The 72,089-nt window shown below is 37.7% G+C and overlaps 2 protein-coding genes and 1 pseudogene across 6 annotated transcripts; 2 read left to right on the top strand and 1 right to left on the bottom strand.

The window, feature by feature from the left end:
- The first annotated feature begins 5,881 nt into the window (after positions 1–5,881).
- Positions 5,882–9,092, top strand: LOC148870281 (L-type lectin-domain containing receptor kinase VIII.1 pseudogene; annotated as a pseudogene). The gene has a single exon (XR_016107784.1). The product of XR_016107784.1 is annotated as an L-type lectin-domain containing receptor kinase VIII.1 pseudogene (transcript).
- A 16,975-nt stretch (positions 9,093–26,067) lies between these two features.
- Positions 26,068–32,001, top strand: LOC148870280 (DNA-binding protein S1FA-like). Of its 2 annotated transcripts, none has more exons than XM_088972201.1 (3): positions 26,068–26,381; positions 26,569–26,640; positions 31,637–32,001. In XM_088972201.1, the coding sequence occupies exons 2-3, from the start codon at positions 26,587–26,589 to the stop codon at positions 31,850–31,852; spliced, it is 270 nt and encodes an 89-aa protein (XP_088828327.1). In that variant the 5' UTR covers positions 26,068–26,381; positions 26,569–26,586; the 3' UTR covers positions 31,853–32,001. The 2 variants fall into 2 exon arrangements, with proteins under 2 accessions (XP_088828327.1, XP_088828328.1); XM_088972202.1 differs by having other exon boundaries at positions 26,186–26,480.
- A 1,111-nt stretch (positions 32,002–33,112) lies between these two features.
- Positions 33,113–65,401, bottom strand: LOC148870279 (cell number regulator 8-like). 3 transcript variants are annotated; one of them, XM_088972199.1, is made up of 5 exons: positions 65,265–65,401; positions 64,991–65,175; positions 46,045–46,398; positions 44,293–44,495; positions 33,113–33,576 (listed from the first exon to the last, which is right to left on the bottom strand). In XM_088972199.1, exons 3-5 carry the CDS (start codon positions 46,316–46,318, stop codon positions 33,343–33,345), a joined length of 711 nt encoding a protein of 236 aa, XP_088828325.1. In that variant the 5' UTR covers positions 46,319–46,398; positions 64,991–65,175; positions 65,265–65,401; the 3' UTR covers positions 33,113–33,342. The 3 variants fall into 3 exon arrangements, with proteins under 3 accessions (XP_088828325.1, XP_088828326.1, XP_088828324.1); XM_088972200.1 differs by lacking the exons at positions 64,991–65,175; positions 65,265–65,401 and adding an exon at positions 46,582–46,878; XM_088972198.1 differs by lacking the exons at positions 64,991–65,175; positions 65,265–65,401 and having other exon boundaries at positions 46,045–46,467.
- Between the last annotated feature and the right edge of the window lie 6,688 nt (positions 65,402–72,089).

Genomic DNA, 72,089 nt, shown 5'->3' with positions numbered 1-72,089 from the left:
TTTTCTCTTTCTATTGTCATCCATTTCTACCAACAAGAGAAACAAACAAGTTAGGAAAGCGGCAATGAAATTCAAGTAAAGTCGAAACTAGCAGACGACGGGAGTGTCCACACCAAGGGGGTAGGACTAAGGCCGGCCATCACCAAAGCCTATCCTTTACCAAGGGTTCGACATGAATCGTCTTGCCAACTGAAGCCTATTCATCACGACCTTCTCCTCATTGTTGCTACGTGGTGTGATCCTCTCGGCCAGCGTATCTGGGTCCCTCCAACCAAACCGAAAGGACCAACGTTAAGGGTAGGTAACAAAGAAGAATTTCTTTTTCCAATTATGTATAGATGATGGGTTGTCCACCACCTTTTCCCGTTAACCTTGGAAATACCACAAGCCTTTCCTGTTGGGATGCTTCCTCAAGGCAAACAAACTTCAAAATATGTTCAGAGTCACATACACATCTTGGAGATGGGCCATCACCAACACAACCACTATCATCCTAACGGTATTGGGAGCGAGTTGGCTAAGGGTGAGATTGTAATGGTTCAAAATCCAGGGAATTAGGGAGTGTAGGGGAAACCGCAATCCAAAGTGAAGGTAATGCTCGTGGACTCACGCCTCCCCTTTAGGAGCAAACCATGACCTACCCCAGCCTTGGCCCGCTCCTCGGTCATAGGTTCCTCAACCTCCTCCACATCTAGCACTTCATGAAGCGCAAGCATATTTCTTGTGGCGTTGGCCCTCGACCACGTGGAACCAGTACTCTCATTGGCAAAGTCCACACTCTGCTGGTCGCGCTAGGCCCCATGAGACATGACCCTTTCCCTTAACACCTAGATGTTGGACGGCCGGGAGGAGCTCTCGACGTCACTACTATCGCTCCTATCGCCACTAGTAGTGCTGCTAGAAGTACTCTAGTCAGCAAGGTTCTAAGCTTCAAGACTAGAATTTGAGATCGGCATGTCGATGACAAAAGTTCTTTACCTAAAGTTGTTCGTGAAAAGGGAGTTTAAAGAACTGGTTGTGGAAAGCTGAGGTGTCCTTAATAGCTCCAAGACTAAAGATTTCGAGCAAATGGTGAAGGCTCGCTCAACCAGCCTCATTATTTAAAGGAAAATGTATGACCCAAATTCAATTGATTGAACGACCGTGTATCAGCCGGCCTGACAGCCCGGACCAACGGGCTTCATGTGGCACCAAACTTGGGAGACGAAGCGATGCCAAGAGACAGGGATAGCCATTGAGAACAGCTCTGCAGCCGAGGCCTATGCCTCCACATGAATCCACCATACTCTCTTTGGTCGATGCCAAGGAATCCATGCAACTCACCAACTGACCTCGGCTGCTATGACCTTGAGAGTGGGGGGCAAGTGATGTAAGAATATATGGTCGACTTGCAGATTTTGACACGTAGCGTTGGCCGAATGCATCTTGGCTGTCCATCATCAACTACTATCAACCACTCTCAATTGTTGTTCTTCTACGGAAACTCCAACTATAAAAGGGGCTCCCACATTGAGGTTAATACACAAAGACTTCAGCTCTAAGCTTCCTCACTTGCTTGGTTCAACCCCTTACAACCCTTGGCTAACTTGACCGTCGGAGCCTTCATCCCTGGGATAACTCCCAGGGCCTCTGACATAGTCTTTATTTCAACAGATTGGACCTATGGGCTTTGAATACCAAAAATTACATTATTACCCTCGACTCCATATTTGCCAGCAACACACGCCATTCATGCTTGTGAGAAAACGTGATAATATCATATGGGTGATGTAGTCTTTTATGATACCGGAAAGGTATCACACATGAAAAGCTTTTACCAATCATAAATCCATGTAAATAGAAATGAATGCCATGGATTGACTTGGATTATACCAGTTTGATAGGTTATTAATTTTTAGGTATTATATTCCACCCGATTGTCGTACATTAAGTAGAGTTAGTTTCCGCTGCAATAGTATATAGAGTTAGATCTTTTACGAACAAAATATGTTCCAACCCTCTACCCATTTGATCTAATACCGTATATCTTAGTATAAAACTGGGACCCACTATGTATTAAGATGTGCGCTGTGGAATTATATTGGTAGAGGGTTTGAACGTGTTTTATTGGCAGTTAATCAGATTCAGTGTCATAGCGCAAAGGTGAAATGGAAAATCAAGCCGTAGATATATTGCACTGGCTCACCAAGATGTCACTTTTTATTTTTCTAATTCAAGGTGGGGCTGTTACAATAATAGCATTGCTATGATACTGTGGTAGCTAATGTGGTTTGATTAGCAACATTTGTCCGACATCGGATGCAAGCGTACGAATGCAGCAGATTTCAAGTCTAAGGAAAACTACGCTATCGCTATACATAACAATTCGGCTAAAATACGGATACCTACCCTGTATTTCAACACTGCTCCTACCAATAAAGAAATGATTTCACGTCTACGCGGCACAATCCACAAATGTTCCACAGCACATTCCAATCGTCTTCTGTACTTGTCATAGGGAGATGCTCTCAAATACATGGTTAGGGTGTCTTGTAGGTAGACCTGTTCATGGGCCGGGTGGCTCAACGGCCGGCCCGGCCCGATTTGGCCCCCAAACGGGCTTGAACGTGGTTATAGGCCTTTGGGCTTAAATTCGGCCCAAAAAGCCCGATTCGCAATAAAGGGAAAAAAACCATCTTGTAGGCCCATTGTTTATTTAAATAGGAAAAAAAACTATCTAAATTTTTAATTCTAATTTGAATAGGAAAAATTGTTTTTTTTTTATTAGGTCGGGTTTCAAACTTTTTATCAGGGCCGAGCTCGGGCTTGGGTCTAACATATTTCCCTTAATGACAAGTGAAAGCCCAACCCGGCCCATGAACAGGTCTACTTGTAGGGCACTTGGGGGGGCGTAGATGTGAATTCCAAAGGAAGAGGGTAAAATCTGCTTTCATCAGTTCATTAACTGATTCAATGCTCTACATAAAATGGCTTTTCAAACTGAGATGACATGTCAGGTGGAAAAAAAACATGTAGACGAGGGGAAAAGGGAAAGCATCTTCTTCGGGGGGCCAGGAGGGGGTTTTCCACCAAAGACGACTTGCCTTGGCTTTTTTTGATCTCTACCTTTCTTCAACTGTTCCAATTAAGGTTTAAAATATCGATACATCTGATATATCGGTCTAAGTGCGTCGGGCAAATCAATACTATTTTTTTTTTATTTTTTTTTTCTGAAACTAATTCAAGGGGGCCGGTTTAAGCTCTTCCACCCCTGAACCGGTCAGACCCCCCGATAACCCACTATAAGGACATACCTGACAGGTCCCGAAGCAATGCGTATCAGCAGATACAAGCCGATACGTATCAATACTTTGGCTCCAATATCAACATCTTTGCTCAAATCACATCCTAGCTATTAGCAGTGAACTATTATGAGTAGCTATAAATCGACTTGGTTAATATATTTCCAAGGAAAGTTCTCTTATGTGTGCTTGAAACCAACCAACAAGTATATCTCCATGTAATTAGATCAGTTTGACCAGCAATGGACGTGGACCATGATGATCTTGAATTGTTCCGTGGTGGTGTCCAACTGTCCATGTTAATAGGGGTCTAAAGTCTACTATCTAAAGGGAGTCCGGATCTGCTCTCATACTAACCTTATAATGCGTTCAGTCGCACACCAGTAACATATCCGATTCTTTGTGCTGTTATTCATGGAGAGGTGTTTCTTATACACGGTGAGATGAGGCTGTGAGGTCGGTGCAAGGTGCTGCTCTGTGAGAAGCATGCAAATCCTGATTCATCTAAAGGTAAAAAGAGTGCCTGTTCACGAAGAACTTGTCTTGAAGCTTATCACCATTATTATGCTTGGCTATCTTCTCGCCTCTCGACTCTCACACTCGACAAATATCTCGAACGAGTTCTCAAAGTGTATTGTCGTTCCAACCATAGAGCCCAAGACCATATCAGCCCAAGGTGGGATCTTGGGAAAGAAGAAGGGTCAGGTGGAAGGTTACAAGTTCCCGCTTATACTCCTCAAAGTTATAAAGGAAATTAAGTTATAGATTCATCACACATCAGCTAACCCAATGCTTTAAATTCATGGTATTTCTTGTATAGTTGTATTAATTACCTTAGAACGAGATAGAGCAGCTAATACTGGACATAATCTTACCACTGCCACAGTCCTCCCTCTAAAGAGGCAATACATTAAAGAGCACAATAGAGGAGATTCAACTAAGGATGTATTTGCATCGAGTTTTCCTTTCTCTCCTTTAATAGCTTGCCTTCAGTAATGAAAGGCCATTTAGTTGAAGAAGACAAGGATTTTTTATATTCTCTATTTGTCTTTTGTTTTATTTTAATGTACTTTGCAGAGAACCTTTAAATGGATCATTGCCTTTTCATGACAAATTTAAAGTAACCTCATGGTACCTTCAAAAATTTTGACAAAAACAAAGGCATGTATTCATCATCCACCCTTAAATTTTATGCCACCTCTCCACAATTACGTTTTGTGCAATTTGTTTAAGGCCGTGTTGGCAATATTATCCTTAGGTGAGAAAATTATTTATCCGGTAGGTATCACTTACCTGAGGAAAATAAATTTTCTCTGGCCCTCACATAAATCTGAAAAAAAAAATTGGTATCTTGGTCAATAGGAACCAAAATCCCATTGACCAACTATCCCCCTCTCAAAATCCAAAAAACGAATGGGCCCTTAATAATACTCCTAAGCTTCGTTTGCTTTTTGATAAGTTATTTACCTGAGTAAATGCATGTTTCGTAGGAAAGACTTGCATTTACCCATGTTCTTTCATTTCTCATGTAAATAAGGTAATGACCATTTTAGCCATAAAACTTCAATATTAAAAGGGACATTTTTGTCCCGTTCAAGTGTTGGCAACCCCACCCCCCTAGCGGGAAAGTTATTTACCCACTTAGGAGATAGGTATTATTTATCCGGGTAAGTGATACACAAGAAAATAAACTTCCCCTTCCCCACATAAATCTGAAAAAAGAATATGAGTTTTTTGATCAATGAGAATTAAAATCCCATTGACCAACTTTCTTAACTTAACTCCCATGTGTTTTTTTAAGGACATCTAGCACACATCTATGTTGTGTTTTCTAAGGACATCTAGCACATTCCGTCACAGATATACATTTTAGGGCATGAAGAGGATTTTTGGTTATTATTGTTTCTCTAATAACTGGTTATATGTCTATCTATCTACCTTCATCACGATGCATTGGCTTTGGTTTAAAGCCATTCTATTCTTACTCACGGAGTGAGAAACAGAATCGTAGGGGCTAACAGAGCTGGGTCCGAATGGACCAAACTCTGAAGGGATTAGACACACACGAAGGCAGCAAAGTACATGATGCTGCTCAACTGGATAAGAATACCTCCATACTTGTATATTGTCATTCATGGAAAAATTCTCAATACATGACTGCAATCTGCTAGGGGTGCACATTCGGTTTATTTGGTTAAAAATCGAATTGAATGAACTAAATTTTTTAAAACCAAAATAAAAAATGAAAACCAAATCGAAATCGAATTATAATAAAACCAAAATTTTGTAGTCGGTTTTTAGTTATTTCAGTTAAAAATCGAATTTAATTAATATATATAATATTATATATTATAATCTATAATATATGATTATAATATATATTATGAAATTTAAATTCATTATAATATATATTATGAAATTTAAATTCATTATAATATATTATATAGAATGTATTAATATATAAATATATAACATATTATATATTATATAATGAATTTTAGTTAATTTGATTTATTCGATTAACCAAATTTTTAAATCTAAAAACCAAATTACCCAAAAACCAAAAAACTAAATCAGAAAAACCAAAACCAAAATTTTTGGTTAGATAATTCAGTTTTAACTGAATAATGTTCACCCCTGATGCTGTGAGGTTGGTGTGAGATATGCTCTTCAATCCTCCCAATAAAACAAATTACAATTTACAAACAACTGAAATTAAAAAAAAAAAAAAAGTAAAAGGGGTGCATATGACGTAAAGCTATTCGCACCTTACACCAACCACAGTATGTCCCAACCTCACACTGGATTTCCGATACTTGTTTATTATTAATGATGGAAGATATTCTCAATAGACGGTGGGTGTGGTCGTGAGGCCGGTGTGAGGAGCCATTACTCAGTAGCAAATCCCAATTCGTATGACGTATTGCACTTTATCGTAAAAGCACCAGCCAACCCAACCATAGTAACGGGGTAACGGACTATTAACCATAGTCAAACTTTTGCTGACGGGAGCAATCAAACCGGGCACTGTCATCACTCACCGTAGCCCGTAGACGAAGCAACACTGTGTGGAGCCAGGTGGATGATAAATGATAGTAATTCCTTGATTCCATCTGTACGTTGATAGATGTTACCGTAGGTCCGTGTGAATAGCACTGCGCTAAAATTAAGAATAACTCTACTGTCTGCAGCCTGCGATCTGCGTCCGCCTCTCCCAGACAAGAAGTCAAGTCAGAGAGAGGATTCCTTTTTCACCCAATATCTAACCGTTAGAGATGAGTACGTGTCGCTAGATACGATAAGATGCCCGTCCCCGTCTAGTCGAATTCCTTTGGATCCTCGCCTTCCAATTCCCCAGTCGTCATCTTGTGTTCTAAGCAAAGAAAGACAATAGCAGTAATAAATTATTAGAAGACATTACTGTCGAAGTGTCAACCAGTCGCCCGTGATCGATTCTTCTATATAGATTTAAGACAAGAATATCTTTCTTTTGCAGTAATGGATCGTCGAATAGATTAGCAATGTTGTTTTCGGACGAGATTCCCTCCGGCATCTGCCTTTACTTGCTTCTCTCTCTTTGTTTTTCCGGCGACGTAGTTGATTCTCAATCAACGCAATTTGATCTAGGAACTTTAACTCTGAACAGTCTGAAGCTTCTCGGAGATGCTCATTTGAGTAATGGCAGCTTGCGTCTCACTCGTGATTTGTTCGTCCCTAATTCCGGCGCTGGGAGGATTTTGTACAGTAAGCCCGTCAGGTTCCGCCAGCCTGAGACTCCTCCGGCTTCTTTCTCGACTTTTTTCTCCTTCTCGGTCACTAATCTCAACCCATCTTCCATCGGTGGAGGACTCGCTTTTCTAATCTCGCCGGATGACGAGACGGTCGGCGACGCTGGTGGGTTCCTTGGCCTGATTGGAAGAAATGCGGTGTCTGGATTCGTTGCGGTTGAATTCGACACATTAATGGACGTAGAATTCAGGGACATTAATGGGAACCATGTGGGTTTGGATCTGAACAGCTTGCTTTCTACTCAGGTGGGTGATTTAGGTGCAGTTAATGTGGAGCTAAAAAGCGGGGATCTCGTGAATGCTTGGATCGATTATGATGGCCCGACTCGGTCGTTCAATATCTCTGTTTCGTACTCGAATCTCCGGCCAACCGATCCGCTTCTGTCATTCAATCTCGACCTGGAACGGTTCGTCAACGATTTCATGTACGTGGGTTTCTCTGGTTCGACTCAGGGGAGTACAGAGATTCACAGCATTGTACAGTGGAGTTTTAGTTCTTCATTTGGCGGACCTTCACCTTCTGTCTCTTCGTCCCCATCCTCTGTAACGGCTAACGCATCAAATACGGCAACTCCTTCCTCAGCTCCTATCATCTCTGCTTCCGACTCCAACAAGTCATCCTGCCATAACCAGCTCTGTAAGCAAAGACCTGGCGCGGTGGCGGGGGTGGTAACAGCTGGAGCCTTTTTTTTGGCCATTTTTGCCGGTGTTGTCATTTGGGTGTTCTCCAAGAGGTTCAAATCACTCAAAAGATCACAGTCTCTTGCTCCCGATATCATCAAAAACCCAAAGGAGTTCAGTTACAGAGAGCTGAGGTTGGCCACAAAAAACTTCGACTCGGCCAGAATTATAGGCCATGGTGCATTCGGGACCGTATTCAAGGGCATACTTCCCGACACGGGAGACTTCGTCGCTGTGAAGAAATGTAGTCATGGAGGAGATGAGGGCAAGACTGAATTCTTGTCGGAGCTTTCAATAATTGGGACGCTACGACATCGAAACCTGGTCCGTCTCCAAGGGTGGTGCCACGAGAAGGGGGAAATCCTACTAGTCTACGATTTTATGCCTAATGGAAGCCTCGACAAGGCTTTATTTGAAGAGAGGTCTCCTCTTCCTTGGTACCACCGGAGAAAAATTTTAATGGGTGTGGCCTCTGCTCTGGCCTACTTGCATCAAGAATGTGAGAATCAGGTAATTCACAGGGATGTCAAGACTAGCAATATAATGCTCGACGAAGACTTCAGTGCCCGACTGGGGGATTTCGGTTTGGCGAGGCAGGTCGAGCACGACAAGTCCCCGGATGCGACGGTAACGGCAGGGACGATGGGGTACTTGGCTCCTGAGTATCTCCTCACAGGAAGAGCTACAGAGAAGACTGATGTGTTCAGCTTTGGAGCTGTAGTACTGGAGGTGGCCAGTGGGAGGAGACCCATTGAGAAAGAGACGATTGGGGTTGGAAAAGTTGGGGTGAGTAGTAATTTGGTGGAGTGGGTCTGGAATTTGCACAGGGAAGGGAGATTACTCGGGGCAGCTGACGTGAGGCTGGGAGGTGAGTTCGACGAGGGAGAGATGGTGAGGGTGCTTATGGTCGGGCTGGCTTGCTCACACCCTGATCCATTGGCCAGGCCTACAATGAGAGGTGTGGTTCAGATGTTTGCCGGTGAGGCTGAAGTGCCCCTTGTTCCAAGAGCAAGACCTTCCATGAGTTTCAGCACTTCTCAGCTGCTCATGAGCTTGCAAGATAGTGCATCTGATTGCAATGGGATGATCACCATCTCTACCTCCTGTTCCTCGGATCTCAGCTTCAGTGGCATTGGAATCGTATGATCCATCAATCTTCTCGATTTGTTTTCTTTTTCTAATCTTTTTTCGGGTCTGCCTCTGGTATAGAAAGTAATGATTAAGTATATAAATTCATTTATTTTATTGTTTGTAAAACACAATAACAGGGAGAGTTGTGGTAGTTGTCAAATATCAGATAACTTGATATATATATATATATATATTTCTCTGCTTGAAGTAATTTTTTCATGGGTATTATTCTTTTGAAGTAATTCGGTGGTTGTCATTCTTGTGGTTTGAGAAAGTGTGGAAGACAGAAGAAAAACGGTATGGAGGTCATTTTCATTCCCCCCAGCTTCAATGAATTTTCTTTTGTGGGGCAGGGTGGTTTGCTTTTGGTAACGGAAAGAAGGATGAGTTGATCAGTAGTAGGGAATAGGGAGTTGGTAAGGCACTAGAGAGAGAAAGAGAATATCTATTATCTAATGACTTTCTAGTTAATTTCTTGCGTGCTTACTGATTGAAAGAATAAATGAACAGTACTAAACAAATTAATAACAAAGAAAAACAAATTAATAACGGAAAGAAGGATGGGCTGAACTGTCATTCTCCCAAGAAAAGAAATGTCGTCAGTCGGTGACACAAGCTGACATAAACGCACTCTCTTCTTTCTTTCTAGCCACACTTGTATTACTAACCATGCTCTCTCAGCTTGATATTTTTTTTGTACATTTGATTTGATTTTTCTCTTTTCTTGTACGTCCATGTTTCCTGCTCCTCCTCATCATCCATTTGATGGGTCACCTCTACTTGAATTGATGAAAGATTGGGCATAGAGAGATGGGACCTGTTGCTGTGACACCTGTATTTTGCATGGACGTGCCACATAATATCCCAACAAAATTTATTTTTCTCGTCTAGAGAAATATGTAATTCCACTTTTTAACGGTATATGATATGCCCACGCCTCTTGTTTTGTTAAAAAATTTTGAAAGTTGAATGAGTGTCTCGATATGCAGCTAGCTGTAAGTGGCTTGTTGGGACTAGATTGATCAATAATTTTGATAGGGTAGAGTGTAGATTGATCAATAATTTTGTCTTTGGAGAGAGGCCTCTGAATTTTGTCTTTAAGAGCAATGCACAGTGCACAAGAAGAGATTAATGGCAACAATATTCTCATTTTCTAAACTTTCGACGCTGTCGTTGATCCACATGGTTGGACCAGCAGTAAATTGATCAATAATTTTGCCAGATGAAACGACTGGTTGAACTGTTCATCAACCCACGACCTGGGCAGACACCCCACCCGGATTTTTTTTTTTTTTTGCTTTTCCTTTACAAAGCCTCAAACCCATAAAATTTCACTTCAGTCTCGTTTTCTGTGTGCTTTGGAGAGACAGACGGTGCTTTTCTGTGTGCTTTAGAGAGAATAATGACAAGAAGACTTCGTGAAGAAAAAGAAGAAGAAAACCAACAACGACCCACGCTGAGTTGAAACAAAACTGGGTCAGGGTGAGTCCAAATGGACCACATCCCACACCTGTGGTCCCAACCCAAGTCGGCAATTCCCAGTTCCTGAACAAAAGTTTAATTAAAAATGGTATTCTTGAAGTGGGGCTAGTCATTGTGGGTGCAAAATTATAATAAAATAATATTATTTTTTGCTGCATATTATTTTATTTATTTATGTAGGATTCTTTTTGCTGCATATTATTTTATTTATTTATGTAGGATAGGATATATAAATACCTTTTTTGCTGCATATTTTATTTATTACCACTACACGCTGTTTTAAAAACCGACCAAGAATTAGAACTATCTTGGCCACTGGTTCAACAGTCCGTTCTGAACAGACAAATCCTTGTAATTTTAAGAAAAATAAAAAGTAGCCAGCCTGAGTCAGCGGATTCTTGACCAACCGCCCAGATTAGCAATGGTTTAAAAACCATGCCTATATATATATATATATATATATATATATAGTAGTGGATTATGATATGTGGTCAAACAAATTGATTAGATTGATGAGAAGATTTGTGACAAATTAAAATTAGGAATCTCTTTTAGGTTTGAATTTATGAACATTGTTGAAATGAATTCTTTTGTGGACTCAGAACTCATTCTAAAAAAGAATCATATTTTGACTACTGGATACTAACCAGATTATACTATTTAGGAAGGCCGCCTTCTTGATTCTCCACACTCCACATATGCTCCTTATGCTTATCTTGTGCTTGTGTTGATGTTTTAGTATCCTATTTTCCGTCTCTTTGCCTCACAAGTATGCATCAGTAATTTAGCAGTCTGGACCTCTTAAGTTTGACGATTTGTGAGAATTTGGACATTAAACAATGAGGATTCATCAAAATTCACTAGGTGGTTTTGATTCGGCAAACTATAAAAATGTAATCTTTTATTGTCATATTCATCCACTCTTACATTGAGATTGAGTGCTTATCCAATTAAAACCACCCTTGTGAATTTTGATGAAATCTCATTGGCTCTATTTGGGTAAGGATGAAAACTTTATATCCAATTAGGTAGGGAACCGTGTAGTGTGAGTGATCATTAAGTGGATGTCCCCAATAAATATATGATTACAGAGGGTGAGGAGTGAGGATTGACGTGGACTGCTGAACCATACACCTAGCAAGTGGCAATCATTTCTCACACTAATTGACATATGCCGCGACCCCTTATTAATGAAACACCGACACACCAAACAAAAGTTGAGGCTCTCTCAGAAATAAATCCATCTTCGGTTTTAACTACTAGTCATAAATCTATTCAAGTAATGAAGTAACAAGGACGATGCTTATATTCCATATAAAATCAAAATGATGTGATTCTAAACCCATTCTTTGCTAGAGCGAAGGGGCTTAAAGAAAATGAAAGATCTCATCTAACTCTGTTTCTTTTTTCTAGCTTTGGGTTCACTTAAGATCAGATCCCCGGAGAGAGGGAAGTCATTTTTCATTTTTGTGTTGAAGTTGCATGGAGTGGATGGAAGAGGAATTATCAATCGTAGAACGTCGCCTGTTAGGCTCCATTTGTTCACAGGAAAAATATTAAAAATGAAAATATTTTCCAATATTCAAATCCCTGTTGTATATATAATTTTATTTCAAAAGAAAAGAAAATAAAAGGCCAAATCTCTAAAAGCAAACTGACGGGGCATTAAGCGAACAACCAAATCTTTATCAAGGTTTTATGACAAAAATGAAACTTAGAGCAAATGGTTTGTTAAGGAATAAAGAATAAGCTCATGCTCTCTTGCAAAATGTCAGTTGGAATCGGAATGAAAAACCCTCAGAATTGGAAATGGACCGAATTGGAAATAGACAGAACTATTTATTCCCAAGAAAAAAAGAGATAATAATCATTTCCTCAAATAAGAGAATACCATTCTGCCAAAATACCAATTTCATCCAACTAAATAATTGAAATCAAAATGATCCACAATTCTAAATCTCCATTCCTGTACACCAAACGAGCCCTAATTCGTATAACCATAAGGGGGCTGACCGCACAATTCAGGATTAACAACGACGCAGCGAAATGGTTCATTGATTATATAGGCGATAAGGACAATCAACCAATCTTGTTTCCAAATTCCAAATGTAAACTTTGTGACCCTCTTCATAAATCATAATTAAGAAGCTGCCAATTTGGTGATGGGATGTCTCGTCTGGAGTCTGGGCCCAAAGCAGCCCATTGATTTTATTACTTTTGGCTTTTTCTCTAATAATAACAACCCATAAAAGGTCCATACGTCCATAACAAATATAACAACTTTAAAATTTTAAAAACGTTATACATCTTTTCATGAAAAAGTCAATATTGATATGGTTTAGGTGGACCTAATGAGCCCATATGAATGAAATCCACCTGGTTTTCAGGGCCCAAAGAAGATCTGGTAAGACGTCGACATTTTCTCTTCATGAGAAATTGTGCTGACATGTACAGTCACACGTAATCAAATTCCATGCACAGAGAGTTCAGACAGAGATAGCCGTAAAGCAAAGAAGTTTGCTACCATTACGCGCGCCTTATCCATCATAGACCTTATATTACAAAACATTAAAAAAAATTAGAGTATAGGAGGGGGGATACGTCGAGGTGCTCTCTGCTTGACTCCACTGCCAGGCCCGTGACCCCAGCATTTGCCGACAGTAAAATCAGTGACCCCATCTATTTATGAGGTCTAGGAGTCCAAGGTCAAATTAGTCATCATCCATGCCTTACCCATGTATATTACATGGTCAGCTACATGTTTTGTCAATCTGTTATAATGCTAATAGTGCTTCAATCATTTATTATTTCTATCCAAGATTCAAAAAATTATTACGTATTGATGGATATGTATCATATTGGGCCCTTTTTAATAGGACCTGATCTAGAGGGTAGCTGGGACTTAAATCAATCCCTCTAAATCAAAATTAAAATAAAAATAAATAAAAGTTAAAAAAAGGATTAATACTAACTAATACACCCCACCAGTATATCGGTCAGTATCGATACTTTGAACCTTTCTTCTACCCATATAAATTTTTAATCTACTATCCCAAGCTTTTCTATCCATATTCTTTTGAAAAGAGCGAGCAAAACATGATAATGCGACTAGACAGAGTGCAAGAACGAAACAAAAACTTTTAAACTGAAAAACTAATCATTCATTGCCAAATCAATCGATGTGTGCATCCACAATTTAATTCAATTGATGGGCTAGAACTTTTAATCGTCATATTTGAATTTGGGGAGTTGGGATGGCATTGTTGTCTTCTCCTTATATTCAAAGCCTTGTAGGTTTATTGTTGGTTATGGTATTGATAACCACTCAACTGAAACTGAAAGGAGGAGATATAAACATCACAGGATTCTCTGCAAGCAAAAATTCTGTATACACAAACTGTAAAAAAATGAGAATCCAACGGTCCAACTTTACATTAGGTTGTATTTGGTTGCAATACAAATTTATTTGTATTAGTACAAATGCATGAGAGTGCAAATGTAAAAAACACAAATTATTGTTTAATTTTATTTTGGATCTTACTTTATTTTGTTTCATGTCTTAATTCTCTTTATTTGTATTGCAATCAAATAAAATAAATTAAAATTTGAAACAAAAATAAATCATAATTTGCACTCAAATCATTTGTACTGTCATAGTTTTGCATCAGTGCAAATTTATTTGCATTGCAACCAAACACAGACTTAGGAACATCTTCTCATGATTTTATTATACATGTACTGGACCTAATGTGTGACTGGATGCTATGTGATCAGAGTATTTCAGGAGATCAGAGCTCGACATTCATTGATATGACTGTGGATAGGAAACGCTTCAAAGAATGGAAGAGAACAAGGGAATGGTGTGTGCATATTTGCATTGAATTGTGTTGAAGAAAAACAAGCATGAACCCTAGATTTGAACAGGTGAGTTGGGTTCAGCCATAAAAATCTAAAGAGCAAAAGGGAGAACCATAGAAGATTTTGAAGAAAGCTTATATGAGAGCGGAGAAAATGAAATAATGAACCAGACTACTAGAGAAAGAGAGAGAGAGAAACTAATGAGTTATCTGTTGATAACTATGACTCAGCCCACCCAACCCACTAAATGTCTCTTTGATTGATTAACTGACTCACAATGATCCAGGACTAAAAGAATGCAACCCAACCTGTCAATTAGTGGGTGGGGTTAGGCGGGTTCACTTGGTTGGGTTGAAAATTGCCAATCTTAAATTCACTACTGATTTTTTTTTTTACCTTTTTAAACATGTTCATATGTAAACCAAATCCGAGATAACATCAGGAACCACCGAATCCCAACCAACACTGGTAGTGGATTCTCTAAATTCCCCCGCTAAGTTTTGTGCTAGTATGTTCTCAACTCTATTAACATATTTGAATTTCTGGTGAGAGGCTCCACTCGTAATTTCCTTGGTATCCCAAAGAATGGGCTGACATGTCCACGAACAGGCGTTAGCGTTGCCTGTAAGCCCATGCAGAACATTCTTGCTGTCGCTAAACGCGTGGATCCTCTTGGTTTTGAGGTGTGGCACCTGTGAAAACCCATTGTAAATCTCCCAGGCCTCCGCTGCATCCACATCTAGGGAATGGGCCGGCTGCACTCTAGGTCTCCAGCTCTCACCTCGCAGAAACCTCTTATTCTCGTCCAACATCACCCAAGCCGTCATTACATAGTTCCCCTTTCACAGCAGCATCGGTGAAGAGCATTAGGTCCAACTCTTCATCCACCTCAGCGAACCTTTCATTCTCGCCCTTGCCCCATAAAAAGCGCCTTTGTACCTTCTCAATCTCTGTCTGCACAAATAGATGCAGGCATCTGGAGAACTGACATGACATATGTAGGCACTGCCTAAAGAGTATGCTTTACTAATGTCAATCGACCAGCCAATGATAATGCATTTGATTTCCAACCATCCAGTCTCTCAAGGACCCGTTTAACAACCAAAGAGAAAGCATCCTTCTTATTCCTACCTATGAACAAAGGAGCACCAAGGTATTTCTCCCCGCCACAGATCGATACAGCTCAGTTTCAGAAACCTAATCAACATGTTCCGAATTCGATAATGGACATTCTTACTTATTAAAATGCATGACTCGACATTATTCACCATCTGCCCAGAGGAACCCCCAAACAGTTGAAGAGCATCCCCCTAACCGTCTCCAGTTCTTTCGAAGTTGCTTTCCCGAAAATCATAAGGTCATCCGCGAACATCATATGTGAAACTGCAGGACAACCCCGAGCCACCTTGATACCTGAAAGCTTCTTATCCTCAACAAGTTTGATCAAAAGAAGGGAGAGAACGTTCATAATACATATAATGAACAGATGCGGAGACAAGGGATCGCCTTGCCCTAACCCCCTCTCTGGAACAAAGCTCTCAGAGTAATTTTCACCATTAACCAGGACCGAATAAACAGTAGAAGAGACACACATGAATGAGATGAATCCATTGATCATTAAAACCTAGGGCCTCAAGAACCTTGCATACAAACACCCATTCTACTCTATTATATGCTTTTGACATGTCAGCTTTTAAAGCAAATACCCCAATTCTTCCTTTTTTTTGTTCTTAATGTAATGGATCAATTCATGTGCCACAATCACATTATCAACTATTTGTTTGCCCAGGCACAAAGGCCACTTACCATGGGGAAATACACTTGTGAAGAAGAGGTCGAATTCTATTTGCTAATAATTTAGAAAACACTTTGAAGATCACACTACAAAAACTAATAAGCCGGTAATCATTGACACTCTCCGGGTGGTTTGTTTCAGGTATCAAAACCACATTGGTTCTACAAATTTTCTCGTCCAACATATTCCCATTGAAAAGATCATGAATCCAAGCAACAATGTCATATTCAACCAAATTCCAAAATTTCTGGGAGAACATAGCAGACATACCACCGGACTCAGAGGCTTTGAAAGGAACAATCTGCATCAATGCAGTCTCAATCTCCTCTTTATTTGGCATACGACAAAGTTCTGCGTTCTCTTCCGCTGTGATGACCGGCTGGAATAATGCGAGCAACTCATGAGGCCTCAAGGTTTGAGGAACAAAATAACTGTTGGAAATGCTCTACGAACAAACTTTTCATCTCTTCTTTGTCATAGGTCCATGAACCATCAGTACGCTTCAGCCCCTGAATGGCAGCTTTTCGCCTATGTTGAACCGCAGTGAGGTGGAACTACCTCGTATTCCTGTCACCTTCACGTAACCAGATTTCTGGAGAGCGCTACTTCTAGAGGAGCTCCTCCCTACTAAGGCTGCAACTTGGGCCAGTTGGCCCGAACCCAACCCAAAAAAATTGGGTTGGGTTGGGTCGGATTGGTGTTCGGGTTAGGGTTAGAGTTGAAATTGATGAACTTGACTTTATTTCAGGTTGGATTAGGGTTGACCCCTTAGCCAAATCAACTCAATCCAAACCTGACTCTATAGTACATGTCATATATAAATATATGTTAGATGTAATATATAACATGCATTGATTTGTTGAGATGCATGATATTTGTATAACCCCCACCACATAGTATCATGTATTTCTTTTAAGATAATCACTTCACTTAATCCTAACCAGAAAGACTAAAATCTTAATAACATTATTTTATGTTTTTTGAAAATTTTATTCATCTCCTCTATGTTGTTTGACGCCCAAAGAAAGACCTATCGTAAATCATAATTCATAAATCATAATAAACTATAGTCATTTCTAACACTTGTTTTTCTGAATGTTGTACTAAAGGAACAAAAAAATAACGTCAACAAACAAATACTAATGAAACATAGGATTAATATATGTAGTGAAAGTTGAGCTAAGATCTAAAATCGAGAAAATTATGAGGTTTCAAGCGATGGGAAGAAGGTTGGATTAGGGTTGAAGGAATTTAGTTAGGGCTAGGATTAGGATTGGGTTAGGATTAGGGTTGGGGTTTAGAACTAAGAGTTGGGCTAGGGTTGGCCTCAACCCGACCTAACCCTGCCCAACTTGCAGCCCTACTCTCTACATTGTAGCTCCTCCATATGAGCATAAAGTTGGTATAACGCATTCATAATACATCTGTTTTGTTCCTTTTTGTTGCAAAACATCAATTTCTCTTTGAATCTCTCTCATCTCACCAAACATATTCCTGAACACCAATCTGTTCCATCTACTAAGTGCGTGTATGGTATCAGCAATACAAGTGCCAACATTCCTTGCCTAGTTTGCCTACGCCAAGCCTCTTCCACCACATTGCTACAAGAACTATCACGAAGCCACAAGGCTTCCAATTTAAAAGAAGCCCCCCTAGGCTTAGGGCTGCAAGTCAAGTCGGGTTAGGTCGGGTTGAGGTCAACCCTAAGTTCTATACCTCAACCCTAACCCAACATTTTTCCCATCCTTTAAAACCTCATAGAATTTCTGGATTTTAGATTTTAACTCAACTTTTACTACATATATTAATCCTATGTTTCATTAGTATTTTTTTGTTGACGTTATTTTTTTGTTCTTTTAGTACAACATTCAGAAAAACAAGTGTTAGAAATGACTATAGTTTATTATGATTTATGAGTTATGACTTACGATAGGTCTTTCTTTGAGCGACAAACAACATAGAGAAGATGATGAATAAAATTTTCAAAAAACATAAAATAATGTTATTAAGATTTTAGTCTATCTGGTTAGGATTAAGTGAAGTGATTATCTTAAAAGAAATACATGATACTATGTGGTGGGGGCTATACAAAATCATGCATCTCAACAAATCAATGCATTTTATATATTACATCTAACATATATTTATATACACATGTACTATAGAGTCAAGTTCGGATTGGGTTGAGTTGGCTAAGGGGTCAACCCTAATCCAACCTGAAATAAAGTCAAGTTCAACAATTTCAACTCTAACCCTAACTCGAACATCAATCCAACCCAACCCAACCAACCCAACTTTTTCGAGTTGGGTTAGGGCCAACCCCGCCCAAGTTGCAGCTAGGCTTTAAGTCTCCATTTGAGTTCAATAACAAAGGGCAGTGATCCGATTGAATCGCTATGGAAAGCCAATGCCTGTGGAAATGCCTCCCTCCATTCCCCATTAACCAACGCTCTGTCCAGCCTTTCCACTACATGAGCAAGCCCCATTGTTAGACCACGTGAACCGCCTTCCACAGAAACCAAGACCCATCAAATTACAATTAGCAAGAAGACGATAAGGACTAGCTCCCACTTTTCATTACGTGCATGAGAAACGGCTGGAGAATGGGAGTTACTGCACGCAACAGTTGTGCCTTGATTTTCGACTTTCTTTCCCTTTCCACCTCCACCGGTAACTGATGGATGCTTCGAGGAACTTTCGCCGCCGGCATCGCCGGAGGTCTCACTACCGTTGGCATCCCTTTCCTCCCGTCGACCAAATTTCCCAGGACATCCAAAGAACAATGGAGGTTCGGCTCGAAGCCAAGCACCATACTCGAACTCCGACCCCATCCCGTCTCCTTCCTTTTCTTTCTCCACTCGTATCAAACAATGTTTCTCGTCGTGTCGTATGCAACCACAGAAGTAGCAGAACAACGGTAATCTTTCGTGCCTAATGTTCGCCCACAATGTTGAAGCCCCTTTCGGTTAACTGGAACCCGTTTCTTCAATGGCTGTGAAAAGATCGATCTCCCCTCTCTGGTAAATTTTCAGTCGAAAATATTAGCTTTAAAAAAAAAAAAAAAAAGTAAAAAATTCTATTTCAAACTTTCCAAAATAGTCTAAAATGGGTTTTTTTATAGGAGCGCAAGTAGGGTTGGCCCGAATTAACAGTTTATACTGTTTTGAGCTCGGGATTCAGGTTGGGCCTATTGAAAATTTGACAAAATCCCAACCCTAATACGAAAAAATTGCACCCCTAGTTTTTCACATCTTTTCAAAACTGTGGCTTCTCACAGTAAAATCTTTTTTCAATCAAACAAGAAAAAACCAAAACATGAACTGCCGAATTTCTAAAAAACCACACTAAATGGGCCTAATTTAACATATAACCAATATTAATGATAAGACAAGCTGCCAAGCTTGTTTCCTTTTGATAAGTAAGAAGCTGCCTACTTCACTTGTGACTTGTCAATTTTCTAGCTGATAGGATCACTCTTCTACATCCAAGGCAATCCATTCGTTGTTGCCTTTTTCTCTAACAACAAAAACAATAACCCTAACAAGTAACAAGCAATATCAATTTAGTACATATTTTCATCGAAGAAAGTCAATACTATGGTTCAGGTGGGCCTTATGAGTCCATAAAAAATCCATCTGACTTCATGGCCCAAAAAAGATCTAACATCAATAAGACGTAGACATTTTCTCTGGTTTCATGAGAAATTGTGCTTACATGTACAGCGGCTACAGCCCAAATAATGAAATTACATGCTGAGAATTCAGATAGAGATAGCCCATAAAGCAAAGAATTTTGCTACATAACGCGCCTTGTCCATCACGCTCCTTATATTACAAAACATTGAAATGGGAGGGGCTGCGTTGAGGTAAGGATGCAAGTTGGGCAGATTCAGTCCGGTTTATGTTCATTTCATCTTCAATCCATAGAATTGAGCGTAAGGTCTGGGCCCGAGCTCAAGCCAAAATTGTCTAATCCGGATTCGTCTTGCACTAAAACTTGATGTGTTTGGATTGTTTAATCAATCAATATTAAAATTTGATATAAATATATATATATATATATATATATATATATATATATATATATATATTTAAATAAATGTATAAACAAATCCAAGTTCAATTCATATAAAATTTTGGACTGAATTAATGTAATCTTAAATTGGGTTTATCTAAGCTGCACCCCTACAATGAGATGCACTGTCTTGCCCTTTTGTGATTATAAGGGCTTCATCGTGACCAGGCCCATGATCCCAGCATTCGCCGACACTAAAAACAGTGATCCCTAGTCCAATGTAAGATCACCTGTAAATAACATGCGCCATTTCGTGTTGGAAGCATGGTGGTGGAGTGGTTGAAACATCCATGTTTTGTGTTTGGGAGGGGTTTGTTCCGGAGGCTCAGTTTGGAAGCAATACAGATGTAAATATATGCAGTAAAAATAGATACAAAATAATATAAAATATAAGGTTTTACACTCTACATATTTGTATTTATACTAAATACAAATATATTAGATACAGATATTTATAAAATAATACAAAACATAAAATTTTACCCTTTACATATTTGTATTCAGAGTAGTTTTAATTCTACATTTCTGCTTTTTTATTAGGCTATAAAGTCCAATAGATGACTATTTAAAAATATGTGCATAAATTCTTTGAAACCAAAATAACCCACCCAACCTAACCTTAGTGAGCCCAACCTGAGTTATGTGAGGTTTAGCTTGTGATGTAACCGTTTTTGGCCACATACCAATGTTTTGTGATGTAAAATTTTTTGGCTAAGTATCTCATCATTTGACCCGGTGGCAGTGTGCCTTAGTGATGAGCTACTTGGTGATGAACTGCCTACTGGCGAACTGCTCGGTGGAGAACTGCCTGGGGGTGAACTGCCTGGGGGCGAACTGCCCGGTGGCGAACTGTCTGGTGGCGAACTACCTGGTGGCGAACTGCCCGGTGGTGAACTGCCTGGTGGTGAGCTGCCTGGTGGCGATCTGCCTGGTGGCGAACTCCCTGGTGGCGAACTGCCTACTAGGCGGCCGATGACTTAGAGAATGCTGGAGCTCCCTGGTGCGGTGCAATCCGACTGCCCTCAGCATGAGGTGGACTTCTTTCCTTTGTAGGCAGCGGGAGCTGAGGGACCTGCGAGAACTCCATCTTTTCCTCCTCTTTGTAGGTGGTGGGAACTGAGGGACCTACGAGAACTCCATCTTTTTCTCCTCTTTGTAGGCGGCGGGAGATGAAGGAGCTGCGAGAACTGAATCAGAGGTCTCGGGGGTGTTTTCCCGACAGGGGCTCTCCGACGCTTAAGTTAGCACTCTTATTGTAGAGAGCTTTGAAGATAATATGAGAGAGCTAGAGAGCTAGAGAGCAGGGGTTACTTCCCATTTTCCATCCCCCTCCCCTTTGGGGGGTGAGGTCTTTATATATCGGAGTCCTCGTGGGTTAGGTGGGTGAAAAGCCTCCAAACGGTAAGACTCGTCACATCCTGTCAGAACCGGGGTACGGTGGTGAACTCCTCGAGGTCGTCAGGCTGGCGCTTGTATCAGGCGGCCAGGTCGGCGCTTGGGCCGGGTTTGTCGGTGGGCGCCTTATGGGCAACTTGGCGGGATAATGCGCTAGGCTGGTCCAGGTCGGCCAGGTCGCGCAGGCTGCACACAGTTCGCGCAGGTCGTGCATAGTTCGCGCAGGCCGCACGCTAGGCCACGTGCAGGTAGCGTCAGGCCGGCCAGACTGGTGCCCAGGTGGGTCACCAGCTTCGTAAGTTTGTTGGTTGGGTGTTTTCCTAGTTGTCACGAGGTGCCACGTGTCACAATTTCACTGGAGGGCCAAATCTGCCCTCTTCAGCTTGTTTGGGTCTTATTTGATACACTTGGGCTTTGACTTTGTATTGGGATAAGCCTGCGCCCAAGGTTTGCATCTTTGTCCTAAGGCCTGGATTGATCTTCCTTCAACCTTGCACCCCTAGCCTAAATATGTCCTTGAAACTTAGACTTTACACTTCACACACAAAGTATAGGTATGTGTGGTTGATTGGCCATGTATAAATTTTTTATTTCTTTCAAATTAAGCTTAAATTTGTTTCTAATTAATTGCAAACAGTAAAATAAAAGGGGTGTAGAGAGCTATTTTATTTTGTATCACCCCTTTCCCCCAGTTGTACCCTCCAGCTCTAAAGCTGACTATATGACAACAAATGATAAAAGAAGTAGAGGAAGAAGCATAATGATGTTCCTTGACAATGACTATGAACATGAACATGATGATGTCCACCAATTCAGGGATGGTTAGAGACATAAACAGATTATCAACGGGAGCTAGACTTGTATCTCTACCCATATCTCCGATTTATTACATTTTTCATGGTTAGCATCATCATCATTGACATCATTTTGGTCATTGTCATCTCTTCACGGTAATTAAGAGGTTGTGGTTGACCATATGGTTTTGTTTTTGAAAACGAAAATAACTGTTACATCAATAAAATTATATTGCTTTTTGCTGATATTGCAGTTATTTTTATTTTTAGAAATAAAATCAAGCATGTTATTTGACTTTGGATCTCTTGCCCAGGATAACTCTACTATGTAGACTTACAACATACTACTCCCTTGAATTGGGAACATCTCTCACTGCATAATACTATGTAGGAGGATGAGGTATTTTTCATATGTGGCTGTAAGCCTGCAATGTTATTTGAGTAGACATGGGCAGAGTTTGTGTGGACAGGAGATCTAGACTCTGTTCGAACACCCTTTAAATATCTTAGACCATTGAATTCATGCCTCAAGATCAACTAACTAGTCTTGAAACTTTATCCAAATGATGTGCAATAATTGCAAATAATTAATTTCGACCATGAAACTAGTATAGTAAATGGATGATGATATATTAAAACAATCCAACCATGATACCAAATAGGCATAATTACCAAGCAAGTGGTATAATAGAAGTGGTAACCAATCAATGGTGTGCATCAAAATTGGGATGGGGGTTGATATAGTTAATTGATAATGCTATTCATAAAACACATAACAAGAGTGGCAACCTTGTTGCCAATTAGTTGGTTGATGAAGTCTTTGGCTGATTGTATGGCAGACTTGGGATTGAATCATGCCTACTAGGGTTGGGAGAGGATGGGGATGGGCTACCCAAGGTTGCAACTAAGGGTGTAAATGGATCAAATTTGAATTGGATCAGACAATATTCGAATTCGGATCTAATTAGAAAATCCGATATTCGAATTTGATTTGATGTCTGACAGATATTGAAAATCAATATCTGAATTCGAATCCGATTTAATATTCAAATATTTGGTTTGAATTTGATTAATTAATTATTTTAGATAATTAATAAATATATAAAATAAATATTTTATTGATATAAAATATATAAATATGTAAATATATAAGTTATTTATATAACTTAATTATTATATATAAATTATATAAAATAATTTATATATTATATATAAGAGTTAAATAATCGATCGAATCAAATCAGATTATATCCAAATTCAATTCAATTATGTTAAATATCAAATTTAAAATCATATTTTCAAATACCATTAACACCCCTAATTGCAACTGTTGACCATTTACCAATGCACAACATGGCCAACTGAACATATAACGTGACGTTTAAGATTCTGGTGGTGGATTTATTATACCCTATGCAAAGGAATAGGAGTTATTTACTCATTTGCTAATTCAGACATTAGAAATTTATTAATTTTCTTTTTCTTTGTGATTTCAAGTCAACGATGGTAATGAACAATCAACAACTCACATGGTTAACTCAGCATAGCCACTCCCCAAAGAACATAGATCCCTCCTATGGGGTAATTGGTGAACTACCTATTGCATAATGAAAAATAAAATAAAACAAATTTTGAGTTGGAATACAGCTATAGAGACCATCAGAGTGCATATATATGTCTTATTAAAAACTACACTCACTATGTTGTAGTGTAGATTTCAAACCAAGATCCTCATGAAAGCACATTCTATACCAAAATATGGTTCTAGCATTGTATAACATATTAATGTTTTAAAAAACGACTTAAAAAAGTAATATGTTTTGGCCACCGGTTTTCAGGGTCCAATGATTTGACTGTTGGATTTGGACGGATTATTTTTTAAAATTTTAAAAATAAAAAATAATTAAATAAAAATTATTTCAGTTCAATAATTCAACTTAGTGGTTCATTGACCGATTGAACTGTTTATTGAGAAATTCTGCACAAATAAAAGAACGGAATCGGATAACGCCCATGATCCAACCGCCCCGGTCAACTATTTTAAAACCATAATACATACAATGATAGTTGCAGACTCACAGCACATGGATATTGGAATTTCTTCAAAATCAGTGTCAGCCAAGTATTCGTCAGTCAAAGATAATGGACTACATTTTGGTATTCCATATTGAATTACTTTCTCTTGCGTTGCGTGAAAGATAAAGCCATGAGTTGTCCTCAATAATATCAATTTTCCTTTCGTGTTATTTATATTGTTTGTTGCAACAACCTTCTGATATTTTATCAGTTTCATTTTATTGTCAGAAAAGAAAAAAAAAATCTTGGTTAAGAGAGCATCTTTCTAATTCATTTCATGGTGTTAGAAGTAGGTGTCCACATAAACATGTCTAAGTGATGCCTGACATCTAAGGAAATGACAAATGATTACCTAAAGAAATGACAAGAACTAGGGTGTCTCCCATTAATGTTTTTGGGGTTTTTATGATTCAGTCCACCGTGGATTTATGCCAAATTTATAGGCAGGATGTGATTTATAGGGGGCTACTAATAGATCAGGAGGACTACAAAAAAGATTTCTGAGGGGGAGTGCAGCCCAAAAATCCCTTATTTTTTTGATCAACCCAAAAACATTGAATACTTAGATTATTCAATGGCAGCTCAAGAGGCAACCCAAGGCTGATTTTTGGCAACAATACCACCAAGATTGCCACGTGATTCTTTGAACAACCACAACCTCATCCAGATGAGATTCTTGTTATATGTGACTGTGAGTCCTGTGTTAATTTTTTTTTTTCATTTTTCATACTTTAATCATTATCATAACAATCTCCCACAGCAATGCATATACCCATTTACTAGTTAATTAATGAGTGTCACTTCGTTGGATAATATGATTAGAATGATCCTTCAGCACAGGGTCAGAATTCATAGACCAAAAATACAGTTAGGGTAAGTGTTAACTTGGAATTAATGCCAATTTACGGATGGATATGAGTGCATAAAATGTGGATATTTGACCTTTTGAATATTTATAGATTTATTGGGGAATTCAGAAATCTACATTAAACCTGTCCGTACTTTTCCATAATTTTTAAACCATCGGCCAAATTAGGGCCCCCAAACCAGCCTTTCGCTGGTTTGACTGTATCTGGTTAAGGCTGTGTCAGTCTTAATCGGGTTTTGAGTTGGATTAGGATTAATATGAATCCGTACCGATCTGATACTTTGCTATTGCAGATTCAAAATATTTGTGAATATAACGTGGCTAAGTATATGTGTATTATATACGGATAGGATGGATTGGTTAGATGTACTCACTCTACTTAGCCATATCGGATTCGGGTTGGAGCTGTTTCGCGTCGGGTTCAATTTGAGACGCTCACTAGGCGTGACGTGTTAAAATCAGGACTCGGATTTTTTTCCTTGTTGTAGTGTCTTGTTAGTAGCAACTAGCAAATTTGGACTGGGATTTTTTAAGTATGCTGATTGCATTCCTTTTTAATAATAAAAATGTTGGGTAAATTTTAATTTTGGTTTTTCAGTTTAATTTTCTTTTTATTTTTGAGTAATTCGGTTTGGTTAATTTGATTTTTAGAAATTTCGATTTTCAAAGTTAGAAATTCCATTAACCAAAAAAACTGAATTAATTGAAATTTATTATATAATAATTAATATATTATATATTATATATAATGTATTATAATGAAATTTAATTTCATAATAAATATTATAAGTTATAATATATAATATTTTATATATTAATTCAATTCGATTTTTAACCAAAAATCGAACAAAAAATTTTGATTTGGTTATTTCGATTTTCTTATAATTCGATTTCGATCCGATTTTTTTTTTTTCGGTTTTAAAATTTCGATTTATTCGATTCGATTTTTAATCGAATAAATCGAATGCTCACCACGTTCCCGCATCGCATCTGTACGACTTGTATTGCTTACGATTTGAGATTTCACTATAAAAGGCGATGAGCATTGGGCAATTGCCGCTTACCGCGTAACGCCTTTCGCGGGCAATTAAATAAAGAGAGAGAACAAAAAAATCCCTCGTTTTCCACTTTTCCTCCCACTACTTCTCTCACTCTCAGGTACTCCCTCCATTTCTCAATCCGATCTGGTTGTTCTCTGATTCCTCTGTACAATTTGCTTGACATTTCCATCGAATAGCTAGAGATCGATCGTTATCTGTGAGAACCTTTTCGATATTTAATTTACATGGTCTTTGTAATCCGTTTTTTGATCTCTTGATTTCTGATTTTGATTGAATTCGTGCAGTTGAACTGATTATCGGTAATGGCCGACGATTTTGAGTTCTCTGATAAGGTTCCTCCGTCGTTTGAGCGCGTGGTATGTTTCTAAGTTCAAACCTATCCTCGCGCGTTTTTCTTGATCGAGCAATTTTTTTTGAGGTTTTGGTTCAGGACCCTAGGGATTACGTAGTTTAGTAGATCTGCTCTTGAGCTTATGTTTGTGTTATTCATCTTTGTTTCATCCGAATCTGTTATTTGTTTCATTGCAATTATCTTTCAGCTGGACTTACCTTGTTCAATTTTACTTCAGAACGTAGTGTCCGGCTTCTGGTTTTGTTGTAAGATTTTTCTGAGTAATTCAAGTTTTTACTGTAAGAATATTTTAATACAACTCATATTAAGAAGTTATGCTTCTCGAGTTTACTCAACCAACTTAGTATATTATTTTTGATCCGCCTTTTCTTAATGCCAATTAACAATTGTATTGCATGCATTTTCCATTAACAACTTTAACTCTGATCAGTAGTGAGAGTAGTAATTGCTTAACCCTGATCAGTAGTGAGGGTAGTAATTGCCAATTAACAGTGATTTGGTTGCTTGTGACAATTCTATTTTCTCTTTAGTTGTTCTTTTGGTTTTGACATTTATCTTGTTTCTTATGCTGGAGGTCGTAGTAATTGCTTAAATAACTTGATTTAAAGAATTGCATGTGTGCATGTCACTAAAAAAAGGATGGGTCTTATTCAAGAGATGGAATCCCCATTTAGACAAGTAAAAGAAGGCATCTGGAGTCTTTTAAGCGGTAATAATTTATAAAACAGAACATTCGCAACTTTTCTTACCTTTCTGTTAGAATAAATGGGGGGAAATGCTAATAATTATGAACTTTCCCATTTATCTGAGCGAACCTTGACACTGGAAAGTTTCTTGTAAAAAGGAGAGCATGCTGAGAAGTCATCTGTTTTTCATTGGATATGGAGGTATTCAGATTTTGAAGATGATATTTCTGATGGATGTTATCTTAACTAACTTGAATTTGTGAAGACCTACTATATAACCTTTCAACCATTGGCATTATTGTTGTTGTAGCTTGTTAAGAAGTCTAGGAAGATTTCTGAAGCAGATTTATTAGATTTCTGAATTTTCCTAAGCTTGTCTATGCAGTTTCATGCTGCTTTGATTTTCCTGCTGTAAAAGATAATATTATTAATGCATGCTATAGGCTTCTCTAGGTTGTCATATTGGTATACCCCATGTTAACCATTTCAGTTCATTGACTTGAATTTACATGTCTAAATTAGTTGTCATTTTTCTTAATTAAAGAAACTACATTTCATTATTGATCTTAGTCTTCTAGGTTTCTATGTGAGAAACATTGCCTGCATTTTCTATGTAAATTCAAGTGCATTATGTGTGATTTCTGCGAGTCCATAGTCTTTTTAGCTTATTTGATATGTTTCTTTCTTGCTACATACTTGCAACTTACTTTTTTTCCCTTTTTTGGGTGATTGGGCGATGGTCAGCAGAATGAATTCATTCATTGATAGAAAAAAACAAGCTATCCTGAAATGACAAAATCAGTTATTACAAATTTATCCCAGGTCCTGGATATTATCCAAGGTCCTGGATAACCCCATTCTACAGATTGCCTTGAAGTTCCCAACTTAACTGAACCTGTTAGACATTTTTTTTTTCACTTCCTGATGTTGTTCATTTTGTTTTTAACTTTACCATTTCTAAGTTTTCCATTTGGAAAGTCCAAACTTGTTGGTATAGCTGTAAGGATTGCTGTTTATGAGAAATTCCTTGGTTTCTTTAAGCATATCTAAAGTTGAACTGTTCTCTCTTTTTTCCTTTCTTCTTTTGTTTGTTTGTTATGGTTTGTTTTAAAAAATTCAAACTTTGGAGATAAAATATTGTCCATATGGAAGATAAGCATTTGCCATTATCATCATTGGCTACATGAATCTTATTTCACCAATCTGTTCTATTTAAAGCTATATCCACTGTTAAATTGCTAGTGCTTATGTCATTTCTTACTACTTCTATACATGTCCTTTTTGGTATACCCCTATCTCTTCTAGCCCCTTCCACTTGAAAAAAATCACTTCTTCTAACTGGAGCTGTTGGTGTTCTTCTATACATGTGACTAAACCATTGTAGTCTACTCTCTCTCATTTTATCACCTATTGGAGCTACTCCTAGATTCCTATAGATGACTTCATTCCTGATCCTATCCTTTCTAGTTTTTCCACCCAACCATCTTTGGACATGTTGTTTCTTGACTGCCGAACACTCTGCTCCATACAACATAGCTGGCCTTACAACTGTTTTCTAGAATTTTCCTTTTAATCAAAGTGGTATTCATCTATCACACAAAAAGTCTAGATGCACCCGTCCATTTTGCCCAGCCTACTCTAATTCTTTGGATGACATCCTCAATCTCTCCCTTATTATGAATTACTGAACCAAGGTACTGGAAATGGTCACATTGAGTTCTCTCTTGGTCTCCATTCCTAAGTGTGTCCTGATTTAAACTCCTATTATTACTAAATTTACCATTTGTCAATATGATAAATGAAATAAAATGTCAAAAGAAGAGGAAGGTTATGCCCAGTTATGAATCAATCTCCTTTGACTTGATGCATTTCATGGAAGAAAGATGGGGACAATTCTCAAACTGAAAAGATTCAGCTAAATCTTCATTCACTTTATGGCAAAAGCTTTATTTTTTCGCCCCTTTTATGAAACCAGGCTACCCCTCCCAAGCCCCCATATAGATGGGACCAACATTGGGTAATGACCTTTCACAAGGGAAATAAAATTGAAAACTTTGGTTGATAAAAAAAGAGTAGTAGTAGGTAGTTCAGTTAACAGTATGATATTGCTGCAAACTAGAAAAGTGACAATTAATTCTTTGAAGGAGTGGTGCCTTTTATAAGGTGCCGGGTGGCTCAGTGGATCTGGGATTGAATCCGACCATCACTCTCACCCTTCCTACCCCCAATCCTCTAGTCTTCCTAGCAAAAAGGAATTATGAGAGCGCCTTTTGAAAGTGCAAGAGTTGAAAATTGCTGAACTAGCATAGAAGTTACCTTCGGTCAGACTGATCCTAATAACCAACTACATTCATTGAGCTGCAGCAGTATGAACTATAACCTGTTCTAGTACAAATTTCTGGATTTCTATGTTATATTGTCTATATAAGCAAAAAAAAGTGCAGAGTAGTTTTAAAATTGGTATAGTGAGTCTGAAATTTGGATGAGTGACTTTAATGAGGTCCTTGCTTTTAGTTCCTGGGAATATCCATGCAGAGTTGATGCAAACCAGGAAGAAGAAAAAAGAAACAAGTTTGAGATTTGAAGCTCCAAAGGAAAACTGGGTTTTCATGCTTCTGTGCATGAAGTTCCTCTTGATTCCACTAGCCTAGCAATCTTCGGATGAGGTCATAACCAAGATATTAATGGTATTGGCTCTCGAGGTATTGATAGGATCAATGGTTTAGGGGGTTCTTAGGTTTTTGAAAAATTAAAGGTGATTCAATTCAACCTTTCTGTTAGCTAGCAGAGCATTGTAGAAATGGTGAAAGCATTGTTAATCCCATTAGAAGTTGAAATCTTTTAGTTTATGATCTTTGTGTAGATTGGCTAGTACCTTCTGCAGACATCATCTTTCTTGAATTGTTTTTATAATTCCTCCATATGGTTCCAGGGTGCATTAATTTTCCTTTTGTAAAAGATAATAATTTGTGTATACATATATAGTTTTCTCTAGGCTGTCTAACTGGTATACCACAATGTTTAATCATTTCAGTTCAATTGACTTGAATTTACTTTCCTAAGTTGTCAATTTTTTAATTACCGATCCTACATTGGATCATTGGTCTAAGTCTACTTTTTTATGTCAGAAACATGCAATGTATTAGCCATGTAAGCTCAAGTGTATTATGCATGTTTTCTGTAAGTCCATGGCCAGTTCTTTTGAACTTGTTATGTTTCTCACCACATGCTTTCAGCTTTCTATGTGCATAATTCATAACACCTTCGTCATAATTTCATCCTGGCACTAAATGAACCTTTTGGACATTTTTGCTTCTTATGTTATTCATGAAGACATGGCAAATCCATATCTTGTATTAGAAATTCCAACTATGGAGATAAGATATGGTCCATATGAAAGATGAAAGCTTGCCAATATGATAAATGAATGAAATGTCCAAAGAAGAGGAGGGATCAATAATTGCCTAATGTCCAAAGATCCCACTGTTCCAGGATCAAATCCCACCACCTCCAATCCCTAATTCAAGGAATTATGAGGAAGCCTTTTTCATATGATAAAATGATGAACCCTTTTGAAAGAGCAAGAGCTGAAAATTGTTTAACAAGCCAGCTTGACCCGAATAACCAACTGCATGCATTAAACTGCAGAAGTATGAGCTATAAGCAACTTAAGTCAATTTCTTGATTTTATGTTATAATTGCTTATACAAGCAAAAACAAATCATGTAGATTAACTTTTCAGTTTTTTTTTTAATCAGCAAAATAGATTAACTTTAAAGTTGGTACGATGAATCTGAAATTTGAAAGAATGACCTTAATTGAGGTCCTTGCTTTTAGTTCCTGGTAACACAGAAAGCATAGTTGATACAAACTAGGAAGAACAAGAAGAAAATAGAAGCAAATTTGAGGGAGAGTCGTACTGAAAGCTGGATTTTCATGCTTAGGGTTCCATGAAGCTCCTATGAGTCCCACTAGAAGTGATCTTTAGAGGAGGTCATAACCAAGTTGATGGTGTTGGCGCTTGAGGTATTAATAGGATCAATAGTTTAGTGGGTTCCTAGGTTTTTGAAAAGTTAAAATCCATAATCATATAGCTTTCTCTGAGATGCCCTACAGCAAAAGCAAAGTGATTCAATTCAAGGCTTTTTACAGTTGAGCTAGCTGAACATTGTAGAAATGGGTAGTTGAAACTTCTTTGGTTTATGATCTTCATGTAGATAATCATCCAAAGATATCATCCTTTTTTGAACTTTTATAGCTCCTTTGTGTTATTTTTTGTTAAAGGTTATAATTTATCTGATGTGCAATAAACAGGGAAATGTGATCAAGGATGCTGAAGCAAAAGGTTTCAACCCAGGGTTGATAGTACTACTTGTAGTTGTGAGTCTACTATTGGTCTTCCTTGTTGGGAATTATGCTCTTTATATGTATGCTCAGAAGACGCTTCCACCAAGGAAAAAGAAGCCCATCTCCAAGAAGAAGATGAAGAAGGAGAGGCTGAAGCAGGGTGTTTCAGCACCAGGAGAGTAGTTTAGATTTAGGATTTATTTTCTTTTGTTTTTCTTCCTTTATGTTCAGATGCTACACAGATTTTTTTCCTTTCTTAATGCCAGTCGTCAATGCTAAGACAAGGTTGTTATTTCCGTTTGGTAAGTTTAGGGTCTTATCTCTTAACCAAATTTAACCTTTGTTAGGTAGTAGTTGTCTTGGGACAAGTGAAAAAAAAAAAAGGTGAAGCTGTTGGTTATTTCATCACCTTACCTTTTTTTCACTCTTGGTCCAATATGACAATTTATGTTGGACCAGAGGCCATGAACCATTTCAATGCATAGTCTGTAATCCAGAGTAGGAACTAGGAACTAAATCAATGTATTCGATCTTGCCAAAGGATGTCGTCCAATGGAAATTCTGTCAATCGACTCGGGATTCTTAGAAGTAAGAACAGCACAAACACGCTTGAGGCGGCAGCCCTTCTACTTTCATAAACACTTGGTTGTTGGCCATCTGACGGCAGCAACTTGTTGATTAATTGATTCTGAAAATAACCTACCGTGGGGTTGTTCAACAATCAACTTTCAAGTTTCAACCGGTATGTATCAGATCACAAGTTATTGTGGCGGATTGGCTGACCACTGCTAAAAACAATAATGCTGGCTCTTGCAGTTTTTTCAGCATTCATTGCGGCACTTTGTTATAAATCAGGTTGCAAGTCATTTGGCGGCAGTTAGACCGGCCACCAATATAAACCATAAATTTAGAGGCGCAACTTGGGCGGAGATTTTGTCAAATTTTCAATAGGCATGGCCCAAAGCTTGAGTCCAAAACTTAGTTAAATGTTAACTTGGTCCAATCCAAGTTGCACACCCTACATTGAATGGCTCCCATCACCCATGACACCACTCATCGTCTAAGGTTTTGAGGCTTTGAACACAAATTAGAGATGATCATTTCAGCCCACAACCCATCCAGGTTGTCACTCAGCGGGTTTTTGATGCAGTGACGTTTAAACACAGGTGGCTTAAAGGGAAATTGGATTTGGTCCTCACAGTCCCTTGCAGCTGTGCATTGAGAATATCTACCCATAAAAATATACGGAGATGTTCCCAATGCACGGAGGACCAAATCCTATCTCGCTTAGAGATTCACCAGACCTGCAATCCTGGCCAGGTGACAGTGGACCTGTTCGCCAGGTCAAAGATGAGTTGAAAACATTGCCACGCCACTGATCATCCTAAACAAACTACATTTATACCGGAGCTAATGTTATCACAATCCTAGAACACTTTAAGCTTATTTTAATATAAAATAGATTATAATTTATAAAATATAAACATCAAACTATTTCCTCTCTTTCCTGTTAACAATCTTACTTTATTTTGCTGAGCAACAAACCACATGGTTGTCTTGCTCGCATCAGACAATACGAATACAAGTAACAGTTTGTCTATGCCACATACATAATAACATTAAGTACATATATAGGCGTAGCCTATGAGAGAAACCGGATCATCTCGGGTGCCCTAACGGCCCATCGTCTGCTCCATTGGGGGGATCATAATCAAGACAGGTCGACTATTGAACCCAGGATGAGGCAGCCTACGGCGAAGCTCTCGCCCTTCCTGGCAAAGGGAACATGTGTGGCAGAAGAAGTGAGTTGCAAAGTCACATGCTGACTCACAATTCTCGCGTTGCATGTCATCCTCTATTACACCTCTGCAGCACCCACATGATCTAGAGAGCGCCTCGCAGCTGCCCTGTTTTTGCGTCACCATGACCAAGAGGGCAAAGGGTCAAAAAGTAATTATAATTATGATCAAGGAGAAAGAACAAAGAAAAAGAGAAAAAAAACCACAACCTACCTACATACATGCCTACCTATCATTCTCATAAGCAGAAAGAAGGAAAAGAAAGAAGAAAAGTCGATAATACATCACATAAGATGAGTTGTCCTTCAAATCTTAACTTTTTTTTATCAAGAATTAAAACAAAGAGATATAACAGAATTGCCTTCTTACCCCCAAAATAAAAACATTGCCTAAGAAGCATATACAAAATATGCTACAAAATATGCAGAAATATCTGTCGTCTGGCATAAGCAAAATTGGTCTCAAATTCTCGCCGTAGTCATCAATGGAATCTCGAAACTAATCGTGAATATCCAGGTACAACTGAGCGCATCTAATGATCTAAGCCTAATTTACCTTATTTGAGTCCAAGAGTGATTAGGGATGGCAATTTTCCCCATCCCCGACCCAATTTGTTTTGGCGGGGTGGGGGCAGGGATTAATGGAATCCCCGATCGAGGTCAGGGTCAGGGATGGGGATTGAGGTCCCCGCCCCACCCTGCCCCCGACTATATATTTAAATGTTATTTATATTAAATATATATATATATATATATATCAAAACATATTTAAAACATAATTTATAATTAAATTTTTTTATTTATTTTAAGTAAATTTATTTTTCAAAAAACTATTATCTAAAAAAATTTCAAGGATTCGAATCCCCATGGGAAACCCATCCCCATCAGGAATCGGGGATGGAGGAAAAATTTTATCCCCAGCAGGGATCAGGAACAACCCAAAATGAACATTGGCGTACTTGGGTTGGGTCTGGTCCAGGCTTGGTTTGGTCAATTGGAGTCAAGTAGGCCTGTCAATGTATTAAAAAAGTTGCATAAACCTATTTATCATCACTAATTTAAACCTTTAAATAGATATTTTGTATATTTTGCATATAAGCATGCATGCATGCATGTGTGTAGTGTATGCATCAACATATGTAAATTATGTACGCAAAAAATAATGGATCTTTAAACTGCAAATGGGTGATCACCACCTAATTCTTGCCTATTCTCACTTCCTTTGGACGAAGCCTACTCTCTCTGCCTTGCAGATGAGCTAACTGAACACATCTAAGGTGAATAAAAATGGGCATAGTGGATCTCCTTACCTAAGTCTTCCCCTTGCAAGAAATAAATTCTATATTGAACCATTAACATATTATATAAAATAAATCCTTTGTTGAACCATTAACAATATATAAAATCATGATTTAAGCATATTATATGGCATGCCCACACTCGTATCAGCGTTTGAGATTTTAAGAAACAATGTCATATCCCTTCTTCCATATTTGTATGTGTACATGTTCACAAATGAGCATCATAGTTGTAGTCCGCCTTTAAATCACCTCCATCTTTCCCCAAAACTACACATCAATCACCATATCCAAAATGGAACAATCCTACCCAAATATCTTGGGTACATTCATTGGTTATAAGAATCTAGCCTATTATTTATCTCCTCTGAATGGAAGGCCTCTTGGAAATGTGAAATAATGGATGGGAGAACCACTTTGAACTGGAGTGAGAGAACCTTAGCAACTATTTTCTAATAACTTCTTTTATAAGTAAAAGACAAAGTAAAATTTCATTAAACGAAAAATAGAATATAGTCTGGATGCGTGTTAAGGCAACACCTAACAACAGCAACAAGTACAAAACTACATGTCTTCAATTATTTTTTATAGTAAAATTTGACAAAATCAGTCTCACAAACAAGCCGAAAACAACTCCTGCCTATTGACTCCTTGCTAAACAAGGGGCTTTGAGGCAACAATTGTTTTGGGCTGCAATGTGAAGTGGAACAGAAATTTGTAATAGTGTGGGAGCTTTAATCCCATACACAAAGCTGTAAAACCTTATTTTAACCCTAATTTCAAATAAAATTCTCTTTTCCTGATAAAAAAAAATGTTTTGAGTGAGTGGAGACCAGAGTTTAGGAGGCCATTAAGAAATCAGGAAATTGAAGAATGTCTATTGTTTTTAGAAAATCTGCAACAGTCTAATGTTTCTATTTCTTTTAGGGATGGCCTGTGGTGGAAAGAGTGTAAAAATGGAACTTTTACTTGGCACTGATAAGGGAGAAACTGGCTATGGATCAAGTGGAAGGAGTAGGCGAATCCTATCATCCTTGGATAGCGTCTTAAGACCAACTGAAGAGTAGAGGTTTTTACATGGCAAGTTTCTGTTATCTTTTCTGCTCGGATGATGAAACAATACTCCACCTGTTCTATACTTGCAGGATTGCTCAATTCATGTGGAGTTTTTTCTCCTTCCTATTTGGAATTTACTTGTTTCAGCCTTCGACTATAGTAGAGCTATTTTCCTCTTGGCCAATATTTAATGGGAGCAAGAAAAAAAAAAGATTGTGTGGAGTTGCACCCCTTTTGCGGTCTATTGGGTTTTATGGAATGAGAGAAATAAAAGACTATTTGCGAACAAACAGAAAAAACATTGGAAGGTTGTTAGCTATGGTTGAAAATTTGATCTCCAATTGGATTCTGGTGCATCCATATTCTCATCAGACTAGCAGAGCAAAGTTGGGGGAGAATTTTTGGAATTTTCTTGAGTTGCATACTTGCAATCTTGATTCAACTATTGTAGTGTAAACTGCATGTGTGCAAGGCTGCAACTGGGTGTCATCTTAACACTCCCCGGGTCGTATGAATCATTTTTCTTTTAATGAATTTTTTTTGTTATGATTCTTAAAAAAAGGATGTACCAAGTGCCCTAAAGAAGTTAAACAAGAAATTTTATCATATATGCAAAAGAAGAGGATAGGATTCTCGATTTTGATGATCATGAGAATATGATTGAAATTGAAGAAGATGATAATGTACAAGTTCATGGTGGTGACAGACATCAAAAATTTGCTTCATTATCTAATTGTGGTGGTTTTAATTCATGTCCTAGGCATTTTGCATCTTCTGGATCAAATTCCAATCCATCCATTAAAAGACAAAAAAGGACTATAGATAAGTTTTTTACAACACTTAGTCCAGAACAAGTAATAAAGAATGAGAAGGGAACAAAAAAGGATGAAACAAACCACATTTAATGAAATATGTAACAAAAAAGGGAGGGAACAAGTTTGTATACTTATTGCTAGGAGGTTATATCAAGCGGGTATTCCTTTAAATAGCATTTGCTTGAAAAACTTTGGAGCTATGGTGGAAGCAATTGGGCAATTTGGGTCGGGATTAAAGATCACATGTTATTATGAAATGAGGATTCCTTTATTGAAAAAAGATGTTGATTACACAAAGACAATGTTGCAACATTAGAGAGTCATGAAAAAAGTGGGGGAGTTCTCTAATGTCTAATGAATGGACTGATAGAAAAGATAGAACCCTCATTAATTTTTTGGTCCATAGCCATGTCGGGACAATGTTCATAGAAAGCATCGGTGATAATAAAGACAATTGAAAAGTTGTTTAATTTACTTGATAAGATGGTTGAGAAGATTGGTGAAAAGAATGTCATTCAAGTCATTACTAATAATGCTTTGAACTATGTTTTTGGCTGATAATTTTGTAACTTGTTCATTTTATTTACAGCTTTTACTTAGTTTTTAGTGTCTTGTTTCTAAATTGTTATTTTTGTGTTATTAGGAAAATATTTGATGGCTAAGTATCCTCAATTGACATGGACACCATGTGTTGTCCATTGTATGGATCTCATTTTGAAAGACATTGGCAAATTATATATTCTCAAGAGAACTATTGAGAGGGTTATAGCACTAATGGGGATACAGATATAACCATCTGGGCCTATTGAACTAAATGAGAAGCTTTACAAGTCAAAGTGAATTTATTAGGCCGACCAAACCCATATTGCTACCTCCTACCTTACATAACATAGCATTTATAAGCAAAAGAGGAACATAAGGAAAATGTAATTCTATAAAGTGGAGTGATAACAAATAGGTAAAGGAAAACAAGGGTATAAAGGTTGCTGAGATAGCAATGATGCCCTCATGCCCTCTTGTTCATGTTTTACGCTTGGTAGATCGTGAAAACAAGCCAGTTATGGGTTTTACATCTATGAGGCTGTTGATAGGGCAAAGGAAGCAATTGAGAAGGCACTTAATGGTAAAAAAAAATCTTCGAAAATTTTGAGATTATTGATAAGAGGTGGGAGTGTCAACTCCACCAACCATTGTATGCAGTTGGTTTCTATCTGAAGCTGAATTTTATTATGATGATGTGGAAAGAATTGATTCAGATGAAGAGATTATAAATGGACTCTATAAAGTAATCCAGAAAGTGACAAGAACAAATTGAATACAATCATTGATGAATTATCAAAATATAAGAATGTAGAGGGAATTTTTTATAATGACATGGCTATTTGGTAGAGAAAGATATAAGTACTAGGTAAATAATGATATCTAGTCAATTAATATTTTTTGTTTATTATTTTAGTGATTGTTGTTTTTATTTAACTAATTTGCTAGTTTAATTATTATTTATATTTTTTAGCTGATTGATGAATAGCATTTGATGCTCCAGCTCCAAATCTACAAAAAATTGATACCAAAATTCTAAGTTTAACATGTAGTGCATTTGGTTACAAGCAAAATTGGAGTGTGTTTGAGCATGTATGTTTAATTAATAAATTTACCTGTTTAATAATTTATATTAAAATTATATTTTAGTTTTACATTTAAATTTTATTTTTTTAGAAATTCAATGCTATTTTGTGAATTTATAGACTTGTACTAAAAAGAGGTTGGATCAAAAGCAATTAAATGATTTGGTATTTATTAAGTTCAACCAGATGCTGAAAGAGAGTTTTGATTCACATAGTTACACCGATCCTATCTCTCTAAAAGATATTGATGAGAGTAATGAATGGTTATAGAGAGAGATTGATAGGGCCGAAGATGATTTGGTGTTTGAAGGTGATTGATTAACATAGGGAGATGTTGCTCGTGCTTCTGGTTCTGGAGTTGAAGAGCTAATAAGACATACAAGATCTAGATGTTCAATTTCGCAGTTACTAGCAAAATCAATCAATGCCAAAAGACCTAACATATCAAGTTCCTAATTGCATTGGAAGATGAAGATGAATTTGACATAGAAGAAGAAATAGAAGAGATAATCAATGACTACAAATTTGATGAGTATGAAAATGATGTGGAATTTCCAAGTGATGAGGAAAATCATGAGGATGAATGAGTGTTGAAGTCTTGAAGAAAGAAGGATCAAGAATGGATGAATGGACATAATGAAATAGTATGGCTTTCAGATTTTGTAGGCAATAGACTTACTTTTTATATAGGTTGTGCTTTGTGATAGTTATGAACTAATGATGAAAGAATCTCTTTATAAAATTCAAGATTTAAATAGAAACCAGTTGCATGCAATGGTTGGTGGAGTTGACACTCCCACCCCTTATCAATAATCTCAAAAATTTCTTTCCAAGATCTTTTCTTTTTTACCATCAAATGTCTTCTCAATTGCTTCCTTTGCCTTATCAACAACCTAATAGATGTAACCCATTGTTGGATTGTTTTCACTATCTACCAAGCGTCAAACACGAATAAGAGGGATGCACACCTTAAATATATACAATATTATTTCAAAATGAAGGCATCATTGCTATCTCTGCAACCTTTCTACCCTTGCTTTCCTTTGCCTATTTGCGATCACTCCACTCAATAGAATTACATTTCCCTCAAGTTCCTCCTTTTCCTATAAATGCTTTGTAATGTAACGTAGGAGGTAGCAAATGGGTTTTGGCCAGCCTAGCCAATTCATTTTGACTTGTAAACCTTCTCATTTAGTTCAATAGGCCCGGATGATTATATATGTATCCCATTAGTGCCATAACCCTCTCAATAGTCCTCTTGGCAATATGTAATTTTCCAATGCCTTCCAAAATGAGATCCATACAATGGACAACACATGGTGTCTATGTCAATTGAGGATACTTAGCCATCAAATATTTTCCTAATAACACAAAAATAACAATTTAAGAAACAAGACAAGAAAAACTAAGTAAAAGTTGTGAATAAAATAAGTTACAAAATTACCTACCAAAAACAAAGTTCGAAGCGTTATCATTAATGATTTGAATGACATTCTTTTCACCAATTGAAGATACATAGCCCCCTTATTTTTTCTCTTTTTCTTGCTACATTTCTTGTTATTAAACATTGAAATTAATATATTATGTAAATGATATATTTATGATGCCATGTTTATGTTTTTATATGAAATTTATAGTTAGTTACTCATTTAAATGGTTTTATTGCTAATAGGTGGTATACAGGCATGTTGGTTAGTATAAAAAACTAACAAAGTAGCTTAGGAGAAGTAGGGATCTTTAGATTTTATGCTTTCAAATTCAATCGCCTAGGGTGCCCTGTGGTTGCCTAGGCGAGCCTAAACGCTTTAACAACTATGGCTACCACCCTCCTCCATAAAGAATCCTTTTCTCTAACTTGCCCAAACCTCCATAGCCACTTACCAAAGAGAGCCCTATTAAACAGCCTCACCCTTCTAAACCCCAGACCCCCTTTTCCTTTTGGTATGCATACCTTGTCCCAATTCACCAAATGGAACTTCTTTTGGCCCACAATTCCTTCCCAAAGGAAATCTCTCTGTAGTTTTTTGATCTTGTCAGCCACCTTCTTTGGAACCTTTAAGAGTGGCAAACAGCATGTTCGCAAGCTTGAAAGGACACTTCTAATGAAAACTCTGCCCCCAAAAGAAAAATATTTTGCTTTCCACTTCTCCAATCTTTTTTCCACCCTTTCTAGCACTACTTTTGAAATCTTGGTCCCCACAAGGAGAGACCCAAATAGAGGAAAGGTAAGTCCCCTAATTGACATTCCAACACTGCAGCACACTATTCCAGCACCTCCCTTTCTACTTCCCCCACTCCGATTAGTAGACTCTTGGACAGATTAATTTTCAGACTTGTTAACATTTCAAAGTTTGCCAGTATATATAGTATAGCCGTTAAACTCAGAACTTGGTCCACTGAGGCAATGTCATCTGTGTACTAAAGGTGAGAGATGTAGAGCCCCTCCAAACCCACTCTAAAGCCTTCAATCAATCCCAGTTGAACATCCTTCACCAAACACAAATTTAACACCTCCATAACCAGAACAAAAAGCAAAGGGGAAATTGGATCTCCCTGCCGTAAACCTCCAGATGCTTGAAAGAATTCTGATGAGACTCCATTGAGAAGAAGAGAAAAAGACGTTGAAGATGCACAAGCATACACCCAGCACCTCCATTTCTCCCCAAAGCCCTTCAAACGCTGCATTTCCTCCAATAAATCACCTTCCACGTGGTCATACACCTTTTCAATGTCAATCTTACAAACCAGACCTGGCTCCCACTTCTCAGCCTAGAATCAATACATTCACTAGCCACACCACCCCATTAAAATTTGCCTTCCACGAAGGCCATCTGGGTTTCTCCCATCACTTCAGCCTCCATGGTAACACCTTAGCCAAAAGCTTATAAGAGCTGCTTATTAAACTGATTGATCTGAAACCTTTAATATTCACTGCCCCATCCTTCTTTTGAATCAGAGAAATAAAAGTGGCATTGAACCTTTTATCCAGCTCTTTTGTGTCACAAAATTCCTTGATCATTTGAACAAAATCCCCCTCCAAGAAGCTCCAATCAGTCTTAATGATGCTAAAGTTAAACCCATCAGGCCGTAGAGCTTTGTCTCTTTCAATCCTTTTCAAAGCTTCACTGATCTCCCCAGTCTCTACCTCCTTTTGTAACCACACTGTTGAGCTACCATTCAACTTTCTAGGCTCCAAGCCCCCCAAGGACACCCACCTCCAACCCCTTTCTAAGAATAAATTCTTGTAGAAATCTACCACCTCTTGTTGTATATCCTCCCATAAGTCCACCACCACCTCTCCTACCTGAATTCTCGAAATGAGGTTCCTCCTATTCCTTGCGCTTGCAAAAGCCTGAAAATATGATGTGTTCTTACCTCCCTCCCTCAGCCAAATTGCCCTCAACTTTTGTCTCCAGCTCACCTCCTCCCTCAAAATTAACCTTTCCAGTTCTCTTTCCAAGGAATCCTGCTCTACAAGAGTCTCTCTTGAGAATTGCCCCTCTTCTTCCAGCCTAACCAATTTTTCTAGCTTTTCCAAAACCTCTTTTTTCCTCAATTCAGCCCCTCCAAACATCTCTGATCTTCTACCCCTCAATTCTTCTTTTAGAACCTGAAACTTTCTCAATATCCTAAGAGCTGCTGAACCTTCCAGGGTTCCACCTGCAAACTCCTCCACCTCTCCTCAGCCCACTCCAAAAATTTTGGTTATTGCAACCAAACATTTTCAAGTTTGAAAGATCTCACTCCGTTTACAGCTACAAACTTTCTTAACAATATTGTTTTGTGGTCTGACATTCTTAGAGTCGAGGCTTCTTGAACCACCTCCCCCACATACTCCACCCAATCTCCTGAGAATAGGAAATTATCCAGCCTTCTAAGGATAGCTGGAATTTGACCGCTCGACCAAGTGAATTTCCCACCACTTAAAGGTGGACCAATAAGCCCGTTTCCTTCAATAAATTCTCCAAGTTTTCTCATTCCCACCAAAAACCTTCTCTCCCTTCCTCTTTTCATTTCGCTCCTCCTCCTTACCACATAAAAATCTCCTCCTACCACCCAAGGACCACCCCACAACCCCCTCAGCTCCTCCAACTCTTCCCAAAACTCAGGTCTTTTTTCCCTCTGAGTTTGGGCCATAGACGTTTGTTATACCCCAGTGCGATTCTCCATTCACCTCCTTCAGACAAACCGCCACAAAGAACTTTCCCACCTTCTCACCCACCTTTCTGAATACCCCTGGATCCCAAAAAATGAGTAACCGTCTGACAAACCCACCGCACTCAGCTCCAGCCATTCCCCACCATTCCTTCCCCAAATCTCCTCCTTCAAACCCAGATTAAAATATTCCAGCTTTGTCTCCTGAAGCAGCACAACTGTAGGGCTATGTTTCTTAATTAAGTGTCCCACGGTCACCCTTCAAACCCCCACTTTTGTTGGACAGTTATAATCATATACAAACTTAAAATTTAAAAACAAAGAAAAAAAATTTACAACTTGAATAGGTGCTCGTCTGGGCCGCCTGGCGCCTGGCTGAGGCACACAACTTAGGCAGAGGCGAGTACCTTTATAAAGTCCAGCCACCTTGACCTATCAAGGCGCCTAGCCTGAATGCACCCTCGCCGTTGTGCCTAGGCACACCTTTTAAATCACTGAAACAAGGTACCTTGTCTTATTAGTTTCTAGAGGGAGTCATCTTGATACCTTGCCTTGTAATAGTGGAATTCAGGCTTTGAATCCTGGTGGATCCTTCTCTTATGTCGCTTTCTTTTTAAGCTGTCTCTCTTTCGTTTCCCAATGGCTTTTCCTTTAATGCATTTGAAAAGGTTCAGTTCCTCCAAAAATTAAAGCTATTTGTTGGGAGAAAATTCATCTAGAAATTCATACTCATGAGGTCCTTTAAGGAGTAAGACCTTATAGGTCAGTGACACCACATATGCATTTTTATATAAAGCAAACTTTGAGGCTACATTTCATTTACTAAACTCCTGCACATATGTCTCCAAATGGGAGTTCTCTCAATTCAGATGCAGGTGGGAACTTCTCATGGTTATGAAGAGACTATTTTTACAAACCTTATTCTCTACAACAAAGAAGATTAGGAAAATCATGTGCCAAACTGCCAATGCACTCTGCCTACAATTTTTTGGACAGATTGGGAAGAAAGAAAACAATATGGAGCTTCTAGTGTCTTGTGGCACACCCACCCACCCATATGAAATTTCAAAATATTTCATGATTAAGATACATGCAACTGCCTAATCCAATTAGTATGTTGACAATGCACAGACACAAATAAAGTAGATAACCAATAACACAGCTTCTAGAAAAGACACAACAAATCCAATTTTTTATCAGCAACACAGAAAATATTCATTAATTAAAAAGATCATGTACAACAAGTTGTGGGCGGACAAGAAGTCCAAAGTATCCCACTAATTACATCACAGCCCCAATCATAGCCAGGACAATTCCTTTAATTACAACACAGCCCCAAAGGTGATCAAAAAGAAAATCCCACTAACTACAACATAACTGTAACAACATACTTTGCATGAAAAAGACACAATTATGGTACTAATTTTCATGGGCATTGAACATTCTACAAAATATTTAGCTGCCTCAAACCACTAGCAGGTCTCCTATATGTTCATTAGTCATTACCTAGCTAATCATATATATTATGCAAATAAAAGAGCAAAACAAATGGAATCCATTTTCACCAAGTTCATATCATATTAGGCAACTCAAAATTTTTAAAATCAGTAAGTTGATGTGGTCTTATTAATCCAAAACAGTGATCAACATCTCATAAACTGGAGAGTTGCTTGCCAACAATGAGGCTCAAAAAGATACCTAGAACTCAAGCAACATATTGCAGTCATTGGCAATAATCAACACAATATATGCAGATAAAAGAAAAGGCATTCATTCCTAGACCCGTATAGCTTTCATTAGAGAAGAACTAAACAACACATAAAAATTAAACAGTTGATAAACATACCAACTCAATAAAAGAGTCAAAGAAACTTGCCTCAAGGTTGAATTTCCTGCGAATTGCTGTGCGGCTGGGATAAGAAAACCATGGAGCCAGGAAATTCGAACCAAAAACAGAGTTCCCAAGCATATAAAGGCCAGTGTAAGCTAGGCAGTGATTTGCAAAAGTCCCTGAACCAGATCCTAGTCTCTCCACATTACTCCCATATAGAATACAAGGGGCAAAGCTTCCAAGAAGACCTACCCAGATTATTGTTCTTGTCAGAATAAAAATAACCAAAAGCATATGGTGATTATGACAGAAACAAAGTTGGAACTCAACAACATTTTAGCAACTAGAAAAGCTTAATCTTAAAGTAAATGCACAAAAGAGCTTCTACCCATTCTCTTTAACTAACAAAAATAGAAATTAACACTGACAGCACTAGAAAGTCTCTTTTGTTTCAAAATGACTCTTCACTGCTTCAAAATATTAGGCTATCAAGGCAAACCAGATATTGTACATAAATGGATGGATATAATGAATGTTAAATAAGCATCTTAATTTATTATTTAATCAGTATAAGCATCGCAATTTATTAATTATTACTGAATGCTTTACAATAAAAATTGTAATTTAATCACGTGTTTTTTCTTCAATTGGTTTTAGCCGATTGGCTTTGGATCGTGGCAATGTGAATTGCATATTGGGACCTAGATCGGCCCAATTTGTCTAGAGCTTAGGTGAAGTGAAATTCAAATAAGAAGCCTGCTTAGGTGAGATCCACCTAAGCAGAGAGTCTGCAGACTAATGCAATGGATCATGATTCTTGAATCAAAGACCAGACAAGCAAGCTCAGCTGGGCTCAGAGCTTATTGGGCACGCTAAGTATGATTTTCCACTTAAGCAAAACTAGGAAAAAGATACACAAAATGGACTCTTGAAATCGTCATGTGGTTGAAATTATGCTTTATGCAAAATGCAAGATGCAAATTACGGAAGACACTCCGTCATCAATGACATCAACCAGATAGTTTATTCAGTCCAGAAGCTACAAGTGCCACGGAACATAAAATTCATAGAAAGTTAATGCAAATAGTATTCTTTTCATCAGTCAATGAGAAAACACCATTAGTTATGCAAATTACGGAAGACACTCCGTCATCAATGACATCAACCAGATAGTTTATTCAGTCCAGAAGCTACAAGTGCCACGGAACATAAAATTCATAGAAAGTTATGCAAATAGTATTCTTTTCATCAGTCAATGAGAAAACACCATTAGTTTCCCAATACATGTATCTATCATCAAAACAATTTCGAAAAAACACGTACGAATAACATTCTAGAAATACCATTCGTTATTTACGAGTTTTTCTCTGTTTCTTTGGGCTATAGTGTCACTAGAAGGTTTTAAAGATCATTAACATTCATCTAACGCCTAATGCCTTTATTTTGCAAGTACTTTTTAGCAGGTAGATTAATAAGTCTCTTTGTTAGTAGATTAACGCCTAACGTTTTCTGTTTTATAATATCTATCTATCTATTTTATTGGCGCATCAACTTTCCAAATACCCCTATAGCAATACACTATTTTGTCATGCCTGGAAAGTTAATTGAATATAAAACCGCATCCATAGAAAGAAAAGCCTTAAACCTTGAAAAATATGGCGGAGGGCATAACAAAATCATGATGACCAAGAAGACGATCCATTGGAAAGTCCCTCCATAATTTAAACAAGGAAAGGGATATCTAAAACAAGGAAAAAAAAAAACAATCAACTAGACAATTGGAAGGACAAAACTTACAAACTTCGAGATCGCTGCTGCAAAACTCATCGTTGCGACCAAGACAAGCGAACAGAGAGGAATCCCACTGAGCACGAGACACCGGCTCACCAACTACACTCCCGTGTCCTAACGGCAAACCATCGGCAGTCCACCCTGCACCCCGGCCGACGTTCTGTCCAGATTCCACCGACACAGGTTTCGTAGGCGCCGCCTTTTTCTCGCCGTGCTTAGCATTCCTCTCTCCATCGCCTTGCTTGGTCAGAAGAGGGTTTGATTCTTCTGGATTAGCCATTGATGCAAGCCCTAACAAACAGACCGAACGAGCAAGAAAAATGCGAGTGGTCGGATAGTCGGATCAAAGCCGTGTAGACTCTGGCAATTATAAAATGTGAAGGAAAGAAAAATCAGATCCAAACCCTAACGAACGAACAAGAGAATAGAAACGTGACTGCTTGGATCGAAGCCCTGGAGATGCTGGCAATTACAGAATGTGAAGGAAAAGAACAGAAAAATTAAAAAAGAAAGACTTCGAGTTCTGGTACGAGTCAAACGGACCCTATCAACCGCCTTATGTTCGACGCTAGGCTTTTAACAGACACCCGCGGTTCTCTCACCGGACCAGATAATTTGCTACCGTATAGGGCTTAATCCAGACTAACAGGATGTATGCAACCGATCATAGTCCATCTTGACCGTCAATTATGGTGGCCCATGGTAGTTTGGATAAGATAACATCACACGAATGAGCAGGTGAGATATGTCTTTCAGTGCCGCTCAGTCCCTCGAGCGGACTGAGACACTCTGTCCTCTATTGTGTATCCATTGAGGACACCCGTCTGCTCATTCTCTTGTAAATTAAACGGAATCATATCCGAGGCGTTAACTATCTAAATCTAAAAAACTAAAAATTAATGCGTTTTTTACAAAGACCCCCTGATACCTGAATCTTTATTTGCCATAAAAATCCCTATTCGTTAGAGTTTCATCAGTCAACTTTGGAAAAAAAGCCTCATTAAATTGTTTACATTTTTAAATCCCTAAACTATTCTTCTTATTTATTTGAATGGTGATTTATAATTTAATTACTTTTCATTGAAAATCCCTTTTTGTTATTCCTGTAGATTCTTACAGATTTTTTACTAATATTCAAATGAAATTGTAGAAGTTTTTTTGTGACATAAAATTATGGCTTCGCTTCATCGCTTGGCTTCTCTTAATTTATTATTGAAAGGAATTGATAATTTTTATATTTTAAGATGGAGAGAGGCATTCATGAGAGAGATCTCAAATCTATTTTCGTTGTCATCAACATCATCAATATAGGTGACCTCCTTCTTCTTCTTTCTTTCTCTTTCTCTCTCAAAGTTTTCCTTCTTTTCTAAGTTCTCTCAGCCAATAAAGCCTCTTCTCACTCTCATCCTCAGTCCCATTCTCATGATATTTATATTCATCTTACCCCAATATTCTAATCCAATGGGTAAAATGAATATACATGATTTTTACTTATTGAAACATTTGAACCATTTAACCAACATTGACTTGGATTAATGAATATAGGGAATCAAACCTTGGTGCCAAGATTAATGAATATAGGGAACCATTTAAAACCTTGGTGCCAAGATTAATGAATATAGGGAATCAAACCTATATTCTACATGTTCTGTGTAACATGGTTGGTTAATGGTAAGGGTGCTCACGGTTTGGTTGGGCTAATTTTTGAAATCAAACCCAGGTTATTGGTTTTTGGAAAACTAGCAAATCGGTAATCGAAACCACACCAAAGTCGATCGGTTAACCGGTTGATTGGTTCGATTCATCAATTTTTCAATTTTTTTTATTATTTACAATATTTATTATAGAAAAATATATAAATATATAATAAAATACTAGAAATATATATAATATTATATTTTAAATAATAAATAATATATTATATTTATATATAATGCATATTTATTAATTTATAATGTATAGAAAATATAAAATATATATAAATATATGTATACCGATTGGTTCGGTCAACCAACAATTTCTATTTTGGTTAACCGAAACTGAACTGGTACCTTCGGTTTTTTTTTTAAATATTGAATCGAAACCAAATCGACCAGTTTGGTTTCGGTCAGTTTGTTTTTTGTTTTGTTTTTCTGTTTTTTTTTTTTTTTTGCTCACCCCTAGTCAATGGTCTTCATCATGGCTCATGCGAATCTTCCCTCAGTATTCCCATTTCCCATGTAAGCACAGAAAATGTACACATTGAATAAGCACTCTAGAAATTTTGTGACATTTGCCGCATAGAATACCCTTAAGCTACCCTTTAAATGATTTAAAGAAAAGGGGTTTTAGGCAGGGCTGGAGGGGCTGTAATTTTAGATTTCTAAGGTGGACTGAATCTACTTATCCCTAAAGAAAATTGTAAGACAGTTTTCAAAATATTTATTGAGTGCTTATAGGATATGCTCACAATGGTGTATCTACCCAACCTAGGGCTTGTTCATTTGCTCTGAAGTCTAACATCCGAAATTGCAATAATTACATTAAGAGGTATATTGGTATTGGTAAATTTTTCTTTCCTTTGAACTCTAAATGGAGAGAATGTTGTTTTGAATTCTGAAATTTGAATTCTTAAAATTATCAAATATCCATTTTACCCCATATATGAGAGTTTTTGTTTATCTTTTCGGGGGCATCATTGAAAAACTAAAGTTGTATAATTGCACTTTAAGAGATAAGAGATAAGAGGAAATGAACACCCATTTTTCTCTTAAAGTTAAAAGATTCCTCTTAAGAGATAAGAGTTGAGAGGAAACAAATAGACCCCTAGTCTCATTTACGAGGGTTAAAGAGCAACAACTTCTAATTTCTATAAGGTAGGTCCCACCTAAATAACCTATTAAGTTATATTTAGTAAAAAATTCATATAGCCCAAACTAGTTGTCAATCAACTATCTCAAGGTTATCCACTTTAGTCGCTTTTAATGGCTTAATTAAATAGTTTGGGTTCAATTTGAGTTATGTTCGGGTAAATTATACTAGTTATTCAAATTTGAATTCGAGCAATATAATATTTGGGCCTTATTCATTTTTTCAAATGTTATTTATCCAGGTAAATGCGTTTATCCAGATTTCAATTAAATGTTTTCTAGGAAATACATATCTAGGTAAGTTCATTTACTCATGCTCTTCTAATAACTTTATTACCCATAAAAGAAGGCATTAAAATGGAAAACTTTGTCCCATTCTGTTTTGTAAACTTTTAACAAAGGTGAAAAAGTTACGCACTTGGGAGGTGGGTATCACTTACCCGGGTATATATAAGGAAGCTTAGTTTACTATGGGGCCCATAGCTTACCAAAAAATGAATAGGGCCACGGTTTGAAATTTTGTAAATCTAGTTCAGTTGTATTAGAATAAAAATATATTATATTATAAAAATATTAGTTTTTCAAGCTTTTGAGTTGAACTTGAACTTCTTAACTTTTAGTCTGCAAATAGAACTTGAATGGAACATGAGCCCCACCCATAGAAACCTTTATAAGTCATTTTTCCTCGCAATAAGTGCTAGCTCAATAATAATAATAATAATAATAATAATAATAATAATAATAATAATAATAATAATAATAATAAAGGTAAAATACAAAAACCTCCCTGAAGTTTCTGACAATCATAAAAACCTCCCCTTTAGTTTCACTTTAGCAAAAGTCTCCCTTGAACTTTTAAAGAACTCAACAAAAACCTCCCTTTCGTCATTAATTCATACGATAAACACATAATGGTACAAAATTGCCCTTGATTAATTGTCAAGGCATCATTAAAAATATTTTAAAATGCCAAAATTACCCTTGTTCAATTAATCTATTTTTACACTTTGTTACGGTTAAATTGTTTTAGTATTTAACTAAAGCATCTGTAAACGAAAAACCAAAACCATAACTAAAATTAAAATTATACTTAAATTTTTTTAAGTATTTAATTACTCAAAACATAAAAGTTGTTTAGTACATGAAGAAAATTCAACAAAAATTAAAATTATATATGTTTGAATGGCAAGTCTTCCCCTCCTACCATAAAACCTTTTTTGTTCATGGAAAATTAAGGAGCTCACAACGTCTGTCCCCTAGGTACAAAAAATTTTCTATCCCATCCAATTATGTTCGAACACATCACACTCTCCTATGTCATTTTGAAACTAATGGAGCTAAGGATCTAATGATAGTATGGATGCCAAGTTTTATCAAATACGTTTAACACAATCCTACCTCTCACTTTGCTCCATCATTCCCTCTATTCTCTTCCCCTCCCTCCCCACCGCACCTTCACATTCATTGACATCAAATCGTGAAACTCATTCATCATCATCGGAGACAATTCTACACTCGAGCAATTGCAACCCTCGCCATCCCTCTCTCTTCTCTTTTCCTCCCTCCCGACCGCCCCTTCACACATGCATCGTGAATTGTACCCACAGTCGAAGACAACTCTACAACCTCCTCGCCACTCCAATTAACCCCCTTCTTTCTCTTTTCTCATTCTCTCGCTCTCTCTTCTTCAGCCCAAATCTCCTCTGCCAATACAACACCTCCATCGGAACTGCCACTATCACAATAACCGGGGCTAATGTGATTAATTTAGGGTTGAAACCATCATATTGTCCCACTTTTGAGGTTAAGTTCTTGTGCCCACCATTTTTATCAGTAAAAAAAGACACCAGTGCAGAAGCAACATACGTTAAGTTGTTAATGTCAATACTTACATGGTTATTGTTTATATCAGCAAATTCAATATTCTTGATTGTATTGAGTTCAACTACAACAACATGGTTGGAAGAGTTTCCATTGCTGGAATCATTGAAGAGGCCTAGAGATTGGATTGGTGGAGATCTCGGGAGGCCTCTTGACAGTGCAATCACGAAAGCCATTGCATTGCCACCTATATCTGAGTACTTGCACTGAGGGACGATGCTGAACAAGAAACTGGTAGAGAAAGAGAAGACTTCACCGTTTGATTGATTCTTGAACTAGAGCGAATAGGGGTAAAAGGCATGACCTAACTGTTGTACAGAGCGGTTGGTTAACACCAAGGCTGCTTGGTGTTATCTGTGCTAGACCATCCATGCTCAAGTTAGCACCTCAAAAGCCATTGTAGATGAAACTGGAATTTTTTGAGTCTGCAAATGAGCCAACCAAAAGCAAAAACATAGACGACAACTCTGCAAGCATAACAAACATAATCAAGTGCGTTCTTGTTGATTAATTTATGAGTGTCATAGTTCCCTTTGAGAACTAATACAAACCATTTTCAATCAAAAGTAACGAGAAAAAGTTTTGCTATCATCCAAGGGGCATTTGTCTCAAATTTCTCTCCAATGTTTTGCATGGAAAGAGCGAATGAATTCAGTATATAGTCCTTTGGGAATACTAGTCGGATCCCCTATTTCAACCTTCTATTGTGCGAGTTTTCTTTGTATCCATAATAACCAAGTTGAAGTAGAAGAATTTGAGTAATTGATTCTTACAAGGAGGTGAGGGTTGCAAATCATCTTCTAAGTGGTGAGATTCAGATTGTATGTCGATGTTGTAGATAGATGGTTGGGCTTGGGAGAAAGGGAATGAAAAGTGGATTAATTTTTTTTAATAAATTTTGGAGTCTGGACTGCTAACATTGTCAAATTTAAATGAAAGAGGGGAGGGTGGCATATTGGTGTCATTGGACAAGATAGAATTTTTTTCTGTCCCTAGGGGATAGACGATGTGAGCTCAAAACTATGGACTTAGTTGCTAGAAAATCAAAGTTCGACAACGGACTTGCACACAAAGACCACAACGGAATCTCGTTAAGCAGCTTCTCATTATTGTCGTGATAGATGACACTAGAGAAATCCGGTGGGTTGACACTTCTTCCCCATCAAGATCGTCTTCTGCCATATCCCACCATCTCTGAATCCTTTGTCCTCTTCAACGTCAATTTCAGATTCTTCATTGGTTCTCTTCTTGTGGGGAAGGCAATCACTTGTTGCTGAGAGTCGTGAGAAGCCACTTTTACATTTCTAACGGTGACTTGAGTGGTGTTTTTGGATTGTTAGTCTCCATTCTGAACTTCCTCGAAACTCGATTAGCTTGCTTGGCATAGAGAGTTGTTGTCACTAGAAAAAGATCATCGATGGAAAAGCAAACCTTGGCAATGGACTTTGACGCAAAGACCTTAGCAAAATCTGTTAACAAAACAAGTGCAAAATTTCTAGAAAGCTAGGGTGGCAACCCGAGGACATCCACCACGTGATATCTGTATTAAGGGAAATTGTCTAAAACTCATCATGAGTTTTTAGCATTTCTATTAAACTCACCACAACTTTTCAAAATGTCTAAAACTCACCATGTCACCAACTTGACGTTAAACAAACTAACGGGTGTTAATATATTACCATTTTAACCTTCATAGAAAATATAAAATATATATAAAACAAATTAACGGGTATTAATATATTACCATTTTAATATTTAGACATGAAAAAAAAGGAAACAATTCAAAAAATATTTTCAAATATAAAATACATAAAAACATAGAAATTATAAAAAATATAAAAAAGTATAGAAATTGCAAACAAAATAAAAAATTATTTTCAAATTATAGAAACTATAGAAATTGAAAACCAAAATAAGAAAATAAAAATTGTAGAAAAAACACAAAAAAATATAGAAAACACACAGAAATTGCAAATAAATAACAAAAAATACAGGAAAATTTATAGATTGTAGAAAATAGAAAATGTAAAAAAAATAGAAATTATAAAAAACATTGGAAATTATAACAAAACACTAAAAATGCAAAAAAAAACAAGAAAATTGAAAAATGAAAAAGACCATTTTTCCTCTAACTCACCACTCAAGGGTAATTTGGTCATGAAAATTGTTATTTATGCTGACATGGACACCTCTATTAAGAAGTATTAAGAGCGCACTAATGGAAGGTGATTTTTGGAAAATAAAAACTTACTGACATGGTGAGTTTTAGACATTTTGAAAACTTGTGGTGAGTTTAAGAGAAATGTTGAAAATTCATGGTGAGTTTTAGACAAATTCCCTTGTATTAATCCCATCACAACTACACCAACCTTGTCGCATATATATAAATATATGTCGTCATTTGATGAGCCAAGGATCGAATGAGACATTTCTGATCATCTCGTCTATTTCTGTTGTAATCCTCCCTTATCTTGTTTTTTGTGCATTTTTACATGGTATTAGAGCCATTTTGGGCTTCTGTATTTTGTTCTTCCATCTAGTTTCCTTGCGATGGAATTGAACCATGATTTGCCCTATTTCCTGCATACTTAGAATAATCCAGGAATTCTGTTGGTATCTTGTCCTCTCAATGGAGACAACTATCCGACCTGGCAGTGTGTGATGAGAAACGCCTTGAGAGCCAATAACAAGTATTGCTTTGTTGATGATTCACTACCAACAGATGCATTTCAATGGTGATTTCTTGGGTTTTCAATTCATTAGCACATGAACTCCATGACAGTGTTGTCTACGCAGACAAAACCAGTGAAATATGGAAAGGTCTTGAGGAGAGGTTCTCATAGAAGAATGTGCCAAGAACCTACCAACTCAAAAAGAACCTTGCAACATTGTAGCAAGGAAATTTTTCGGTAGCAGCCTACTTCACCAAATTGAAGGCCCTATGGGACGGGCTCCAAACACTGGTTCCTGTACTTGAGTGCACTTAAGGAGCGGCTAAACAATTTGTCACCATGTGAGAAGACGAGAAACTGCATCAGTTTCTCATGGGATTCGGTGATGTCTTCAGTAATGTTAGATCCAATATTCTTGGATCGGAACCTTTGCTAAACATCGATAGGGCATACTCTCTAGCAGTTCAGGAAGAGAAACACCTTGCCTTCGTCAATACACTGATGAATGCAAATCTTGATGCCAAACCAACACTCTTTGCAAATTTTTCCAAGAACCATTTGGGGTCTAATACCCAAACCAAGCATAAAGTGAAATGTGAGCACTCCAAGAAACCTGGGCATACGTGAGACCGTTGTTTTGAGCTTGTTGGATATCCACCGAATTGGAACAAGGGTAAAGCACAACGAACAAGATTCTGTTGCAAAATTTCTGAAAAGTCAGGTTGGCAAACTTGAGGATGTCCACCACGTGATATTTGTATTAATCTCATCGCGACTACACCAACCTCATCGCATATATAAATATATGTCGTCATTCCACGATCCAAGGATCGATGAGACATTTCTCAACTCGTCTATTTCTGTTGTAATCCTCCATTTTCTTGTTTTTATTCCATTTTTACAGAATCTCGTTAAGCAGCTTCCCGTTATTGTCGTAATAGATAACACTAGAGAAATCCGGTGGTTGATACTTCTTCCCCAACATCTTCTACCACAACCCACAATCTATGAATCCTTCATCCTTCTCTCCAACGCCAATTTTGAATTCTTCATTGATTCTCTTCTTATGGTAGATTATGATCACCTTGTTGTTGAGAGTCATGAGAACTGCTTCGGCGTTGCTAATGGTGACTTGGGCGGTGTTATTGGATGGATTATTGGACTATTAATCTTTGTTCTAAACTTCCTCAAAACCCGACTGGCCTGCTTGGCATAGAGAATTGTTGTCATTTGATTGGGATTTGGACACAACACATTGTTCTAGTACTTAGGATCTACCCACAATTTGTTCCCACATAAGAAATTTCATCAAGCAAGAATAGTCATCAATGAAGAACAATTGCCAAAAAATGAAAGATATTCTCTGGCAAATGGAATATTCTGAGCAATGGCACCACTACAAGTGGTCTTAGGGGTTTTTTTTTCCTTTGAAAAGGAACTATAACAAAGCGTAAAAGGTAGGTTAGTTGAACAAGGATAATTCTAGCATTTTAAAATATTTTAATGATGCTTTGACGGTTAATCACGAGCAATTTCGTAACTTTATGTATTTACCGTTTGAATCAGTGATAGTGACGTAAGGGAGGTTTTTGTTGAATTCTTTAAAAATTAAGGGGAGGCTTTTGCTAAAGTGAAACTAAAGGGGGGGTTTATGATTGTCGCAAACTTTAGGTGAGGTTATTGTATTTTACCCTAATAATAATATTAACTTTAATTGTCATTGATGATGTTGGGGGCTAGCATCCCAAAGGAGCTGTCTTGAAAGAGGGTAGATTCAGTCCTCACAAAACTATGTTTACACTGTTCTCATAGCCTTTTCCAGCCGTGTAATGGGAATATCTCCATACTTGGTTCTTTTTATTCATGGGGAGATGTTCCCAATGCATGGATAAAAAGGGATGTGAGAAGGTATGAACACAGTTTTGTAAGCACCAAATCCGATTTCATCTTGAAAATTGAAAATGACTTTTTCATGAACTAAAAATCTTAGGCATTGTTCTTTTAGAAGATAAGTGCATTAGGGTGATATACTTGTCATGGACCTTTTCTATACTTTGCCTCTAAATAATGGTATACTTTCACCTAGTCTAGAATATGGGACATCAACATGCCTCTCCTTGCTCCATTACCCCACCTTGCATTCTCCTTGACTCTCTCTCCTTTCCCCTTCCCACCACTCTCATTAAGCCATGTCACCATTCCCAACCCAACTACCTAAAAAAATTTGTAGAATCTCTCTCCTAAGGTATCTTCTCTAAGCCATTAGGAACACATCATGTTACACCAATCTATATCCACTCAATCTCATTTAAAATATTCATATTAATTAATAGATAGTTAAATACGGTTAATATTTAATCCAACCCATATTCAATGGTTATTAAATAGTGTTATTACCAAAAGTTAATAAATACATTTAGTAAATTACCAAAAATAAATATTCTTATTAGTATGGTAAGTAAATTACCAAAATTTAATAAATATTGTTATTAATTAACTCATCATGAATTTTAAAGTATTTTGGGTAAATATTGTTATATTCATTCATGTTATTTAACAAATTTTATAGAAATTGAAAACTCTTTAACTAATTTCTATAAAATTGAGAATTATATTTAACACTTATCAAAAAGTATAAACTTTTAGTTATTGCTATTATTATAGTTAATAACCAAATGTAGATGGGGAATAAAGCGTTATAATTTTGGAAAAATGGAATTATTAATTAATTTATATTGGAAAGTGATGAGGGTGGATTTGGCCCCCCAGTGAAATTGTGACACATGGCACCTCATGCAAACCAAGTGCAACCTCTTGACAACTAGGCAGCTCAGGAAGCTCGGGCAGCTCGGCAGAGCTTGCCACAGCTTGCCACTTACAAACAGCTCAGCATGGCTCGCCACAGGCAACTTGACAGAGCTCACCACAAGCAGCTTGACATAGCTCGGTATAGCTAGGGGCAGCTCGGCATAGGCAGCTCGCCATTCCGCAGGCATCCTGGCGTCTTACGAAGAGCTCACCACTTAGGGGCAGCTCGGCACTTACAGGTAGCTTGGCATAGGTAGCTCACCACTTAGGGGCAGATCGGCGTATCGCATGAAGATCTCCTGCCTGACAATCATACCTGAAAGATCTGGAGACCTGCACCCATGTCTCTCGCTAGGCGGCGCCGTGCCTGTCAGCCCTGAGAGTTGTCCCTTGACTGGCAGAGCAGAGCTGTACTCTATGGCAGCCACCTGCACCTGCCACCTCAACTTTGGCATTAACGGCTGCGGCAGAGAGACAGAGGCGGTTACGCCTGATTTGATAGGACACCACTATATAAGGACTCCGACCCCCAAAGACAAGGGGGAGAGAATGAAAAAAAATGGAGGTAATCCCTGCTCTCTAGCTCTCTCATTCCTCTAATATCATTTTCAAGCTCTCGACAATTAGAGTGCTAACTTAGGCATCAGAGAGTCCTTGCCGGGTAAATACCCCCGGCCCCCCTGGTTCAGTTCTCGTAGGTTCCCCAACTCCCGCTGCCTACAAAGAGGAGGAAAAGATGGAGTTCTCGCAGGTCTCTCAGCTCCCGCCGCCTACAAAGGAGAGGAGATCACCTCATGCAGAGGGTAGTCGGGTTGCACTACACCAGGGAGCTCCACCATCCTTTGAGTTACAAGCCGCCTAGGAGCAGGTCAAATGACGAGTCCACCAAGGTAGCTCACCACCATGGAGCTCGGCATATCTCTCCCGCAGGTAGTTCACCACCAAGGAGCTCCACCATCCTCTCCTGAGAGCAGGTCAAATGACAAGGTACTTAGCCAAAAAAATTGATACACCACAAAAAATTGGTACGTGACTAGGACCGGTTACCTCAATTGGCGTCGTCTGTGGGAACATGCTACAAAAAACTAAGTTCTCATCCTACAAAAGCTAAGTCCTCTTCTCCTAGAAAGCTAAGTCCTCACTTTTTAGAAATTGAAGCTCTCGCTTTATAGTTTACATTTTTTATGAACTCAAAGACTACGCAAGGAGCTAACAGACTAAGTTTACTTTCAATTCAGATAAAGCCTCATCAGTCCTCTTCGCAAGGTCCCCCTACAAAGATGAGCTCTTCGTGGCTTCCGTGGGAGTTGGCGGCCAACAGACTACATAGGCGCCCTTACTGGTCGAGCCTTCCAAGGCTCCCGTGTGAGCTAGCAACCTAAAGTTAGTAGTGCCACCCCCGAAGGTCGAGCTCCTAGTAGCTTCTTGTAGGAGTGGGTGTCCGGCATTACGAAGTTGATGCAGTGCAATCATAGCTCTAAGGCACCCACCTGGTTGGCTCGGCACCTTACAGGTAGCTTGGCACCTCACTAGTAACTCGGCACCTCGCAGACAGCTCATCACCTGGTCAGTTCGGCACCTCACAGGTAGCTCGGCACCTGGTTAGCCTGACACCTCACAGGTAGCCCGACACCTCACAGGTAGCTCAACACCTAGTCAGCTCGGCACCTCACAGGTAAAGCCTATGGGCCACATTACTGCTTAAGACCCAGTCGCCTCTTCGGCACAGGCAAAGTCAAAAAAAGAGTGGGCTACGAGTCACTCCCAAAATCCTACGGGCCTCATTACTACTTAAGACTCAGTCGCATCTTCGGCACAGGTAAAGTCAAAGAAGAGTGGACTATGAGTTGCTCCCAAAGCCTACGGGCCACATTATTGCTTAAGACCCAGTCGCCTCTTCGGCATGGGCAAAGTCAAGAAGAGTGGACTACGAGTCACTCTCAAAGCCTACGGGCCACACTATTGCTAAATACCCAGTCGCTTCCTCAACATGAGCAAAATCAGCAAAAGTGAACTATAAGTTGCCCCCAAAGCCTAAGGGCTACACTACTGAACTGGCGGAGACTTCCTCACCTTACAGGCAGCTCGCCATTGGCAGGCAGCTCGTTGCATACAGGCAGCTCGCCATTGGCAGGCAGCTCGTTGCATACAGGCAGCCCCCAAAGCCTAAGGAATTGGATCAACACTTACTAGCTCGTCAACTTACGGGCCAAAAGAAGAAATCTACTCCCTTCGTTGAGTTACTCTCAGCTCGGAAGTGGGGGGCAAATGATGAGGGCGGATTTGGCCCTCCAGTGAAATTGTGACACCTAGCACCTCATGTAAACCACGTGCAGCCTCTTGGCAACTAGGCAGCTCAGTAGAGCTTGCCACTTACAGACAGCTCGTCATTGCTTGCCACAGGCAGCTCGATAGAGCTCGCCACAAGCAGCTCGACATAGCTCGAGGAGCTCGGTATAGCTAGGGGCAGCTTGGCATAGGCAGCTCGCCACAAGCAGTTGGCCACTCCGCAGGCAGCCTGGCGTCTTATGAAGAGCTCGCCACTTAGGGGCAGCTCGGCACTTACAGGTAGCTCACCACTTAGGGGCAGCTCGGCGTATCGCAGGAAGATCTTCTGCCTGACAATCGTGCCTGCCAACCCTGAGAGTTGTCCCTTGACTGGCAGAGCCGTATTTTGCAGCAGCAGCCTGCACCCACCACCTCAGCTCTGGCATTAACGGCTGCGGCAGAGAGACAGAGGCGATTACGCCTGACTTGACTGAGGCTGTTACGCCTGATTTGATAGGACACCACTATATAAGGACTCCGACCCCCAAAGACAAGGGGGAGAGAATGAAAAAAAATGGAGGTAATCCCTGCTCTCTAGCTCTCTCATTCCTCTAATATCATCTTCAAGCTCTCGACAATCAGAGTGCTAACTTAGGCATCAGAGAGTCCCCGCCGGGTAAATACCCCCAGGCCCCCTGGTTCAGTTCTCGTAGGTTCCCCAGCTCCCGCTGCCTACAAAGAGGAGGAAAAGATGGAGTTCTCACAGGTCTCTCAGCTCCCGCCGCCTACAAAGGAGAGGAGATCACCTCATGCAGAGGGCAGTCGAGTTGCGCTACACCAGGGAGCTCCACCATCCTTTGAGTTACAAGCCGCCTAGGAGCAGGTCAAATGACGAGTCCACCAAGGTAGCTCACCACCAGGGAGCTCGACATAGCTCTCTCACAGGTAGTTCACCACCAGGGAGCTCGGCATAGCTCGAGCAGCTCGGCATAGCTCTCCCTAGCTCGGTATAGCTCGGGCAGCTTAGCATAGCTCTCCCCCAGGCCGTTCACCACTAGGGAGCTCCACCATCCTCTCCTGGGAGCAGGTCAAATGATGAGGTACTTAGCCAAAAAAACTTGATACGCAACACAAAATTGGTACACGACAAGGACCGATTACATCAGAAAGTAAAAGATAAATTAGTGTAATTTTGTTAGTAAACTACCTAATAAAAATATTTAATAACATTTTAAAATAATTTTCAATAAATCTCCATAATTATACAAATATAATAAAATTTTCACAAAACTACATTTCTGTAAAATAACACTTAAGAAATGAAAAGATATAAAATTTTTGAAAGTTTATTAAAATGTATTAAATAATTATTGAAAATTATTGGAATATTTTGGAGATTTTAGGAAAATTTATTACATTTTATAGATTTTAGAAAATTATTTAAGATAAATGAGTATGGGAAAGGGAAAACAATAAATTTGAACCAATAATTACACAAATTATTAAGATAAATTAGTATAATATTGGAAAAAGGAAATGATTGATTAGTTTATATTAAAAAATATAAGATAAATTAGTGTAATTTTGTAAGTAAACCATTTAAAAAGAAAATAAATTATTTAAAAACAATTTAAAAATAATTTTGAATAAATTTTCAAAATTACACAAATGTAAAAATTTTTCCAAAATTTTCATAAAATTACACTTTTGAAAATTAAAGAAAATTTAGTGTACTTTTAGAAATTTACCATGCGGTTGATAGTCTGTATATCCTTTTGATCGTTTTTGACATCAAATTGAATATTGGGTTGGCAAGGAGTGGATGCCTTGCCTAGACTGAACCAGCCCGACACTGAGGATGAGGATGGGGAAAATTCAAGGATTCCCCATCCTTGATGAGGAGTGGGTGCCTTGCCTTGAACTCTCCTGACATTGAGGACGAGGCAGGGAAATTCGAGGATTCCTCATCCCTAGCAGGGAGTGGGTGCCTTGCCTTGAACCCACATGACACTCGGGATGCGGTAGAGTGTCTTGACTATAAGGTTGTGATAGGGATGGGTGCCTCGCCCCATCGCCATTCCTATATAATTGTTAATTATTAGTGAAATTAATAAAAATGTTAACTTTTGTAATTATTTTTATTTGTTTAAAGTCAATTAAAATTTCGTTTAAAAATAATGAAAATAATAACAAGTATTAAAATTACTACAAATGAAATGATTAATAAAATTAAATTTATTAAAATATTTGTTCACATTAAATTAACAATAATTATTGTCTATAAATCAACATTAAATGAAAAATACAATTATTAAAAGATTAAATATTAAAAATAACTTTGAATACTTTTAGTTAATTAACAACAAATTTTGGTTATTAATTTATCAATTAATTAATAGTAAATACAATTATTAAATCTTTCAAATTTTCCTATTCATCATATGGGTCCCTGCCAGGTGTAATAATAATAATAATAATAATAATAATAATAATAATAATAATAATAATAATAGTAATATTAATAAAATAATAAATCAAAATATTAATAAATAATAATAATAATAATTAATAATTAATAATAATAATAATAATAATAATAATAATAATAATAATAATAATAATCATTATACTATGTAAAGTATTGTTATGATTAATTATTAAAAATTATTCATAATAATAAATAATAATTAATAAACTATATTAACTTTCTTTTCCATGAATTATATTGTTTATGATTATTTTCATAAACTATGCCATTGACTTTGTTTTAGGCATTTTTAATATAATTTATTTTAATTTTTTTGTCAAATTGATCGGACCATTATTTTGATTCTTTTAATTTATTTATAAGTCTTAATTGTTTCATTCTTGATTAATAAAATACATGCTTCCCCGCTGGTGTGTATGTATGTATAAATTAATAAGTGATTAATATTGTTTTAAATTTAAAATTTTTATTTTATTTTAATGAATTGTGTATGGGCCACAATCACTTGATCTCTCACTAATTAGCATTTAGTGACTAGGTAATGTGGAGTATGATCATTGGCTCCACAGCCTACTACGCATTTGACTAATCCCAATTTAATCAAGCCTTTTCTCAAAGGCCAGGAATATTGTGTTTTCTATTTAACCTGACCTTGCCATCCAATGGGTCGGGTCCCATTTAAGATGTGACCAGCGGTAGTATGACACAACCAAATTATCTTAGCTGTCTTTGGTGCAGATGACCCAAAGCTTCTAGTTAGTTTGTAGGTAAACATGTTTAAACCAGTCGATAAGAATGGATATAATTATAAAAAAGGGTTCAACTATGATACGGAAAAGATATGATATCCGAAAAACAACTGATCAATAAAATGGAATCATAAACGTGATAGCGGACCATGTGTTATTTATCAAAATTCATGGGTGAGTTTTGATTGGTCAAAACTATTTTCATATCATACCTTTCCTGTATCATTGATTTTCCCTTATAAAATATCTGGTCTTTTAATTTAAAGACAAAGTTATGTTATTAATAGAGTCCTCCCCATTGTATATCGCTGCAATGTATAGCCTACATCGTGCATTAAAGGGGGATAAAAAATGCTTTTTTTAATATGGCTAGAACTGTTATTACTTTATTTTCTTGGGAAATAAAAGAACACAGGTAAATGCATTTATCTGGGTAAGTGTTTATCAAGAAAAATTTACCCAGATAATTACATTTATCTCGACAAATAACTTATGAAAAAGTAAACAGGGCCTAAATGGAAAAAAAAAAGGTAGCTTTAGTTTTAGTAGAAAAGAGTGCTTTTTTTTACCTCAAATTAGATAAGCAATACCTCGGTCCCACAAGCGCTTAAGTTTGAAAATTCTACTTTTTCAAACAAGCTCTTTGGAAAAAAAGAAAGATGTTTTAGTGTCACCTCATCACCAACTTTTTTTAATTCAAAATAACTTATTACAAATGCTAAGGTCTAAATAGAGTTTTTTCCCCTACTTTTTTTAAATGGGCTTTTTGGATGTAAAAGTCCTTTTGAGCTTCCCTAATATAAAGGACAAATACCATTGGAGAAACACTAAAAAATATGATAAGTGGCTGAACAAGCTTTTTGGACGGATCCGATCTCATAAAGCCTAGAGGCAAAAACAGCAAGGCCAAAACCCTCCCAAACGAGCACCAGATGTCCAATTAGGATGCTTTTGGCTTCCATAATCCTGCAATCTATTGTGCTTCTTTCACATTGTTAGGATGCAATTGATGAGTTGTTAGGATTGTTAGACAGTGAATGTCCTTAGCTCCAATCAACATGATGTACATTATGACATTTATTGTAAATGAATAAAGTACATATTTGATTCATGTTATTATTGTGTATTTTTGTGTAATACCCTTAAGTTGGACACATATGAGATTCATGTTATTTTAGAATCTTCATAGTCATTGGAAGATCTGAGGAGATTTATCCTGCCAAGATTGACACTATTGTACTGCCAAGTTGGTTGGGGGTGGCTTGTCTTAGTTGCCAGGGTGAGACCTGAGGTACATGTAGTGTGGGTTTTCTTGAAACCCTGAATCGGACTAAAATTCTAGTATTGCCCTGGACCTTAAAGATAGATGGGCAAAATTGGAATGTTACGCCTGACCCCTAGACTCAATTATGATAATGTACTAGGTGTCATATTGGACTGTCATTGATATGCCAATCAGTGAGATTCTTAGAGGGGGTCAAAACCTAGGTATGTTGGGACAGTTCGAGAATTCATCTGAGTGGGTGATCATAGTGATAGGATCAGCTCCTTTGTCGAACAAAGTGAATGATCGGGGATTCACTCTCTCTGATGAAAACCTAAACTATATATATATATATATATATATATATATATATATATATATATTATGGTTTCAAAATGTTTTAATTCCTGGGATCCCTGTGCGTAGAGAGTGTAGCACTGTACCTTGCAGCCGAAGGAGAGGTCCTCTCTTGTCGGGCAGTGTTTGATCATTATGGGTTGAGAGGTTAAGTGTAAGACCATTGAGGATTATACCTAATGGGCTAATCTTACATCTACCCACAGTCCTTGGGCCTTCATAAGATGGCTGGACCCAAAGACCATTTAGTGTAAATGTTGGGCCCATTAAGAGCCCATAGTAATGGACTTAGGAGTTCACTGCATTCAGCAGTGAATTTGGCCAGGCCTTGTAACAGAGGCTAGGCTGAACCCATGTGGCTGATATGTAGATCAATGATAGGGTCCTACGCCATACAAAGAGGGCCAAGCTAGCCAGCATTAAAGTGGAAGTGAGCCTAAAAGCTTAATGGGCCTAAAAACTCCTTTTGAACTGGGTTAATTAGATTAATTAAATAGGGGCGGATCTGGGATTTGGATCAACAGATAAGATAAGGAATTATCCTTATCCACTTAAAGAGTCTACATCCAAATAAAGATTTGGATCAAAGGAACTTGTAATTTGATTAGGAAGGTTGATCTTTATCTGCAAATAAGATAAGAGATTATCCTTATCACTTAAAGAGTCCAGATCCAAATAAAAGATTTAAATTAGGAAACTCTTAATGGGATTAAGAAAATTTCTCTTTAAAGCTATAAATAAGAGAGCAGGGCAAATCTCCAAAGACACATTCGCTGAATACAGAGAGAAGACAACACAATTAGACTACTATTGCCTTCTGCTCTATTTCTTCCTGCTCTTGCTGTCCCACCCTGTTCGATCTCCAGTTCTTGGATTGGATCAAGATTGAATCTTGATATTGTTTTTTGCCAGAAGAAACAATCTAGAAGTTATGCTCACTACCATATTCGATTCTTGTTGAAAAATCACTAGTTCTTGGTGAAGAACTACCTGTTGATCCTGCCTCACCCCAAGCTGTGTCATCTTCAGTGGAGGGAGGATTTGGTACCCTCTTTGGGTGTGAACACCTACGTTGGGAGGAGCATTCTTGCGTGGATTCCGTATCAGGTATATCCCTCTCTTATTTTTTGTTTCAGATTTGGTTTGGTTTGGTTACAAGAATGAACCTTGAAAATGTTGTTTTCTAAATTGGGAATAGGATTCACGGATGGGAGTAAAGAAAATTTTGAAATTTCGCCCAACTTTCCTGCATGGTTCGGCCATCCATATGATAGATCTCCCATCCCTTCAAGGTCACCAAATCATATGAGATTAGGCCTGATCCATCTCAGATTGTAGGGCCAATTGGTTGTCGAGTTAAAATGATACAATCTATCTGGATCTAAAACATAAACATACATACATATATACATACATATATATATATATATATATATATATATATATATATATATATATATATATATATATATATATATATATTCTGGATCTAACTATTACATTTACCAGAAGAAAACCAAAGATATTAACAAAATATAAGCAATCAAATAGTAGTAAAGCCACATCTAAAACCAAAACTAAAAATCAAACCAGGCAAATACAGCATGAGATCTTACATCTTTAACATTGTGAGCTCTTGGGCCTTTGAAATTTGGCTTCACCGTGACACTTCCATGATATATGAAAGGGCGGCCACGTGATTGATTTGGCGGAGGAATGTAGGAGTGAGTCTCGGGACCTCTTTAGTCAATCTCGTCCACTTCCCTATCTAAATTATTTATGGCATCTGAATCTGATCCTCCTACGGAAAAGTCATTGTGTCCATACTTAAGCCGATCGAACAGAATATTATAAATTCATATATGACACTAGATCTGTATGAGTGCGTACCTTCTGCTGCTAAGCTTGGTGGAGGCAGAAGAGCAGAGAGAAGAAGAACAGTGGCGATGAGAGATTTGAGCTTCAACATCGGTGGCTCCTCTCTGGTTATTCGGAGGTGAGAAGGCTTTACAAATGATGGTTCATATAGCACGGAGGAAGCACGGAAAAGCTGTTTAATTTCAGGTTTTGGTAATTGAAGCCATCACCATCGGCACAGCAAGCAGTTGCAAGGTTGTGATGTGGACGAGTTGCGCATTTATGGGCCGGAGGAACCACATATGGCCAAAGCTGAGTTTTTTTTTGGTTTTGGGTCAGGACTCAGCAGGACAGCCCCATGTATGAATTCTACCTACTACCTACCTTCTCGTCTCTCTTTCGGCAAATTTAAAACCCTCCCGACCTCCTCCCTCTCCTACTCCCAGTGGCTCAAACTGTCAAACGAAATCCAATGTTTTCTTTCATTCTTTCCTTTATACTACAATGACTTAACATACCTATCCCGGCCCACTGTATGCTTCTTAAATTAAAGGAATTCGAGTCTTCACCGCCATTAACTACTTTACCGTATTAGTAGGCTTAATCTTTTCGTTGCTGGCTTAATAAGTTTTACATTTGATCAAAGATATACTTGACATTTACACTGTTCTAAGAGAAAAAAAAAAGTAATTCTTTATTAACTTTCTATTTACATTTCTTTATTTTTCGTAAATTTTCTTTGCTTGCATAAATGGGTATACATTTTATCAAACTAGATGAAATAGTGATCCATTTTATTAACTCTTTTGGGGTGTTTTGTTTCTTGGGTTTTCTCCCAAGAACTCTAGAAGAATGTTATATAAGGTGGATGCAAGAGAGTTCCTTTCTGAAGAAGATGATGATCGTTTTGCTACAAGTCAAAGAAAGGGAAGAGGGACTGAGAATAACGTCCATGACCTACAAATACACCTTCATCAAAACAGTATAGCAGCCACACGTGGGGGGGTGGCGACAATAATGTCCATAGCTCAAAAACATGCCTACAGATTGTACGAAAAATCCGGACATCATGTGCATGACAAAAAGCTCCACAGAATTACAGAAGTAACAACATTTTGTCCCGGCCCCTTGGAATTCCGATCTACTAGAAATTTGATGAAATGAGATCCAATCAAACGAATTATAGAGGAACATTTTCTTGGGGAGTCAATGATCCATCAATGATGACACCATTTTTCTTCTCCTTGTTACCAAGGTTCAATTACATTCTTCTGACTTCTCTCACTTGACTTCAGGTCCTACGTGTAAAGCTTTTTACATGCATCAGTTCCTATGAAAATTCCAATATTCCTAATTCCTTCGTGAATTGTGAGAAAGACATACATTCATTAAAAACAACCATTAGAGAGGGACCAGCCGATGTAGATGATGGATTGACCCGGGTCTCGACCATTTATGACCCATTTGATGGAAGCGTCCACGTGGAGTTTTTTAGATAGAACATCAATTCTATGGGTCTTCTTATTTAACTTGGCATTGAACCTCAAGTACTGGAAAGGGTTAGGCCCATTATTTTTTTGTGTGGTCTCCATCCATTGGACGGTAGGAAGCATGAGTAGCCTTTTGAACTTCATGACACATTCAAACAAGATGATAGGGATTGTAAAAGGTAATTCTTTTCATTAAAACGAAAGAAAATAGATTTGTAATGGGTATCTTGTCAAAGTGTGTAAGAATGGAGTAGTTTTTCGCCTTATGCTTTGTTTGGAAGGAGTATAAATACAAATATGTGCATTATAAATATATATAAAATAATATAAAATACAAGGTTTTGCACTTTACGTATTTGTATTTGTACTCCTTCCAAACTGAGATTACTCTAATCAGTTTTGTAATGAAAATTTTCTTAACAGAGTAGACTCAAATTAAATTACATTATTTGCATAAACTTTAGTTATAAGATTGCATTTTTTTTTTGGGACGCTAGTCATAAATTTGGTATAGAGAGAGTTTTGACCACGTAACTAAACTTAGAACAAATATAGTGGGTTGGTATTTCTTAATATGTAAAGTTTTGGCCTCTTGGGTAGGTCCAGTTGAACCCAACCAGATTTCAGTGGGTCTGTGGGTCAAAATATATAAATCCGTCAAAATTTTAACTATAGATTGGGCTTGTGAGTTTGGATAGGTAGGCATACAAGATGAGCACACTGAGTAAATTGAGTAAACACTCAGGAAATTTGTGACATTTGTCCGGATGTAGTAGGGCATGTTAGGTAAGCACAATGAGTGATCACGTAATATTTGTGTGATACATGTCTCATTAATGTGCCTTTTATCCAAACGTTTTTGTTTTGTTAGATAGAAATTATCCATTATTTTTATTATTTTTATCAAAATAATTAAAAATAAAAACAATAAAAGGAAAAACTTAAACATGTCGGGAATTGAAACTGATTTACATCTTTTTTATTTTTTATTTTTAATTATTTTGACAAAGATAATAAAATAATGGATAATTTCTATCTGACGGAATAAAAACGTTTGAATGAAAGGCACATTAGCTGAACATGTATCACAGCTATTACGTGTTCACTCATTGTGCTTACCTAACGTGCCTACTACATCTGGACCCTTTATTTTACTAATTACTAATGTGCTCACAATGGTGTGCCTAATGTATCCGTCTCACCCTTTGGGTTGACAAACTATAATCCATTGCTCACTCATCAGCTTGCCTTTATTTCAACTACTCTAATTAACAATGGAAAAGAATAGGACCTTTCTTTCTTTTAATAAAAAATATTATTAATCGGGCCTCATGTGAGTATTATGTAATACAAAATATTAGTATCATCTATCTATATTTATCTATCTATACTATATTATATTATAAAGCGATTAGGTCTAACTCTTTTTTTCTTTCATTCTTTCTTTTCTCTTTAAACTTCTCTCCTTTCTACTTTACTCTTTTCCCGTCACATTCACACTCTCTCTGTCCCCTCCTTTTCCCTACCCAACCCTCTCAATAAGCCACGTGGCAAGAGATATATTAATTCAAACCATCTTATTCTAATTGGATACTAAACCAAGAGTAACCTAGTTGATTAGGAAACTTTCCGAAACAATATTTGAAAATACACTTAAAGCTATTATTGGATACCCCTGTTTTGAGAGTGTCGATGAACTTAAAACTTGGTATAATGTTTTGAAAATACGTAAAACATATTGATATTCCTGAACATTCTTCGATGCCCCTGTTTTGAGAGCACCAATGAACTACATACGTAAGAATGAATCGGTTTTTGTATCATACTTTCACCATTTTTTGTATCACACTACCCAAACTAACATTATTTTTCAATGCCATTATTGTTTCTTTACATCAGTTTTCTTACCTTTTTTTCTTCTCTGTTTTACCCTGTTTTGAAGATTTTGAACATAGTCCGAGATGGATGATTATGTTTTCCATTGCTTAAGGGTGGCCACGCATTTTAGGGGTGTCAATGGACCCGTTTTGGGTTGGACTCTATTCAAATCAAAATCCGTTTGGACGGATTGAACGGACTAATAAGACATTGAATTTGGACAGACTAGACGGACTAATATGACATATTGGATTGGACCTGGTTCATCCATAATGAATTTATATTGAATTGAGCCAATATCTGATAAGAACATAGCTGTCGAAGGATCAGGTTTGGGTTGAAATCAATCTAAATTAACAGAAATTTGAATAGATTGAACAGTCTCTGGATCGGTCCGCAATGGTCTAGAATATTCATTGGACTGGATTGGACCAGATCCATTTGTAGTGGATTCACATTGGACTGGACCAGATTGGACCAAATCCAGTCCAATTGACACCCCTAACGCATTTGGAGAGACTTTGAGCACAATTAGGTATCGATCCAGTTTTAAAGATTCATGGTCTTTTATTGTTTACAGATGTCATGACTCATGATTTAGTCTCACATTTCTGTAAACATCATTTTCATGTTTGTTTTAGGTTTGTTTTCAAATTGCTTGACGTTTGGATTTTCACTTTTTTGTTTTTGAATCCTCAAGTGAGACAAGACTTCGATTGTTAGACAGTTTTGTATGCCCTTAGCTTCAATCAAAATGATGTGCTTTATGAATTTATTGTAAATGAATAAAAGTATATATTTGATTCATGTTCCCTTGGTATGTTTCAGTGTAATACCCTTAAACTGGACACTTAATGAGACTCGTGTTAGTTTAGAATGTTCACAGCCAGTGGGTTAGTCTGGGGGGACCTATCCTGACAAGGCTGACACTGTGGTGCCACCCAGTCGGTTGGGGTGGCTTGTCTCAGCTACCGGGGTGAGACCCTAGGCACATACAGTGCGTGATTAATTGAATATTTGAACTGGACCAGATTTCCAGCATTGCCCTGAACCTTGGAGATTGATGGGTAAAACTGGAAAGTTACACCCGACCCCTAGACTCGATTATGATACTGCACTAGGTGTCGGATTGAGCTGTCTTATTTACCAATCAGTGAGATCCTTAACGGGGGCCAAAACCTAGGTATGTTGGGACAGTCTGAGAATTCATCTGAGTGGGTGATCATAGTGACAGGATCAATCCCTTTGTCGGACAAAGGTAACGATTGGGGATGCACTCTCACTAATGGAAACCAAGACTGTCGGCAGCCGATTTCAATCGTTGAAATTTGTTTTTACAAAATATATTTTATATGAGATATAAAAGTATATAAATTATGGTTTCGAAATGATTTGCAAAAGGTTTTAATTCCCGGGATCCATATTTGAGAGAGTGCAACACTGTTCCTTGCAGCCGAGGGAGAGGTTCTCTCTTGTCGGGCAGTGTATGATCATTATGGGCTGAGATGTTAAGTGTAAGGCCATTGAGGATAATATCTGATGGGCTAATCTTGCATCTGCCCACAGTCCCTAGGTGTTACAAGGTAGCTTGTCCCAGGGACCACTTAGGGTAAGTGTTGGGCCTATAGAGCCCATCTGATGGGTTTCAGGGGGTGCACTGTCTATAACAGTGTATTCGGCCAGGCCTTGTAACTGGGCTGAACCCATGTGGCTGATGTGTAGATCAATGTTTGGGTCCCACGCCATACAAGGAAGCCCAACTGGGCAGCAGTTTGAAAAGCTTAATGAATACATAACCCTAAATGGGCCTTAAGCCCATTTCGAACTAGGCTAATTTGATTAGTCTTTAAAGGGCGAATTCTGAGATAAGATCAGCTGATAGGATTGGGCCCACACCCTATCCACTCAGAGAGTCCAAGATCTAAATGAGATTTAGATTTGGAAACTTCCTAATTAGATTAGGAGCTGGCTGATCTAATCTGCAGATAAGATAATGATTATCCCTTATCTTAAAGAGACTTCTAATCTAGATATGATTTGGGTTAGCAACTCCTAATGGGATTAGGAGCTGATCCCTTTAAGTCTATAAAAGGAAGAGGGGGGTGGCAGCCTTTAGACATCCAACAGACTCACCAGCAACAGTCTTGTCTTCAAAGCTGAGATTACAGAAAAGAGAATTCTGCACCTTGCAAATACTCTCTAGCCGCCCCCTTCCTGCAGCCGCCGCGTATAGCAGTTTGATCTCCATTGCTTGGGAGAAATCAAGATTGGATCTTGATTCCAATCTTTTGGAGAAAAAAGATTGGTAGGAGTTGTATTCACAAGCCGTTCAGGTGATTATTGGGAAGAATCAAATTCTTAGGAATGACACTGCTGATTCTGCTCCACCTTGCACTGCGTCATCTTCAGTGGGAGCAGATTTTGGTTTCTATCTTGGGCGTGAACACATCCATTGAGAGATATTATTTCTCTGTATCAGGTTTTCTCTCTCTCTCTCTCTCTCTCTCCTCCTTTTGGTTCAGATCTGGTTCAGTTTATGATTCAAGAATGATCATTGAAAATATGATTTTTTAAATAGAGAATTCGATTCCCAGTTGAAGGGAGAGAAATATTTTTGAAATTCGTCCCCTTTATTCCGCAATCTTAAGCGTCCATGTGATGAATTTCCTATCCCTTCATCGATAGACCATTTGTTTTTGAATCCATGTGCAAAATGCAAATTTTCATACATCTTTGAATTCCAAATATAGCGGAAGAGTTATATACGTGATTAAAATGGAAAAATATAAGGAAAACCCAAGGGAAAAAAAATTTATTTGGGTTTTCGCATAACCCGTTTTGACGTGCGGGTGAAGAAGACAATTGAAAATGGGACGGTCTCGACCCGTTTTCGACAATTATCCAGGTTGCATGTCGGGTTTCCATCCGGGTCAATGAGTTTACCATGTATCCCGTAGTTATTTTTAGAAATACCAATTGTAAGCAAGAGTTTGGTTTTCCAAAGAGTCTCCATTGATCAAAACGCAACCAACCACCACATATAAGCATTTCCAAGAGACGTTTGCGCTTCCCAACAGTTTCTCCCGTAATAATCCTTTCAGTTGCCAAGTGTTAGAGCATTTTATCATGCTACTTAATTTCGTCTAAATAAGAATTCATTATAATTTATTTTGTTTTATTACTTTATTAATTAATTATTTAATGAACGGAAAATTTTTGATAATTAATGAATAGTAATTTAATTATTACCATATCCATTTATTATACCTTAAGTGGGTGAATAGTACCACTAATCGGGATGCAATTTGGGTGCGCTCGGTCTGGGCTTCTTTAAAATCTCATTGGGCCCGGTGTAATATCTGAGTTGCACCCCTACCCACTAAACCATAATTTATTTTCTTAGGTTGCTTTATAAAACTTATGACGTGTTAAACTTTTTTGTTAATGAGTTAATTAATTAATTAACTAATTAATTATGTAATTTTAATTA

The sequence above is a fragment of the Nelumbo lutea genome, chromosome 2 (assembly GCF_056320005.1).
Source record: "Nelumbo lutea isolate HS-2025 chromosome 2, American lotus-T2T, whole genome shotgun sequence".
Taxonomy (NCBI): Eukaryota; Viridiplantae; Streptophyta; class Magnoliopsida; order Proteales; family Nelumbonaceae; genus Nelumbo; species Nelumbo lutea.
Note: the sequence above shows the minus strand (reverse complement) of the source record. Positions and strands in the feature narration are given on the sequence as shown.

What these genes read in the sequence shown, in the direction of transcription:
- LOC148870280 (XM_088972201.1), top strand. Translation starts at nt 26,587, where the DNA reads ATGGCCGACGATTTTGAGTTCTCTGATAAGGTTCCTCCGTCGTTTGAG. An exon ending in CTCCGTCGTTTGAGCGCGTG is followed by an intron (nt 26,641 to 31,636) that starts GTATGTTTCTAA and finishes TGCAATAAACAG; the next exon opens with GGAAATGTGATCAAGGATGC.
- LOC148870279 (XM_088972199.1), bottom strand. Translation starts at nt 46,318, where the DNA reads ATGGCTAATCCAGAAGAATCAAACCCTCTTCTGACCAAGCAAGGCGAT. An exon ending in CAGCAGCGATCTCGAAGTTT is followed by an intron (nt 44,496 to 46,044) that starts GTAAGTTTTGTC and finishes TAATCTGGGTAG; the next exon opens with GTCTTCTTGGAAGCTTTGCC. An exon ending in GCAGGAAATTCAACCTTGAG is followed by an intron (nt 33,577 to 44,292) that starts GCAAGTTTCTTT and finishes ACGCAAAAACAG; the next exon opens with GGCAGCTGCGAGGCGCTCTC.